The sequence below is a fragment of the Gossypium hirsutum genome, chromosome A08 (genome assembly GCF_007990345.1).
Source record: "Gossypium hirsutum isolate 1008001.06 chromosome A08, Gossypium_hirsutum_v2.1, whole genome shotgun sequence".
In the NCBI taxonomy this organism is placed as follows: Eukaryota; Viridiplantae; Streptophyta; class Magnoliopsida; order Malvales; family Malvaceae; genus Gossypium; species Gossypium hirsutum.
In genome coordinates this window covers 25,556,957-25,629,045 of record NC_053431.1, presented here as the reverse complement: position 1 = coordinate 25,629,045, position 72,089 = coordinate 25,556,957, and the positions used below count along the sequence as shown (strand labels likewise).

Here is a 72,089-nt window from a genome sequence, read left to right as displayed (position 1 = left end):
CAGCTTTTCATCCTCAAACTAACGGTCAGACCGAGATAGTTATACAGATTCTCGAAGACATGTTGAGATGTTATATTTTAGAGTTTGAGGGCAGTTGGGAAAAATACTTATCGTTGCTTGAATTCGCGTATAACAATAGTTTTCAGACGAGTATTAAGATGGCACCGTACGAAGCTTTATATGGTCACAAATTTCGAACTTTGCTATACTAGATTGAACTAAGTGAGAAAAAGATTCACAGGGTTGAATTGATCAGAGAAACTGAAGAAAAAGTGAAAACGATTCACGACAATTTAAAAGTAGCTTCAGATCAACAGAAATCATACGCGGATTTGAAACATAAAGAAATTGAGTTTCAAGTCGAGGACTGAGTGTTTTTAAAGGTGTCACCGTGGAAAAAGGTTCTTCGATTCGACCGTAAAGGAAAGTTGAGTTCGCAATTTATCAGACCTTACGAGATTATAGAAAGAATAAGGCCTGTAGCGTATCGACTAGCTTTACCATCAGAACTTGAAAAGATTCATAATGCTTTTCACATTTCTATGTTATGTCGATACAGATTCGATCTGTCACCTGTGATTTATCCAGTAGATGTTGAGATACACACTGATTTGACGTATAGCGAAAAACTGATTAGAATTTTAGCTCGTGAAATCAAAGAATTGAGAAATAAACACATAGCTCTAGTGAAGGTTCTTTGGCATAAACACGGGATAGAGTAAGCTACGTGGGAACCCGAAGAAGCTATGAGAAAATATTACCCTAACCTATCCACTGGTAAGATTTTCGGGGACGAAAATCCGTAAGGGGGAGAGTTGTAACAGTCCATTTTTAGTCAAATTAGATCAGTGGTTTCGGGACCACAAATCCGAAATCAAAATATTTATTTTATTATTTTATTAAATTTTACAGAATGATAGAATTATTGTGTGAAAGTTTCGTAAGAAATTTTACTGTTTGAATACTTAATTCGATAAAAAAGGACTAAATCGTGTAAAGCGTAAAATTTGAGTTCTAATAGTTAAAAGTATTAAATAACTATGAAATTAAATTGTGGGAGTCCTTTTGTTGAAATTAGACCCTTGTTAAGGTTAGTGAACATTTATGTCCATGGTTTATGTCATATATTAATGTTTTATATTAAGGTTAATAGTGTAATTTAGATATTGAAGTTAATTATGATAAAACAAATACAATTATATGTTATCATCTTTCTTACTAGCCAAAAATTTGAAGAAAGAAAGCCATACTTAGGGCTTAAGAATTCGGTCACTTTTTCCTTGAGCAAGCAAGTCTATTTTTGCTCTTTTTTTTAGTGTTTTTTCTGTTTTTAAGATCGTTGCTTCATATTCTAGCTACCCCGTACCTTAGATTTTGAAACTGTTAAAGATTTAACATATTTTCATTGTTTAATGGTTGAGTAAATTGATATTGATGATAGATTATGAAGGTTTATTGATAGATTTACTAATTTTGTAAAGTGATTTTTGACAAAAATGTCAAAAGGGGGTTAATTTGTGAAAATATAAATTATGTGGGTAAAAGTGTGAGTAAATAAAAGATATCAGCTGCTAAGGACTCCATTAAAATTTAGCTAAGCATGGATTTGTACTAAATTGCATGAATTTGCAATCTATTGTGGTAAGGACTTAATTGTGAAAAATGTGAAAGTTTAGGGGTAGAAGTATAAATGTGCCTTAAAGAGTGTTTTGGACTAAATTGAATGAGTAGATGATTAAATAAGTTAATTTTGAATATATTTAGATCAAGAAAAGTGAAATAGGGACTTGGATCGAGGAAAAGATAAAGTTATTGACTAATCAACTCGATTCGCTGTTTTCACATCCGAGATAAGTTCGTATGTGATAAGCATTGTTATAATTATGCTTTAAATGTTTTGGTTTTGCATAAATTGTGTTTATGAACTTATAGTTATGTTTGACAACAATTCAGATATATATATATAGCAATTAGTATGCGATTCAAGAAAGCTTCAGCTATATATGGCACTTAGTGTGCAATTTGGAATAGCTTCGGCTATATATGGCGCTTAGTGTGCGAGACCAAGATAGCTTCGGCTATGTAAGGCACTTAGTGTGCAAAATTATAATAGCTTCGGCTATGTATTAGCACTTAGTGTGCAAAATATTAAGTATTTGACAGTATTCCGAAAAGGTATGAGTTAGTTACGAAATTGTACAAGTATGTATATGTAAAGTATGAGATTCAAGTAGAAGAAGTTATGAATTTGCATATAAGCATATGATTAAGCATATGGAAGGTTTGTTGTTTTCATGAATTATATGTTATATAGTTCACATTCATAATTTGTGTATTATGATTTGTTGAGTATATTCCATACGAACTTACTAAGCTTTATAGCTTACTTTGTTTATTTTTCTATGTTTTATAGTCTTTCGAAGCTAGCTCAGATTCAGCGATCGTCAAAAACTTCATCACACTATCGAACATCCATTTTGGTACTTTTGAAGTTATGTATATATGGTATATGGCATGTATAGGCTTGAGTCATTTTGAGTATGTTTGATTAACATGTATTTATACGCCATTTGAGTTGGCTTGTGATAATGAATTTGTTAATGTATTAAGTTATGTAAATGGCTTTGTTTTGAGTTAGGTAATGGTCCTATATTGAGTGAATGAAGTTGAATTGATAATGCATGTTGGAATGGTTTAACCATATGAATTATATATGTGAATTATATCTAGTAAAACAAGTTGAGTTGATAGGTCCTTGAATAGGTAAATGACATTGAATAGGGTATTGAAATGGTTGAAATGGATATAGTATGATTGTGTATTGGTTGATTACTTTTGGCTGCATATTTGTGTCTTAAAATGGTACGAATTGGGCTTCTATAGGTATGTACAAAATGGTTGGCAAAATAGCTTGGTAAATGGCCTATTTTTGTCCACACGGACAGAGACACGGGCGCATGTCTCAGCCGTGTGCAATACACGGTCATGTTGCACGGTCGTGCGTCCCCTAGTGTTGAAATTAAAATCAAGTCAGTATACTCTACACGGTCTCACACACGGGCGTGTGACTGGCCGTGTGGTGCAAGTCAGTATACCCCCAATTGGCACATGGCCTAGCACACGAGCGTGTGACTTGGCCATGTTGCATAAGTCAGTATACCCTACAGGTTTTGCATGGCCGGGCACATGGGTGTGTGTGGCCACTTCGAATGGCACACGGGCTGGACACACGAGTGTGTGGTTTTCCGTGTGACCCAAGTCAATATGTACCCCATGTTTTCACACGCCTTCTGACACGGGCGTGTTTAGTGATCGTGTGAGACACACGGCCTGCCCACACGAGCGTGTGTCCCCTGTTTTGAGAAAAAAATGTTAAGTATCAAAAAATTTCCCGATTCCGAATTACTCATAATGCATGTTTAAGGCCACTTAAGCTCATTTAAGGGACGCTATATTGATTGTGATTGAATTGTTTTTTAATTGATAAATTGTATATGAAATGTATGTTTAAGAGTGTTGTAAGTCCGGTAATGCTCTGTAACCCTATTTTGATGGAGAATACGTTTGAGGGGTGTTATAAAATCGCCTATATGTGGCACTTAGTGTGGGATTCAACATAGCTTCTGCTATATATGGCACTTAGTGCGTGATTCAAGATAGCTTTGGCAATGTATGGCACTTAGTGTGTGAGGTTAAAATAGCTTCGGTTATGTTTTGGCACTTAGTGTACGATAATTCTAGTATTCGATAGTTTTCATTTAGATATGAGTTTATTTTTTATTGGTACAGGTATATACGTAATAACATTTGAATATTGAAATTATGGAGTTGATGAATTCTTTGGTAAGTTATGTGAATGATGTATTGATAGCTTTGAGGTTTAATTGAATTGTTGTTCATTGAATTTCAATTATTTGATTGGTAATTCATTGATAAGATTTGGTTATCATTTTTCATATGAAATTGCTAATTTGTATAGCTTACTTTGTGTATTTTTCCATGTTTTACAATGATATCAAAGCTAGCTCGGATTTGTGGATCGTCGAAGATCGCTTCACACTACGACTTATCGCTTTGTACCTTTGAACTTTGGTGTATTAAGTATATGGCATATATAGGTGTTTTGAGTCATTATGATTATGGATTGATAGTGATTTTGGTCAATTATAATGACTTGTAATGACATATGTTTTGGTTTGTAAATATGGTCATGAATGTTAGCTTAATTTGGTAGATTTGGTTATGTGCATATATGTGCATATATGTGGTTGATATTTTAAGTCCATAAATGGATATGTGAATGACTTATAATATGTGGTTTGTGGAATTGATATCATGTTTGTGAATTGGTGCAAAATGATGTATGATAGGTAAAAGTTTAATTAGATGATTTGCATATGTATTTGGTATGTTTTGATTGGATAAAACTTGAGGTATAAGCACATTGGTTGCTAGTATTGGAAATGGTATGAATTAGCTTTGTTTGTGGCTAAATTGGATGTTTATTTATACTGTTGATTGGTGTCATTTTAGTTGTTTAGGTGAGCATAAGTGTGAGTGGCAAATTGGCTTGGTAAATATCATATTTTTGTCCATACAGGTAGAGACACGGGCATGTGTCTCAGTCGTGTGTGATACACGGTTATGATAAATAGCCGTGTGTCTCATGGTGTTTAAATTGAAATGAATTCAGTATGCTCCAGATGGTCTCACACACGGGCGTATAATCATCCGTGTGGTACAAGTCAGTATACCCCCTAATTTGCACATGGCCTAACGCACAGACTTGTGACTTGGCCGTGTTGCACAAGTCAGTATACCCTACAGGTTTGGCACGGCCTAGCACATGGCCTGGCACACTGGTGTGTGTGGGCACTTCGAAGGGGACACAGGCTAGACACACTGGCGTGTGGTTGGCCGTGTAACCAAGTCAGTAACCTCACTTGTTTAAACACGGGGTAGGACACGGGCTGGGACACTATCATGTGTTCCCATTTCGAATGTTCACATGGCCTGTGACATGGGCGTGTCTGATGGCCATGTGAGACACACAGCCTGGCAACACGGGCGTGTGTCCCCTGTTTTGAGAAAAATTTTGCTAAGTGTTGAAAAATTTCTCGAGTATCTGGTTTAGTCCTGAACCCCTCTCAATGCATGTTTAAGGCCCTGTAGACTCATTTAAGGGACACTATGATTGCTTATGATTTTGTTGTATTTGAATTGATAAATTGTATATGAAATGTATGTTTAAAAGTGTTGTAAGTCTGATAACGCTCCGTAACCCTATTTTGGCATTGGATACGGTGATGAGTGTTACATTTATTAGTATCAAAGTTGCGGTTTAGTCGATTCTAGGACTAACGTAGCATGTGTGAGAGTCTAGCTATACATGCCACAGATAAACTGAGATAGTGTGATGACTCCTGACATTTTAAACTCTGTTTTCATATAGTAAATGGATCCCAATTGAGTTATAGTTGATAAGGTTGAGAGTAATTGATGAATCTTCGATAGAAACTAGCGTGGCCCAAAAAGTTCCTAACACCCTTTACAGATGTTAGAGGTGGGAGTTTCTCAATAACATTTACCTTTCCTTTATCAACCTCTATTCCATGTCTTGTTATCCGATGCCCTAGAACAGTACCTTCTCGTACCATGAAATGACACTTTTCCCAGTTCAGTACGAGGTTTGTTTCTTCGCATCGCCTTAATACCTTGGCTAGATTGGCTAGGCAATCATTATATGTATCTCCAAATACTGAAAAATCATCCATAAAGACTTCCAAATATTTCTCAACCATGTCAGTAAAAATAGACATTATACATCTTTGAAATGTAGCAGCTGCATTACATAAACCAAATGGCATATGCCTAAATGCGAATGTACCATACGAGCAGGTGAATGTTGTCTTTTGCTGATCTTCCATTGCTACTGTAATCTGATTATACCCCGAGAATCCATCGAGACAATAGTAATAGTCTCACCCTGCGAGTCTATCTAGCATCTGGTCCAAAAATAGCAAAGGAAAGTGATCTTTCCTAGTCGCCTTGTTCAGCTTCCGGTAATCGATGCAAATTCTCCATCCCATAACCATTCTAGTTGGTATCAACTCATTATTCTCATTTCCAACGACCGTGATACCTCTTTTCTTTGGCATGCACTGGACCGGACTTACCCATGAACTATCTAAGATGGGTTAAATTATACCCGCATCTAACCACTTGATGATTTCTTTCTTGACTACATCCTTCATGATAGGGTTTAGTCTGCGTTGTCCATCAATCGTCCCTTTTTTGCCATCTTCCAAGATAATCTTGTGCATGCATACAGATGGACTAATTCCGCAAATATCGGCTATGGTTCATCCAATAGCCTTCTTGAATTGTTTTAGCACCAGGATGAGTTTCTCTTATTGCTCAGTAGTTAATACTGCTAAACAATCACAGGCAAAGTAGAAAAGTTACCTAAATAAACATATTTCAAATGTGAGGGAAGTAACTTCAATTCTAATTTAGGTAGCTCCTCGATTGACGCTTTTGGTTGGGCATAATCCCTTTTCTCTAATTCCAAAGATTCAAAACGGGATTGCGGATTAAATCCCCTTTGATTAACTTCTAGCAAAGCTAAGTATTCATCCTCTTCTTCATCATTTAGAGGATCTGAAGTCAACATTCATTCCAATGGGTCCTCAAGATAGTTGAGCTCCTTTTCCATGATTAAATCCTCTAAATTAGACACTGCAGAACAATCATCAATTGTGTCAGGAAATCGCATAGACTTAAAAACGTTAAATGTTACCTTATCATCCTAAACACACATAATAAGCTCGCCCTTCTGCACATCAATAAGGGTCTTCTGGTTGCTAAGAATGGTCTTCCTAGGATTATTGGCACCTCTTTGTTTGCTTCAAAGTCTAGAATCACAAAGTCATCAGGAAAGATAAATTTGTCTACATGTACCAATACATTCTCGATTTTTCCTTCTGGGTGTGCTAAAGATCGATCTGCTATTTAAAGTGTAACCATAGTAGGTCTAACTTCACCTATTCCCAACTTCTTAAATATTGACATGGGCATCAAGTTGATACTCGCACCTAAGTCACATAGTGCCTTACCACAATATGTTGCTCCAATGTTGCAAGGTATGGTAAAACATCCAGGATCCTTCAACTTTGAGGGTAATTTGTTTTGAAGATATGTACTACATTCCTTTATCAAGCCTATTGTCTCAAATTCTCCAAGCCTTTCTTTCTTAGACAGGATATCCTTCATGAATTTGACGTAGTTCAGCATTTGTTCAAGTTCTTCAACCAACGGGATGTTGATATGAAGTTGCTTGAGTATGTCTAGGAACTTCTTGAATTGAACTTCCTACTTTTTCTTCTGAATTCTTTGAGGGTTGGGTGGTGGAGGTTTCTTTACTAAAACTGGTTGATTCGTTTTCTCTGGCAATTCTGCATTTAAAAAAGTTGTTAGTTTATTAGAATTAGCTGGTTCTGAGGTTACCTTGTCAGATTTTGCAGACTCTGGTTCTGGTGAAACTGGAATTTCAACACTCGGTTGATCTTCCTCGAGTTTTGAGCATCAGCTGGCTCCTTTTGAACTTCGACGATATTGGGCTCTAATGTCTTTTTACTCCTCACTCTCAATGCTTGACAATGCTCCTTCCCTGGACTCCTCGGATTCTCCGTATCACTAGGTAAAGTACCTTGTGGTCGGTTCTTGAGTTCAGTAGTGTAACAGCCCGATTTTGGGGCTACTCAGAATAGTGGTTTCGGGACCACAAATACAAAGTCAGAGAAATTATTTGATTATTATTTTGGATTCATCTCATGCTTATATTAGTACATGAAAAATTTGGTGAGTTAGTTTTGACGTTTGTATGTCCAATTGCAAAGAAAATGACTAAATCGCATAAAATGCAAAAGTACCATTTTGATAGCTAAATGTGTTATTTTATTAGAGAAGCAAAATTAGGGGATTTTAAAGGGCAATTAGACCCCTAGAAATATAGTGGTCGGCCATAGGAGACATATGTGGTCAAAATTTTCAAAATTTGTTGGGTTAAGTGGCCAATTTTAACTAAAATAGAAATAAAATAAAAGAAGGATGATATCATCCCTTACTCATTGATCGCGTTATTTCGTGATAGGTTTTAAATATTTATAATTAATCGTTCTTGAAGCTAACTATTATCGCAATGTAGGCAAGTGTACCTATCAAACAGTAGTATAGTTTTAACAAGACCGGATTGTCGAACCCAAAGGAACTAAAAGTACTAGTAATGACCGTCTTTTTATTATCTAGCTTAAGAATAAAGAGGTTTTGTTTTAACTAACTAATTATCAAAACTAAGAACTCACAGAAAGTAGAATTGGGGAATTGCTTTTGGGAAAATCGATTGATTGAGACAATACCTAAGGAAAAATCCACCTAGACTTTACTTGTTATTCTGGCTCCGAATCGGACGATTTATTCACTTAACTTGTTCCGTAGAGATCCCTAGGTTATGTTATCATCCCTATTCAAGATGGATAACGTCTAATCCCTAGGTTGAATAATTGAGACCTTTCTCTAATTAACACCCTAGGGTTGCATTAACTCGATCTATGGATCCCCTTATTAGGTTTCACCCTAATCCGGCAAAATCTTGTCACCCTATGTCTAGGTGCGCAAACAACTCCGCTTAATTATGACAAATGTACTCTTAGACAGGGTCTATTCCTCTTCTGAATAAGAGCTTATCTTGAATCGGTATCCTAGGATATCAAAACAATAATTAAGAACACATAATTAAGAACTAGTTAAATATTTATCATACAATTCAGAATACAATAACAAGATTCGTCTTAGGTTTTATTCCCATTAGGTATTTAGGGGTTTTAATTCATAACTAAATAAGAAAACATCTCAGAATAATAAAGAATACAAAACATAAAGAAAACCTAAAACTCTTGAAGGGGAAATTGAGGAGAGATCTTCAGTCTTGATAATGAATCCAGCTTCTGAAATGGATCAATCGCCTTCCTTGGAGTAATTTCTTCCTTCCTCCCTGTGTGTCCCCCTTTTCTTCCTCTTCTAGGGTGTATTTATAGGCTTTGGAATGCGTAAAAGCCTTCAAACTTAGCCTTTTTCGAATTGGAATCAACTTGGGCTCGATAGAGACATGCCCGTGTGACAAGCCCGTGTGCGATTACTTCAGGCCGTGCTCGAGCCTGCCAAATTGACACGGCTATGTGGTCTGCCCGTGTGAGGAGGTCCAAGCCGTGTTGATTTCGTACTTTGGCCCACTTTCTCTGTTTTTGGCCCGTTTCTCGTTCCTTTCGCTCTCATATGCTCTCCTAAGTATAAAATATGAAATTAAAGCATTAAGAGCATCAAATTCACCAATTCTACAGGAAAATCATCCATAAAATGCGTTAAGCATGGGGTAAAAATATGTATAAATTACAGTTTATCAAATACCCCCACACTTAAGCATTTGCTTGTCCTCAAGAAAAATCCTCAACTCATAATCAAAATAAATTCTTCTCAATTTATAATTTCTATTGATAATATCTCAAAATAATCCATAGGTAATCATACATTGAGAATTCAATAAAAGAACATAAAAGTTTCAAACATTCCAAGTTGAGTATTTAATCATGCATACATAGGTGTCTCCCCTCATCTAAGTAATTACCTTTGATTCAGAATATCACAGAGTTTCACATCCTCACTAAAGATTCACTCAAATCACTCGAGGTGTTTAAGGACAATAATTGAAGCACTCAATAGTCAATAATGAAAAATTATTACCATAGGCTTGCATGAAAATCAAATCTCCACCACTATAATTGAGATGATACATCAATCAAAAGGTCTTTAGAGGGTTGTAATGAGGCTTGGTTAGGGGGTGTGGTCACAGGCTAAAAGAAAAATTTAGAATTGAGATTGAATTGAAAAATCACTTAACTAGAAAAAGATTTAATATCACTTGCGTACAACAGAGCTTCTTCTCATAATATGGAATTAAACACATCTCAAAAACAAAAGATTACTACTACTAATATGTATACTTTTTTTTATAAGAACACATAATTACAAAATAGAATAAAACATAGTTAAGCAACTATTTCAATTCAAATCTCGACAAAAATGGGGATCAAATTAATTTAGGGGATTTCAACAATAATAGGTTAAGGGTTAATATTAAGGGTAATACAAGAATTGGTTTGTTAGGCTTAAAGGGGTTTACTAAGGGTTAATCGTGGAGGTAGGCTTTTCATGGCATGAGTGGGTTAATCCTAAGTGCCTTAATCATTTTGACATATCAAATCAAATGGTGTGGTCTTGACATGCATAATCAAGCAAGTTCTAGAATAATAGTTCAATATTGACGCACTCAAAGCAATAATAAAAGTGAGCATGAAAGAATTAATAGATGCTCAAACGGCTCAAAATCTCACAAAAATTATGGCTTTTTGATGTTTAGAACTTGTGAATTCCAACTCAAAGTAATACGTAAACTTTGGGGAAACAACCTAAAATTTTAAATTCTTAAAAATCAACTTATCATGCTCAATTCTCTAATGTCTTAAGGTTTAAACAATCAATGCATAAATTCCTATGTTTTAATTCAAGATATATCAATCAAAATCATAAATCAATTAAAATTTATCCTAAATATGATATGAAAGCTTTTCAAGAGAACAAGGCAGTCATTCAGGGATTTTTCTAATAATGAAATAAATGCCCCCCCACACTTAAGATGTACATTGCCCTCAATGTACAAAGATAGATATTAGAATATAAAAATAAGATAGGGAGAGAAGTGAAACTTCCTGAGTTAAAAATGGATGAAATTCCTGGATTAGCGAGAGCGAGTTGTTGGAAATAAAGCTGGAGGACAAACATGATTCTGAAGAACAAAAGGAGAATTGGGGGAATAATTTGGTAGTAATCATAAGGATAAACAGTGTTTAAAAACAAAATAATCTTCAAAAATTAATGAAAGAAAAATAAAAGAAGATAGATAATCTAATTTTTCAAGTGGCACGGCCAGTTCACACACTCGTGTGGGTTGTGTCCAGCCCATGTTTGCTGTGAAGTGAGATATCATCACACGGCCTTAGGGCACGCCTGTGTGTATAGGCCATATGGCTATATGATCATGTTACACGACCGTGTGTGATGTGATTCGCTTCTCCCACGGTCGTGTCGCTCTGCCCACGTCTGTGTTATTTTGATAGTGTTGTCCACGTGTCATTTGGCAGATTTGAACACGGTCAGGTCGTACGACTGTGGCATTTTATCGTAGCCCGTGTTTGGGAAAATCTTTGCCCTGTTTTCACACTGCCTTAAGCACGCCTGTGTGCTTAGCCACGTCTCTATGGAAAACTTGTATTCTAGAGCTCCGTTAGTAAATTAGGTGTTGAAAACTAAATTTTAAAGAAGTTAATACAATTAGTGCTCGGGTTGCCTCCTGAGAAGTGCTTATTTATAGTCTAAGCTCGACTTACCTCTCTGTTGAATGGTCATGATGGTTTGAAGAGTTTATACTCCTCATTCCGGCTATCAATCTCATCAAAATAAGGTTTTAAACGGGTGTTATTTACCTTAAAAGTGTCGTACTTTCGATGACTCACCTTGACTGTACCGAATGGGAAAATGCTGAGTATCGTAAGAGGGATTTCTTCATTCAGTGTGGTAGTGACAATGTGGGGATCTGCGGCATCTAATAAGACTCTATCTCCAACCTTAAGTTGATTTGGAAAGGTATTGAGCTCGTGCTGGCGTAGTTTTGGTTTATCGTGTGTTCTCGGTTTATGTGTCCGCCATTCATCTAGCTCCTCAATTTGTAACCTTCGATCTTCATGAACAAGTCCTCTACTATTGCTTGAGAATGACTCATGAGCTTCCTTCAGACTCATTTCCTGTAAAGTAGGTTGTACCATATTGTCAGTTTTAGTAGAATTGTAATAGCCCAAAATTGGGTCTAGTTGGAACAGAGGTTTCGGGACCACAAAATCTGAGATAGAAATAATTATTTTATGATTATTTTGAGCTCTATAATATGATTTCATGATTGTGTGAAAATTTCGTGAAGAAATTCTATACATAAAGTGCTCAATTTGAAGTTAGGGACTAAATTGAATAAGTTGCAAAACTTGCATTCTAGAAGTTTCTAGTATGAAATTGCTTTGAAATATTAATTAGGAGGTCTTAAATAGAAATTTGACCAATTTCTAAGTGATGGACAAAAATTGGACATAGATGGAATTTTTGAAAGTTTAGTAAGGAAGGGCATTTTGGTCATTTGGTAATTAAAAGAAATAAAAAGGGAAAATAAAGCAAAAATTGACTCATCTTTTTCATGGAGGCCAAAATTAGCATGGGGGAAGCCATGTCTAGGGTTTTCAAGCTTTCCAAGCTCAATAGTAAGTCCGTTATAACCCCGTTTTTCAAGTTCTTTACGTTTTTGGAATCCCGGTAATTTGATTAAGCTTATTCTAGCAATAATTTAAGCTAGGGTTCATATTTGGAAAAATACCCATATGTGAAATGTGTTTATTTTGCTATTTTATAATAGAATATGAGGTTTTCAATTATGTTAGACAACTTGTGCTACTCGGTTTTGAGTGAAAACGAGTAAAAGGGCTTAATCGGTAAAAATACCTAATAGTCATAAGTATATGTTAGAGTGAGAATTTTATGTTACCATAGAAGGGAAAAGTGATCAGCATGTCATAAAACATAAGAATAAGGGATGAAGTTTAATTCCCGAGCCTAGGGGCAAAAGTGTAAATATGCAAAAGTTTAGGGGCAAAATTATAATTTTTCAAAAGTTTGAGTTAAGGACTGTTTTGAATAGTACATTAATTAAATAAGTAAAATATGATGTTTTAGATCCCGGAAAACGAGATTTGAACCTAGAATGAGAGAAAAATCGAAAATTGGGAAAGTTAGTAAAATGGCCGTTTTAGTATCGAGGTAAGTTCATATGTATAATAAGCATTAATTTATGCATGTTTCAATGTAAAATTGATATATTCATTATGATTTCTAAGGTTTTGAAAGTATGTAAGTTGGTATAATACAGTAATAATATTGTAATTTATATTTGGAAGTTAAACTTAGTGAATTAATTGAATTATATTAAATTAAATGATTATGGTGCCAAGTTTATGCATTGATTTAAAAATATTTCTATGGTACATGAAGTGCATTGAATTATCATACATAAATGTGATTTCTATGATTATGGATATTATGGGAAATTGTAAGTTCATATGATTTTTAATAAGGCAATGTGTAATTTAATGTTATTGCCTTGATATTAAATAAGATGTACGTTTATATGTAAGTAATACATCAATATTACTTGTATTATGATGTTTTATAATAATATTGGAAATATATTTGTGGATAATTACTTGATTGGTGAAATTGTTGGAAAAGAGAGAGAAATCCTGGTTGAACCTTCGGAAAGATTGGATGATACAGATAGTATGTAGCTAGGTCACATGTATGGTGCTGAGTGCACATCATGTGTACAAGAGAGCTACAAGACATTATGATGTAGCTAGGTCACATGGGTGATACTATGTGTACACCATGTAGACAAGAGAGCTACGGGATATATGTAGCTAGGTCGCATGCGTGGTTCCAGGTGAAGGACACCATGTAGACAAGAGAGCTACGAGATAAATTGGCTAGGTCACATGGGTGGTACTGAGTGTTCACCATGTGTACAAGAGAGCCGAACTATATGATGGGTGGAGCTATGTGCTGAAACCACCAAGTATCGAGGATTGATCCAAAGTGTTCAACGGGAGACTCTCTATGTATTGCTTTGTGAGTTTTGTGATGAATAAGTGCAGGAACTTGATTATGTGAATGATGTGTTCATTAAGTGACCAGGATGTGGTGAGGTTATAAACAAGTAAGTTATACATGAGGATGATTTTATGGTGACCTTGTGATCATGGGCCTATACTTGTGATGTATGAAATGTGGTGAAAATGATTTGTGATATGTATGTTAAAATGAGGTTAATACAAAGAAAGCGTGAAAGAGTGAATTAGCAATAAAATTGTTTTGGACATTAGCAGTGACGTGATTTTGAAAAATCATCAAAAATAGTATAAATTGATTCAGAGACTGAATGAGATATAAAATTAAAGCTTAATATGTCTATTTTCATATAAAAGAAACAGAGAAAGAAAATGAGTTCTATATTTTGAGATATTTATGTTTTTGTGAGACTGGTTCAGAATGATTACGTGATCCCCTGTTCTGACTTTGGAAAATCAAAACAATTTGGATAAAAATAATTAGAGAATTAAACTTATATTTTTAAAATCCCTAATGAGTATATTTTCAAGAAAAATCAACAAGAACATTATCCGGGTTCTGTACTGTGAGATAATTAATTTTTAGTGAAGAGAGGTCAGAACTGTTAGAAAGTGAAACAGAGGAAATTTTAATGAATAAACTGTACTAATTGGCTAAACTAAAAATTATGAAAATTTTATGGTGGAAAGATATGTGAGTCTAGTTTCAGGGGAAATTTACGGATCTTAATTTTGAGCTCTATAACTTGAATTATAAATAAGTAAGTGACTATGACTCGTGTGGACAGTTTGATGTGAGCATTTATTAGTAAATTGTGAAATCGTACTTTCAAGAATGCTATATACATTACGGATGTGGAATGGAGAGGAGGAGGAGGAAAATAAATATATGTGGATTACATGAAAACTATGGTATATGAAATATTGATATAATGAAATAAATGATATGTGTTTATAAGAAAACAGAAAGAGAATGATATGTATCATGACATGTATATATATATGACTAGTCTCAATGTAATGCTTTGTTGGGTATGGAGTTGAATTGAAATGTTTCAGGCAAACATGTTATTTTGCGGATCTAAACTGTGGTATTTTATAAAGATATGATCTAGTTTTAAATATGAATGCTTGATGATTAAGCTGAAGATATTTGGTAAGATGATAATCTTGGTATAAATGTATAAGTGGTACTATAATAAACAAGGTAAAATGAGTATGAGAGAAACATGTATGATGACATACAAATGCTATGTTTGTGGTTTAATTGAGAAATCATTAAATGAATACCATTTTATATGCTTTTGATTTTGTATAAGTGTGTAAGAGATTAAGGTTGACCAAAGCTTGGAAAATAGCCTAGGTATATTCCACACAGGCAGAGACACGACCATGTGTCTCAGCCGTGTATGGAACACGACTTTGGGACATGGGCGTGTGGAGCCTTAAAGCATGAAATTTCCAAGATTTTTGTAAGTTCTCGCTTTAGTCTCGAACCCTTTCTAAAGTATGTTTTGGGCTTCGTAGACTCAAATAAGGGACTATGTGTAAGTGAATGAACGTTTTGAAATATGAATGAAATGCTATAGCCCGTATTTTAGTTTAATGTTTGTATGTTTGTCTGGTAATGCCTCATAACTTATCCCGGCCTCGGGTACGGGTAAGGGGTGTTACAAGAATGGGTAAAACGATCACCTGCAATTTCCGTTGTGTTGCCAGAATTGCAAGCTTGAAGAGTGATTATTTCGTCTCCCACACGGAGTGTGAGTTCACCTGTACCAACATCAATAATTGTTTTAGCAGTTACCAAAAAGGGCCTTCCTTGAATTAAAGGAGTGTTGCTATCCTCTTCTATGTCTAGAATAATGAAGTCAACGGGAAATATAAATTTACCGATTTTAACTAGCACATCTTCAATAATACCCTTAGGAAATCTTATAGTTTTGTCTGCTAATTGAATGCTCATCCTAGTCTATTTGGGTTTCCCGAGACCTAATTGTTTGAACATTTTTTATGGAATGACGTTAATACTAGCCTCTAAATCAGCTAATGAATTATTAACATATAAACTACCAATTAAGTAAGGAACTGTAAAAATCCCTAGATCTTTTAGTTTGTTAGGTAGTTTATTTTAGAGAATAGCTGAGCAAACTGCGTTTAGCTCCACATGCGATGCCTCGTCCAACTTCCGCTTATTTACTAAAAGCTCCGTTTAAAATTTCATTGCGTTTGGCATCTGCAATAGGGCTTCAATAAAAGGTAAGTTAATATGTAATTTTTTTAAGAGTTTAAGGAATTTACCAAATTGTTCATCCGAGTGGTCTTTCCTTGTCACGTTGGGGTATGGCACACGAGGCTTATATTCAACATTCACTGATTTGTTTGTATTATGACCTACCTCACCTTGACCTTTGCTTACCACAGTTTCTTGAATTGGTTCTAGCTCAGGCTCAATGAATCTTTGTTCATCTTGAACATTAATCGCGTTGAGTTGTTCCCTTGGGTTGGGTTCAGTATTACTTGGCAAGCTACCTTGTTGTCATTCGGAGATTAGTTTGGAAAGCTGGCCAATCTGAGTTTTGAACCCTTGGATCGACGTTTGTTGATTTTTAAGTGCTGTCTCGATATTCTGGAAATGAGTTTCTGACACCGATATAAACTTTGAGAGCATCTCTTCAAGGTTCGGCTTCTTTTCCTGTTGGTAGGGTGGTTGTTGGTAGCCCAGAGGTGGTTTCTGATTTCCTTGGCTTCCCCATGAGAAATTTGGGTGGTTCCTCCAACCTGCATTGTAAGTGTTACTATATGGATTGTTTTGAGATCGAGAATTATTACCCATGTAATTTAATTGCTCGTTATCTATATTGAGGCCATAAGGTTGGTATTCCGAATGGCTTGTTCCACCTCCACTTGCATCACACTGCATTATTGGGTGAACCTGTGAAGAACTAAGAAAACCATCAATTTTCTTATTCAAGAGTTCTACCTGATTAGAGAGCATGGTGACTGAATCGACGTTATAAACACCAGCTGTTTTCGTTGGTTTTGTCCTCATGACTTGCCACTGATAGTTATTCAATGACATCTCCTCTATAAACTCATAAGCATCTTCAGGTGTTTATTATTGATGGTTCCGCCAGTAGCTGCGCTAACCATTTGTCGAGTCGAAGGATTCAGGCCATTATGGAATGTTTGAACCTGAAGCCAAAGCGATAACCCATGGTGAGGGAACCTTCTCAAAAGGTCCTTGTATCTCTCCTATGCATCGTAGAGTGTTTCTAAATCCATCTGCACAAAAGAAGAGATATCATCACGTAATTTAGCCGTTTTAGCCAGCGGAAAATATTTTAAAAGAAATTTTTCGGTCAATTGTTCCCAAGTAGTGATTGACCCTCGTGGTAACAAGTTCAACCACTGTTTAGCTTTGTTCCTCAATGAAAAGGGAAACAACCGAAGACGTATGGCATCATCAGAAATGCCATTAATTTTAAATGTATCGTGTAGTTCCAGGAAATTTGCCAAGTGGGTGTTTGGATCCTCATCCAGCAAACCATCAAACTAAACAAATTGCTATATCATTTGAATAGTGTTAGGTTTTAGTTCAAAGTTATTCGCAGCAATAGCAGGCCTAACTATACTTGACTCAGTTCCTGTTAAAGTAGGTTTAGCATAATCATACATAGTACGTGGACCAGGATTTTGATTAACCGCAATTGCTGGAGGTAGCTGATTGTCTTGGTTTTCAGCCATCTCTTCGGTTGGGGTTTGAGTATCGTCCTCTTGCTTATTCTCTGTGTATCTTAAGCTTCGCCTAATTGCTCTTTGGTTTCTGCAAACTGTGCGATCGATTTCTTCGTCAAAAAGTAGTGGTCCTGACGGGTTTCTTCTAGTCATAAACTATAAAAACCTGCCAAGAGAAAGAAAAAGCAAATTAATAAATAAAAAATTAAATTAAATTGCAAGAAAGATAAATGGCTAAAGTAATAAAAATTGAGCGTTCTTAATATCTTAGATCCCCGGCAACGGCGCCAAAAACTTGATCGCGTTATTTCGCGATAGGTTTTAAATATTTATAATTAATCATTCTTGAAGCTAACTATTATCGCGATGTAGGCAAGTGTAGCTATCGAACAGTAGTATAGTTTTAACAAGATCAGATTGTCGAACCCAAAGGAACTACAAGTACTAGTAATGACCGTCTTTTTATTATCTAGCCTAAGAATAAAGAGGTTTTGTTTTAACTAACTAATTATCTAAACTCAGAACTCACAAAAAGTAGAATTGGGCAATTTCTTTTGGGAAAATCGATTGATTGAGACAATACCTAAGGAAAAATCCACCTAGACTTTACATGTTATTCTGGCTCCGAATCGGACGATTTATTCACTTAACTTGTTCTGTAAAGATCCCTTAGTTATGTTATTATCCCTATTCAAGACTAATAATGTCTAATCCCTAGGTTGAATAATTGAGACCTTTCTCTAATTAACACCCTAGGGTTGCATTAACTCAATCTATGAATCCCATTATTAGGTTTCACCCTAATCCGGCAAAATCTTGTCACCCTATGTCTAGGCGCGCAAACAACTCTAATTAATTATGACAAATGTACTCTTAGACAGGGTCTATTCCTCATCTGAATAAGAGCTTATCTTGAATCGGTATCCGGGGATATCAAAACAAGAATTAAGAACACATAATTAAGAACTAGTTAAATATTTATCATACAATTTAGAAAATAATAACAAAATTCGTCTTAGGTTTCATTCCCCTTAGGTATTTAAGGGTTTTAGTTCATAACTAAATAAGAAAACATCTCAGAATAATAAAGAATACAAAACATAAAGAAAACTTAAAACTCCTGAAGGGGAAATTGAGGAGAGATATTCAGTCTTGATGATGAATTCGACTTCTGAGATGGATCAATCTGCTTCCCCTTTTTCTTTCTCTTCAAGGGTGTATTTATAGGCTTTGGAATGCGCAAGAGCCCTCAAAATTAGCCTTTTCTGAATTGGACTCAACTTGGGCTCGGTAGAGACACACTCGTGTGACACGCCCGTGTGCGATTACTTCAGGCCGTGCTCGAGCCTGCCAATTTGACACGGCCGTGTGGTCTGCCCGTGTGAGGAGGTCCAGGCTGTGTTGATTTCATACTTTGGCCCATTTTCTCCGTTTTTGACCTGTTTCTCATTCCTTTCACTCTCCTATGCTCTCCTAAGTATAAAATATGAAATTAAAGCATTAGGAGCATCGAATTCACCAATTTTAAGGACAAATCATTCATAAAATGCGTTAAGCATGGGGTAAAAATATGTATAAATTATGGTTTATCACTCATCACTTTTCTCCACTGAAAATTAGCCATGGAAGGGGGTTTGAGAGCTTAAAAATTTTCAGCAACTTGAAGCACTCACAAGTAAGTGATTTCCAGACCCTTTGTTGATGATTTTTGCATTTTTGCGACCCTTGAAGCATTAGCTTTCAAATGAGGGTACTATCTTGCAAAATGGTTGAAGGTCTAGGGTTTTGCCATGAGAGCATTTAGGGTGTTTTCTGAAATTTTATGGAAGACTATGAGTCTTAGTTGTGTAATAGTCAACTTTTGTGAAAGGTGTTACATGAAAACACCTAAAGGGACTATTTTGCACAAGTTGCAAAATAAGTGATAAATGTGTGAAATAGAGAGAATTTGGGGTTGTTATAAGAGTAAAAAGAGTTCAATTAAGCTTAAGATGTGAAGAAATTCGATAAAAATTGATTTTCGAGCATAGGGGTAAAATGGTTATTTTGCCAAAGTTTAAGGGCAAAACGATCATTTTACCGAAGATATGAATTTTTAGTTGCTTAATTTTATTTAGTGATTAAATAAGTGCATTTTTCTATTTTTGATCAGGAATTGCCAAATCCGATCCTAGACCAAGGAAAAGCCAAGCAAATCGACTAAACCAACTAGTCGTGTACATTTTATAATCCAAGGTAAGTTGTATGTAAATTATACAAATACATTGTTATTGTATGTATTGAATTATATTGAGTTAATATATCATGAATTGTTTGGTTGTGAAATTGAGAATGTATAATGATAATTGAGATAGTGGAAATTCTGTTGTAACCTTAGGAAGTAAATCCGATATTCATGCCATGATATTTGGGTCATTTGTTGGTGAGCTAGTGTAAGACATGTCTGGCACATGCATCGGCCTCAAGACGTAAGCTAGTGTAAGACATGTATGGAACATGCACCTGCTACGAGATGATAGCCAGTGTAAGAACGTGTCTGGGACATGGCATCGGCACCTTACCCACGTTTAAGGCTTAATGAATATCTGGTAGTATTCTGAATGGTTCAATGGTGAGAGTTATGTTCTTACGTTAATAAGAAAAGTATAACCGTGTTACGAGTGGTACAGGTACCTAATTGGTACATATGAGATATAAACCATATATATATAACTTGTGATTTGTATGGATGGTAATGAATAAGTTATACTTATGCCTACCTTGGTATTATGAGCATGTTGATCATTGATATATTGTTGTTGTATATTTACTTATATACAACTTACAAAGCTTTTATGCTTACTCCCTTTCCTTTCCATTTCCTTACAGTGCCGCCTATCTAGCTTAAGGATCACCAGAAGTCAAAGATATCGATCACACTATCAACTGAAACATTTGGTATAGTTGGATTTATATTTTGATTATGGCATGTATAGGACTTAGACTTTATTATTTTGTGCCTTTGAGATCTGGCCAAATGTGTTGGCTTGGGTTGGAAGCCTTTCAATTTGTATTATGCCTCGAATGATGGCTAACATTCATTTGGAATTTATAAAAGATGCATTATCGTGGTGGAATGAATGACTATTGCGGCTGATTTGATTTTAGAAATTGTGCTCGTTTTAATATTGGATGGAATTGATATGGGAATAGGCAAGTAAGGGTGGAAATAAGGCTTGGTAAATGGCCTTATATTGTCCACAGGGGTAGACACACGGGCGTGTGTCTAGCCCGTGTATGACACACGGTCTACCCCATAGGGGTGTAGTTCGGCCCTGTGTCCCCTGCACGTAAAAATTTTAAGTCAGTATGCATGGTAATAAACACACGGGCATCTCAGCCGTGTGGAGGCCACGGCCTAGCACACGGGCGTGTGCCTTGGCCGTTGACATCATGAGCATGCTGACGTCAGAAATAGAATGTCCATGTTTTTGCACACGGGCTAGGACAGGGGCGTGTCATAGCCATGTGAGGGACACGGGTCATTAACACGAGTGTTTGTCTGGCCGTGTGAAAACCCCTATAGGTGTGAATTAGAATTAATTCTACACGGGTGTGGGACACAGGCGTGTCCCAGGGTGCTTAGGCCGTGTGAGTCACACGGGCCATTAAGACGACCATGTCGAAATGATCTCACGGGCATGTTAATCTTCCATACGGGCGTGTGCTCTGTTTTAAAGGCAAATTTTTAAGGTTGGTTTAAGGACCCGGAATGGTTTCGAATAGTTTTCGACGATCAATTTGGGGCTCGCAGGCCTATAATAAGAAGTTTATAGTAGAAATTGAAAAAGTTTTTAATTTGCACTGAGTCTCGATGACTTGAGATCAGTTGTATGCATGAGACTAGGTTAGGTAACGCCTAGTACTCCACCCCGACGTGGGTTACGGTTATAGGGTGTTACATTTAGTGGTATCAGAGCTGTGGTTTAGTCGGTTCTAAGACTAACCTAGCGAGAGTACGAGTCTAGCTATACATGCCATAACTGCATATTGATAGTGTGATGATTTCTGACGATTATAAATTATGTTTTTATATAGTAAATGGATCCTGATAGAGCCACGGTGGATGATGTGAAAAGTAAAGCGCTGGCTCACGCTGAAGGGACCGCGCCAGTTAAGAGTGAGCCGTGACTATAGGCCAAGGCAAAGGGGCTAGAGAAGTTTATCTCTGATTGATGGATGCTTGGTACACGGAGTTTGTTCGTGTGAATCCAAGCACTCCACCTCCTCCACCTCCTCCGATTCCTCAATATGCCCTGGTAGCTCTGCAAGGTGCGGACATGTTTGGAAAAGATAAGCCTCCGGTAGACAAGATCCAAAAACAAGGGGCAGAGGAATTCTGGGCAAACCTCGATGACGACTTAAAGAAAGCAGAGTTTTGGTTAGAGAATAACATCAGGGTATTTAACGAATTATCGTGCATGCCTGAGGAGTGAGTGAAATGTACCGTGTCGCTCTTATGAGATTCAGTTTATCAGTGGTGGAACAATTTCGTATCTGTCATACCGAGAGAGAGGATCACGTGGGAATTCTTCCAGGAGGAATTTTGGAAAAACTATATTAGCCAAAGATTCATAGACCAAAAGAGGAAGGAGTTCCTAGAGCTAAAGAGGGTCGAATGTCAGTGATGGACTATGAACGTGAATTTGTGAGGCTTAGCAAGTATACGCGACAGTGAGTATCTACAGAAGCCATCATGTGTAAGAGGTTTGAAGATGGCCTCAATGAAGATATCCAAGTGTTTGTTGGCATTTTAAAGCTACGAGAATTTGTAGCACTTGTTGAAAGAGCTTGTAAGGTCAAAGAGCTGATTAAGGAAAGGAGGAAAGCGACTTTTGAGTCTCGGGATTTAAAGAAAAGATAGATGGGAAAATCACATCAGTCCTCATCTAAAAGTTCGAGAGAGTTGACTACCTGGTCGAATGCTCCGGTGGGGTATTCAAATAGGAACAAGAACTGACAGAACACAACTTCGAAAGCCCAGACCACTTCAGTCGCAAGTGTTAGTAGTACTCGACCAAAAAGGCCAGACTACTCGCAATGTGGAAGGCATCATTTTGGCGAGTGCCGAGGGAATGAAAGGGGTTGTTTCAAGGGCAGATTATTAGAATACTTCATCTGTGATTCTCCTGAGTTGGATGAGAGAGAGAAAACAAGATGTGAAAGCAAGTAGTGCTCCCTTGAGGGGTAGATCACAAAAGAACCCTGGAAGTGGGCCTAGCAGTAGAGGCAGACCAAGAGATGCTACGGTGAGGTCCGAGGGCAAAGCGCCTGCAAGGACTTATGCTATTCGAGCTCGGGAAGAGGTAGAGTCTCCCTACGTGATCACGGGTACCTTTTCTATCCATGAAATATCTGTTGTTGCTTTAATTGACCTGGGATCTACCCACTCTTATATTTGTATAGAATTGATACCTCGTATGGGTAAGCTAGTAGAGTCCACTGAGTTTGTAATAAAAGTGTCCAATCCTTTAGGCAGACATGTACTAGTGGATCAAGTACGTAGAAATTTCCCTTTGACAATTAGAGGTCATTATTTTCCGGCTAACTTGATATTATTGTCATTTAATGAGCTTGATGTAACCCTTTGGATGGATTGGTTGACTGCTCATAGTATTATAGTGGACTGCGGGAAAAAGATAATTGAGTTGAAATGTAAAGACGGGAATGTTCTTCGAGTTGGACCAAATGAGTCAGATAATCTGGCTACAGTAATATCGTCTTTGACTATCGAGAAATATTTGAGGAAAGGATATGAGGCTTATCTAGCTTTTTTGTTGAATACTCAAGTGTCTGAGTTGAAGATTAAATCAGTACCAGTGGTTTGTGAGTTTACAGACGTGCTTCCGGAAGAATTACCCAGATTGCCTCTGGTGAGGGAAGTTGAGTTCGGAATTGAGTTGGTCCCCGGTACGACACCCATTTCGATTGCTCTGTATAGGATGCCTCCAACGGAGTTAAAAGAGTGGAAAGCATTGTTACAAGAGCTAACAGACAAGGGCTTTGCGAGACCAAGCTTTTCCTCGTGGGGTGTTCTGGTACTCTTAGTGAAAAGAAAGATGGGTCGATGAGATTATGTATCGACTATAGACAGCTCAATAAAGTAACAGTGAAGAACAAGTATCCTTTGCCAAGGATCGACGACCTGTTTGATCAGTTAAAGGGAGCCACTTTATTTTCTAAGATTGACCTGAGATTTGGATACTACCAATTAAGAGTGAAAGAGCAATATGTACCGAAGACTGCGTTTCAGACAAGATACTGGCATTATGAGTTCCTCGTCATGCCCTTTGGTTTGACTAATGCCCCAGCGGTGTTTATAGACTTGATGAACCGTATTTTCTGACCATATCTAGATAAGTTTGTTGTCGTCTTTATCAATGACATATTGGTTTATTCGCGTGATGAGAGCGAGCACGCGGAGCATCTGAGAGTTGTGTTGCAAACCTTGAGAAACAAGCAATTATATACCAAGTTCAGTAAGAGTGAATTTTGGCTTAAGGAGGTCGATTCCTAGGACACATTGTGTCGGAAGACGGGACCCGAGTTGACTCAAGTAGGATCTCGGCTATTGTGGAGTGGAAACCGCCAAGGAACGTGACAGAAGTCTGAAGCCTTCTAGGTTTGGCTGGATACTACAGACGGTTTGTAAACGGATTCTCTATGATAGCTACGCCAATGATAAGGCTACTCCACAAGGATGTCAAGTTTGATTGGACAGAAAAGTGTCAACAGAGTTTTGAGAAATTAAAGGCTTTGTTGACCAAAGCCCCAGTGTTAGTGGAACCAGACTCGAGCAAGGAGTTTGTGGTATTTAGCAACGCCTCCTTGAATGGTTTAAGGTGTGTGCTTATGCAAGAAGGTAAGGTCATAGCTTACGCTTCAAGGCAACTGAAGCCACATGAGAAGAATTACCCGACGCATGATTTAGAGTTGGCTGCCATCATATTCGCGTTGAAAATTTGGAAAAACCATCCGTATGTCGAGAAATGTCAGGTATTCACTGACCATAAGAGCTTAAAGTACTTGATGACTCAAAAGGAGTTGAATTTGTGGCAACGCTAGTGGTTAAATCTATTAAAGGATTACGAGTTGATTATCGACTATCATCCGGGGAAGGTAAACGCTGTCGCTGATGCATTGAGTAAAAAATCATTAGTTGCATTGAGAGTAATGAATATCGGTATGGCTTTGTCTAATGATGGTTCAATTCTAGCAGAGTTGGGAGCTAGATCGATGTTTCTTCAAGAGATCTGCGAAGCTCAGAAAAGTGATGAGAAGCTACAAGCCAAGAAAACTCGGTGTGAATCGGGAGTTGAATTAGATTTTCGTATTAGTACTGTTGGATGTATAATGTTCAAAGACAGAGTTTGTGTACCCAAGGAAAATGAGCTTATTCAAAAGATTCTACGAAAAGTGCATAGCGGTTGTTTGTCCGTCCACTCGGGCAGTGTGAAAATGTACAACGACCTTAAGAAAATGTATTAGTGGTCGGGTATGAAAAGAGACATTTTAGAGTTTGTGTCTAAGTGCCTAGTGTGTTAGCAAGTGAAGGCTAAACACCAAGTACCTTTGGGTCTACTTCAACCTATCATATTCCCTGAGTGGAAGTGGGATCGGCTCACTATGAACTTTGTATCAAGTTTACCATTGACCCCGAAGAAAAAGGATGTTGTTTGGGTTATTGTGGATAGGCTAATAAAGTCGGCACACTTCATACCTGTGCGTACCGACTACTCTCTTGAGAGATTAGCCAACTTGTACATTTTTGAGATTGTGAAACTACACAGGGTGCCTGTATTGATTATTTCAGACAGAGATTCAAGATTTACCTCGAGGTTTTGGAAAAAGTTACAACAGGCATTGGGAGCAAAGTTGATGTTTGTACCCTTAATTTGAAGTAGGGTTCATGTTTAAAATTTTACCCATGTGTGACATGTGTGTCTTTTGGTGTTTAATAGAGGAATATGAATGTTTTTTGCGTGTTAAATGACTTTTACTAAGTAGTTTCCGGTGAAAATGCTAAAAAGGACTAATTTGTAAAAGTTATAAAATTTGTCATAAAAGTGTGATTTAGTGGAAATTGTGGGCTTCTATAGCTATGAAAATGATTCAGCTAGGCTTAAAGTTCAAATAAATGGAACACATTTCATTTTACAAGCCTAGGGGTAAAAGTATAAATACGACAAAGTTTAGGGGTAAAAACGTAAATTTTCCATAATGTGATTTTTTGATCACATTGAATAATGTGACTAATAAATATTTAAATGTGATGTTTTAGATCAAATAAAATGAGGTTTGCACCAAGAACGGGGAAAAAACGCACATTTGATGGTTAGATCCTTTCACTATTTTTGGTATTGAGGTAAGTTTGTATGAAAATATGCAACATGTTATTATTATATGTCTAATGTTTAACTATTACATGAAATGTATATGTATATGTATATGTATATGTATTTGTCTTTATGAAATGGATTCACGATGACTCGATGACATTCAACAAAATTTTGAGATAAGGTCCCGTATAAGACCATATCTGGGATATGGCATCGGCATCGAGATGAGGTCCCATATAAGACCATGTTTGGGACATGGCATCGGCACTAATACGAGATCCCATATAAGACCATGTCTAGGACATGGCATTGGCATCGATATATGAGATCCTATGTAAGACCATGTCTGGACATGGCATCAGCGTTGATATGTGAGCCAGTGTAAGACCATGTCTGGGACATGGCATCGGCGTTGATATGTGAGCCAGTGTAAGACCATGTCTGGGACATAGTATCGGCATTGATATGTGTGCTAGTGTAAGACCATGTCTGGGATATGGCATCGGCACTGACATGAGACTTTTTATAAGACCATATCCAGGATATGGCATCAATATGTGGATCAATGTAAGACTATGTCTAGGACATGGCTTTGGCTGTAACAGCCCGATTTAGACCCTAATCAGAATGGTGGTTTCGAGAACACAGATTCGAGTCAAAAAAATATTTTTAAATTATTTTCTGTGTTTATTTTGTGTGAATTTATGTCTACAAAATTTTCGTGATTTAATTTTGTCATTTAGGTGTCCGATTAAATAAAAGAACTTAATCGCGTAAATTGAAAATTTAGTAGTTTAATATATAAAGGGTCGAATTGTTAGTGGCTTTTAAAAATGAAGGATTTAAATGGTAAATAGCCCATTGACATATTGAATGGACGGCAATGGGCATATATTATGTGAATTTGTTATAATTTTAATAAGGTTAATTTAGTAAACTAATAATATAACTTAGTATATTATAAAATATATCATAAAACAAAGTGCTCATACTTTTAATTCATCATTGCCGAAACTTCTTAAAAGAAAAAAAGAAAGAAGACAAGCTAGGGTTCAGCCATAACCAAGCTTGATTCAAGGTTAGTTCTAGCTCAGTTTTTGATAATTTCTACGTTTTTGAGATTGTTGCTTTGAATACTACAAAACCCAAGCTTTAATTTTTGATTTTGATGAATATTTTGAATTGTGCCATTGTTGATAACTTGTGATTTTTGTTGTTTGATGATGAAAAATGGAAGATATGTTTTAGATTAACATGTTTTGTATTGGAATTTTTGATGATTTTGAGTAATTAGGACTTAATTATAAAAATAATAATTTGAGGGACTTAAATGTGAAATAAATTGAATATATGGACTTGTTTGAGATTGGGTAAAATTTGGCCCAACATAAGTATAGGGAAATTTTGTGTATTTTGTGTTTTGTGCAATAGGGACTAAATTGTAAAAATTGTAAATGCCAGGGGTAAAATGGTAATTTGTCCATTTATGTGTTTTTGGACTAAATTGAATGAAAATATATTTGAATGAGCTTAATTTGAATATGTTTAGATCAAGAACCAAAGAAATCAGACTTGGACCGGGGAAAAACAAAAGTTGTCGACTAGCAGCCCCGTCCCGTTTTACGACATCGGAGGTAAGTTTATAAGGAAATAAATGAGTTTAATTATAGTTAAATGTTAGAGATACTTGCTGTTATGAAATGTATGAATTTATGATTATTAAGGCCGAATGTGAAAAGGATTGGTTACCATATTGCCGAATTCGTTTCGACCGAGTTATGACATCCGAAAGCCCCATATGAACCTTAGGAATAGTTAGGATACATATGTCATGACATAGGATTCTGATATATGTGTGTGAGTAAGACCATGGCATCGATATTTGATTTCGATATATGTTTACGAGTAAGACCCTATCTGGGACAATGGCATCGTTATGTGACAACATGTAAGACCACGTCTGGGACATTGGCATTGTACAATTTGTGTGATTGTCCGAGTGTCCTATCCAATTTCGAATGGTTCACCGGACAAAGGTATTATGAGTTCAAATGTGTAAAATGAGCTATATGTTAGGTATGATTTTACTTGTTACCTACTCGAGAAAAAGGTAAGTAAAAACCTTGGCTATTGATTATGAATCTTGTAAAGTGTGAATTTAGAAAATATGTCTATATGATGTGTATATTTGGTTTGTGAATGAGTAGTAAGCATATTATGAACAGTTCTTATGTATATGCGTATAAATGATAAGATATATATTCGGTTATATGTTTAACATATGTATATGAAATTATATTAAGACATATGAGTTTTGTATTTTGTATATGCGAACTAGGTGTATAATGAATATTCAGCTTTGATGGTTAAATGATATTAAGTTAGTTTTGGCTATATATACATTCGGTCAAATGTCAATATAAAAGAAAATAATTATATATGTTTAAAAATACTTCACATGAATGTATTTATAGATGATTGGATTTAGATGTGAAATGATAAAATATTCTGGTTAGTTTAGTTAATTTTGTTAACACCATTGGGTTATTTATTTGCTTATGACTTACTAAGCTTTGATAGCTTACTCTGTGTGCTATGTTTACTCTATTTTATAGATTTTAAAGTCAAGCTACAAGCTCGGGGACTGTTAGCCAAGCTCATTACACTATCTACTGCTTTGGTACTTTTAAGCTAAACTTAAATTATGGCATGTATAGGCTAATTTTGAGGTTAATTATCTTGGAAATGAATGTATATATTAGCCATGCGAAAATAGCTTAACTATCTTGCTTGGGATCGGTTATGTTTGCTTATGGTTTGCATTTATTTAGCTATGGTATTTTATGCTACAATGAGTAAAATTTGTGATATGTGTTTGGTTGTGTATTAAAGTTGGTTAATGACATGGATATGGTATGAACATATTGACCGTAACATGTATACCTAGGTATATTCAAAGGTTTTGAATATGATACTTGTTAAGTGAAAGTATATGACTGTTCAGTTGGTGTGCTTTAATATGGTATAATTAAGTAGTTTCACATTAAAGATTAAATAATCAAATTCGAATGTGAGATAAATATGCTTTGATATGTTATTTCATAGTATGCAAGATTCATATTTTGACCAGGTATAAATGAGATGGTTATAACCAACTTGATATTAGGTATATGTTTATGTATCTATTTACGCATATGATGAATTAACTTATCTATGATACAGTATTTGTCTGTGTTATTATATTAAAGGTAAATAAGGTGGTTTGAAGTATACATGTACGTAATTCTATGAAGCATATATGAATATTATGTTACCAAATTTGTATTTCGGTAAGGGTTAATTGTAACAACCCAATTTTGGGCCTAGTCAGAACAGTGGTTTTGGAACCACTATTCCGAGGCCGGATAAAATTATTTTGATGTTATTTTATGTGTTATAATGTGATTTTATAAGTGCATGTTAATTTTGGTATATTAATTTTAGCGATTTCTAGTCCAATTTCGAAAAAGGACCAAATCGCGTAAAAAGTAAAAGTTTTGTTTTAATGCCTAAAGGTGTTAAATTTCCTTGTATCTTAAATTGAGGGGCTTTTAATGTGAAATTAGGCCATTAAAAGAGTGATGGCCGGCCATGAGACAAGGAATTAAATGGTCAAATATGTTAGGTAAGTGTTGGGTGACTTATTTGACAAATAAGTAATAAAATAAATAAAAGAAAATATCATCTTTTCTTCATCTTCTCTCCACCAATTTTTCTAGCCAAAAAAAGGGTTTAGAAGCTGGAAAATTTTAGCAAAGAAACTCCCATGCTAGTAAGTGATTTTTAATGCCTTTCTTGATAATTTTTACATTTTTACTACAGCATGAGCTTTCAAAAGAGGGGACTATTTTGTAAAATGATTAAGAGTCTAGGGTTTTTCCATTAAAGCATATGTGTTGTTTGCTGAGTTTTTATGGAAGAATATGAGTCTTGGTAGTGTTATAAACAACTTTTATGAAAGAAGTTTGCATGAAAACACCTAAAATGGGGTATTTTGCAAAGTTGTTAAATAAGTGTAAATGTGTGAAATAATTGAATTTGTGAGTTGCTATAGTTATGAAAATGATTTGTCTAGGCTTAATGAGTAAGAAAATGTGATAAAAATCATTTTACGAGCCTAGGGGCAATTTGGTAATTTGGCAAAATATAGGGGAAAAATCAGAAATTTTGCCAAAATGTCTCATTGGACTAATTTGATTAGTATATTGTGTTAATAGGTTAGATGTGATGTTATAGATGATGAAAAATGAGATTTGGGCTTAGAACAGGAAAAAAACGAGAAATTGATGTTTAGGCCTCTTTTACCAATTTGGTGTCGAGGTAAGTTTGTATGACTAAATAAGTATGTTATCCATGTTATTGTTAATATACTTGAATCTATCTTGCTTCGGTTATATTGAATTATATGTTGATGATATTGAGTATAATGAAAGTGATGCCAAAAGTTAATAACATTCACGTGATGGTAGAAGACATTAGAAATTCAATGGAATATGATATCCCATAAATTGATATAGCATAAATTGCTTGATTGTGGAAATAATATAACTACATTAGAAAGTCGTATGTAAATAATATAACTACATCGTTATTACACGTATGTGAATTGATATAGCATAAATTGCTTGATTGTGGAAATGATTATGTATGATGAGAATTGATGTAAAGGAACCTCCCGGTTGAACCTTAGGAATAAACGGATATTCATGCCATGACATTGGGCGATGTGTGTGTGCTAGTGTAAGACATGTCTGGGACATGCATCGGCTACATTATGAGAGCCGGTGTAAGACCATGTCTGAGACATGGCATCGGTATTGAGACGAGAGCTAGTGTAAGAGATGTCTAGGACATGCATCGCCTACGAGATGTGCTAGTGTAAGACATGTCTGGGACATGCATCGGCACATATATGTGAGAGCCAGTGTAAGACCATGTCCCATCAGCATTATACCCTATGTTTAAGGCTCAGTGAATATCCGATAGCTTTCCGAATGGTTCACCGATGAGAGTTATAGTTTAAGCTAAATAAGAAAGGTTATGACCATATTGTGAGTGGTACATGTACTTACATGAAATTAATGAGATGTGAATTCAATTCATGTCATATGATTAGTAAGGAATGAATATGAGCATGTTGAGTAACACAGGTATGTATGCCAAGCTCATGAAAAATTATTTCAGTTTATGATGCACATTTGATGAAGATGTAAATAGGTAATTCATGCCTATGAGAATGATTTTATGATGACTTTGTGATTATAGGTCTATACTTATGAGGTATGAATATGTAGTCTTACCAATGTGGTGGAAATGAATTAATATGGTGTGATAAACTTAGCATCGTTAATTTAAACTAAAATAGTTTTGGACAGCAGCCATAGTCTGACTTTGAAAATACACTAAAAATAGTGGAAAATGAGTTAAAGGTGAATAAAATACGGAATTAAAGATTATTCAGTCTAGTTTCTTATAAAAGAAATCATGTAAGCAAAAGAATTTCCTATAATGAGGTATTTGAAGTTGTGTGAGATAGAGTCAGAATGACTTTGAAATCCCCTGTTCTACTTTGAGAAAATCATTATAAATTGTAAAAAAAATATTTATGAGTTATAATTTATATATTTAGAATCCTTAATGAGTCTATTTTCAATATAAATAGACAAGAACATTATTCAAGTCCTGTGCTATGAGATAATTGAACTTTAGTGCAGAAGGGTCGAAACTGTCAAACAGTGAATCAGGGGTAACTTTGATGAATAAACTGTACTATTTGGCTAAACCAAAAATTTTGGAAATTTTATAGTATAAAGGTACATGAGTTTAGTTTCAAGGAAAATTAACAGAACTTAATTTAGAGTTTCTTAACTCCAGATATAAATATTTTATTGACTATTGTACAAGAAGACAGCTTATCATGACTTGAGAATATGTTGGGAACTTGGATAAAACATGTTAATGAGTTGCTTATTATTTTCATATGAACTCACTAAGCGTAAAGCTTACCCCTTTCCATTCCCATGTTCTCTAGGGTTGCCAGGTTTGCTCGGGTTGGAGTTTGTCAGAGATATTATCACACTGTCAAGCTATCACTATTGGTGTAAGTGATTTCAAGTACTTTGAGTCTATGGCATGTATAGGAGTTTAAATATTCGAGTATGTGATATTATTTTAGCCAAATGTATTGGATTATTTTGATTATGGGGTTGTAAACCCATTTTAAATCTGCATGCATGTGCTATGGACTTACGTGATGAGTTTATAATGATTATGGCATGAATGTGGTAAAGATGTGAGTAAAATCTATGATATCTATTGCATGTGAAATTGCCATGGTCATGACATGTTAGGAATGTTTAAGTGCCTAATTTTTCCATGTTGTATGCTATTGTATAAGTATGTGTGCATGTGTTGTGAGGGGGACAAAATGGCTTGGAAAATAGCCTTCTATTTGTCCACATGGGTATGTGTCTAGGCCGTGTGTGACACACGGTTCGCCCCCATAGGCGTGTTGTCCAGCCGTGTGTCCCTTGCACCTAAGTTTTTCAAGTCAGTATGCATGGTAGTAAGCACACGGGCAAGAGACAAGGCCATGTGTCTCAGCAGTGTGAAGTACACGGCTATAGGACATGGGCGTGTGCCTTGGTCGTGCGGCTTCAATTTTGTTCATAACCAAATTGGCAGAATGTCCAGGTTTTTGGACACGAGTTTGGGACACAGGCGTGTCCCTAGCACACGGGCGTGTACTCTATACCCACATGGGTGTGTGGAGCCTTAAAGCATGAAATTTTTCCAAGTTTTTCTTAAGTTCTCGGTTTAGTCCTGAATCGTCTCTAATGCATGTTTTGGGCCTCGTGAGCCTGTTTAAGGGACAAAATGTATGTGAAATGAAAAGTTTTAAATTGATCAAAATTTTACGGCCCAGTTTTATATAGGTGGTTGAGTTTAAGTCCAGTATCACCTCGAACTTTGTCCCGGCGTGGGATACGGGTGAGGGGTGTTACATTAATTGTGTTAACCGATTTGAGGAAATATGGATATGATTATGTATTGAACTTAAATGGTGAATTTATGAAAAATTTTGGTTGGTTTATTGGAGTAGTATAAATGTTTGAACTGGAGGTTGTATTATAAATATTTATATTCATGATTTGTAAATGTTATAAATTGACGAACAAAAGTTATTATGCAATATTTTATTTTAGGTAATGAAATGATGCGTATTGGTTGCATAGAACATGCGCATGACATTTACATGGTTTTAAAATATATTTTGCATTAGTATTATTTAAAAGTCATAAAAGTTAAGATGTACATATTTAATAAGCATGTAAATCAATATATGTTCTTGGTTAGATATTAATGTTTAATATTCATATGTTCTTGTTAACATTGCTGTATATAAAACCCATGGATTATTTGTAATATTGAATTGTAGTATGATAATTATGTTATACGTATTTATATTGGATATTTAATAATCGAAGTTGATCTGAGTTATATTTTGGTCGGTAATACCTTGTAACCCTATTCTGGCGACAGATGTGGGTTAGGGGTGTTACATTGGCACTCTATATGGTACATGATGATTCCAAACGTCCTTTAGTATTCCAAGTGGTTCAACAGGTAATTCAAAAATTATATCAAAGTTGTGATAAGGAATGATTATGTCATGAAGTAGTATAGGTATTTACGCAAAACTTATGAGGAATGATTCGGTTTAAGATGCACCTTTGGTAAGGACACAAATAAGTAAGTCATGTTTATAAGAATGATTTTGTGATGAGTTTGTGGTTATAGGTCTATGTTCATGAGATATAAATATATGGTAAATTTGATTGATGATCATGTGTGAAGCTTTTAAGCCAAATCGAATTGAGATACTATGTATTTATTCCTTTAATTTTCCAGTTCAATGAATAACGAAAAGAGGAAAGGATTGGTGTAAATGCCTATTAAAAATGGTTATGAATGTATGGATAGATAAGAGTTTTTGGACATTTGAATGATGTTAAGCTATATGCTTGGAAATGTGAATGTACAAAAGTAATGTGTACTAAAACAGTCATGGACAGCAACAACAGTCTGACTTTGAAAATCCACCAAAAATTGTGGAAATCGAATTAGAGGGTAATAAAATATGAAATTAAAGCTTATTGAGTCTAGTTTCACATAGAAGAAATTATGTAAGCAAAAGGAATTCATATTATGAGATAATTGAATTGTTGTGATAAAAGGTCAGAATGATTTTGGGTTCCCCTATTTTGACTTTGGAAAATCATTAAAAATTGTAAAAAAAATAATTATGGGTTATAATTTATATGTTTAAAATCCCTAATGAGTATATTTTCAAAGGAAACAAACAGGAACATCTTCCAAATCCCGTATGAGGAGATAATTAATTTTTAGTGAAGAGGGGTTGGAACTATCAGACAGCGAAACAGGCGTTAATTTGAAGAATAAACTGTACTTATTGGCTAAACCAAAAATTCTAAAAATTTTATGGTAAGAATATATGCGATTCTAGTTTTTGGAAAAATTATCAGATCTTAATTTGGAGTTCCATAGCTCCAGTTATAAATAAATTGGTGACTATGACTCGAGAAAATAGCTTGATATGAACATAAGTAAAAAGTGCAATTATGCTTGTATTACCTTGAGATCATATTGTGAGAATTAGTGGAACCATGTTAATAATTTCCCATTATTTTCATACGGACTTACTAAGCTATGTAACTTACCCCTCTTTTTCCTTTGTCCTATAGGGTCACTAAGCTAGCTCGGGTTGGAGATCACCAAAGATGCTATCACACTATCAAATTATCATCGTGGGGTAAAAGTGAATACAAACCTCTTAAGCTTATGTCATGTATAGGGACTAAGTTACTTTGTTTATATGTTATAATATTTAGCCATATGTATTGGCTTATGATGATTTAATACTCCAATCTGTATATATATAGCCATGAAGGATGATTTATGTTGATTTTATTATTATTCATGTGTATGTCAATGTCTTATAAGGTGATTTATATTTACTTGATGAGTGACGGTTGAATGTGGTCAAGTGGTTATGTTGTTGAATGACTAAGTATGATGTGTGTATATATGTGGGCATAAGAGGGTGGCAAATGGCTTAGAAAATAGCCCTGAAATTTTCCATACGGGTAGACACACAGGCGTGTGTCTAGGCCGTGTGTGATACATGGTTTGCCCCCATGGGCGTGTGATCCAGTCGTGTGTCCCCTGTACCCTAATTTGGTAAAACAAAATGCTCAGTAGTAAACACACGGACAAAGACACGACCATGTGTCTCAGCTATGTGGAAGTCACGGCCTAAGTACACGGGCGTGTGACTTGGCTGTGTGACCTCAACTTAGTTGATGACATCATAAACAAAGAGTTACACGGGCTGAGGACACATGCATGTCCCAAGCCAGACGGGTGTGTGACCCTTTAAAATAGGAAAATTTTCTAAGTATTGTATAAGTTTCGAGAGTTAGTCCCGAACCACACCCAATATATGTTTGGGGCCACGAAGCCCATATAAGGGAAGATATCCATGTGAATGAAAAGTTTTTAATTTAGACGAAAATTCAGGTCTCAATTTTGTATGATTGTGTGAGTTTACGTCTAGTAACACCTTGTACCTTGTTCTAGTGTTGAATACGGGTAAAGGGAGTTACATTCGCGATATTGGACGAGGATTCGACTGAAGTCGAAAGAGAATGACACACTCGGGCATACATCCTTCAAATCATCGAAGGTATCCTAATGACGGACAAGTCACAAAACTAGCCCACTAAGGTGGCTATTGAAACTCATCGATTTTAGAGGATTGGGTGAACTCAATAGGGGGTCCATCATGTTGAAGACATTGTATGTAACGCCCCCACACCCGAAACCGTCACCGGAGTCAAGCTTGAGGTGTTACTAAACTTATCTTACCTTTTAAACAACTCTAAACCACTTATTTTAATTTTCGGAATAAACTATTTTTCTGCATCATGGTTGCTTAAAAATTCATTTCTCAAGTTTCAAAACTCAAAATTAAGATTCGTAAATTTTTCCTGAAACTAGACTCATATATCTATCTACTAATTTTTTTCTAGAATTTTTTACTTAGCCAATTAGTACAGTTTATTAGTTAAAGTTACCCCTGTTTTAGAATTCGACTGCACTGGCCTCTACTTACTACAAACCACTTTTATCTCTGTACAAAAATCATATTACTAAATTGCTTGTTTCTTTTAAAACTAGATTCAATAAGGATTCTAACCATATGAAGTACACCACCTAATTATTTTTTTTAAATTTTATAGTGAATTTCTAAATTTGGAACAGGGGATCTAGAAATCGCTCTGGCCCTATTTCACCAAAACTCAGATATCTTATAAAATAAAAAACCTTTACCTGTTTTGCTTATTCCATATGAAAATAGACACAATGAGCTTTAATTTCATATATTATTCACCATCAACCCATGTCTCTACAATTTCTTGTGATTTTTCAAAATCACGTTATTTCTGATACTTGAATCTGTTTTTAAGTTACTTTCACATTTTTCTTAGTTTTCATGTGATAGTTACTACTTAATCATACATACTATTAAACATGTATATCATCAGCCATTCTATTAGTTAATCACTAGCAAGTATTTACACATCATTCATTGATCATATCATATCAAAAGAAACCAAGTTCCTATACATGCCATACACAAAACGAAACGTCTAACTATACCAATGTGATTTCTTCGATAGTGTGATCGGTTTCCGACGTTTCCTTCGATCCCCGAGTGGCTTGATAAAAACTATAATAAAAAGAAAATAAAGAGAGTAAGCACTAGGTTTAGTAAGCTTACAAGCAAATAAATTACAACATTCAACATAATGAATAAATATACATAATGTCACCTAGCCTCATAAACTTTCTTTACATTCTCATTTTCTACCTTCTTCTTTACTCACTTACCTTCTTTCTTACCTGACCTTTCACTATTCATAAATATAATCTACCTTTCCTTTTTGCTGATAATTCACTGTAATTTAACGTGTACAACAACCCGTTGAACCACTCGGAATACTAAAGATACTAGGGTCGTTCCTGTCTATCAATATCCTGCCAATGCCATGTCTTCGACATGGACTTACATGAATTATTCCTGTCTCCAATGCCATATATATATCTAATATGGGCTTACATGGCTCATTCCTGTCTCCAAAGTCATATATCTGATATGGACTTACATGGCTCATTTCTGTCCTGTCCTGTCCTGTCAACCCCAATACCCTAATATTCCTAAGGTTCAAACGGGGCTTCCTAATACTTTTTCTCTGTCACTTCGCCTTTAATTCGACTTTAAATATTCTCAAAAAAAATAAGTATATAAATGCTGGAAATTGACAATAATAATGTAAAACAAAAGAATATTGCATTTATTTATTGTAAACTTACCTCGATACAAAATGTGACTAAACTTTACAATTTAGTCCTTTACTTTTTCATTTCCCCGATCTACTCCCGAATTTCATTCTTCTTGATCTATAATAGCAAATTTAACTGATTTAATATTCACATTTATCAAAATAGTCCTTTACTCAAAATTTGAAAAAATTACATTTTTGCCCCTAAACTTTTGCATATTTACACTTTTACCCCTAGGCTCGGGAATTAAACTTTATCCCTTACTCTTATGTTTTATGACATGCTGATCATTTTTCCCTTCTATGGCAGTATCAAATTCACACTCTAACATGCACTTATGACTATTAGGTATTTTTACCGATTAAGCCCTTTTACTCATTTTTACCTAAAACCGAGTAGCACAAGTTGTCTAACATAATATAAGACCTCATATTCTATCATAAAACATCAAAATAAACACTTTTCACCTATGGGTATTTTTCCAAATATGAACCCTAACTTAAATTATTGCTAGCATAAGCTTTATCAAACTATCGGGACTCCGAAAACGTAAAGAACATTAAAAACGGGGCTTGGAATCACTTACTATGGAGCTTGAAAATTGAAAAAACCCTAGCTATGGAGAGAGAAAAAATTCGGCAGCAACTAAAGAAGATGATAACAAATTTTTTGTTATTTTTCCCTTTTTAATTCATTTAATATCCAAATGACCAAATTGCCCCTCCTTACTAAACTTTAAAAAATTTCCTTCCATGTCCTAATTTTTGTCCATGAACTTAAAATTTGTCAAATTGTTATTTAAACCCTCCTAATTAACATTCCAAAGCAATTTCATACTAAAAACTTCTAGAATGCAAGTTTTGCAAATTATTCGATTTAGTCCCTAACCTCAACTTAAGCACTTTATGCATAGAATTTCATCTCGAAATTTTCACACAATTATGCAATCATATCATGAGCTTCAAAATAATAATAAAATAAATTTTTCTACCTCAGATTTGTGGTTTCGCAACCACTATTCCGTTTAGGCCCTATTTCAGGATGTTACATTGTACCGGGAGATGTATCGGGTGACGCAACCAGGAAAAATCAAAATTGATGGTTGCATTTTACTATTGCAATCATGGGCGTGGTACCATTTCTATTTTTACATCCTCGAGCAAACTACCCGTACATATTCCCACTCGTAATAAGGTAAAATTTACTAGATATTTAAATAATAAAATTTATTTAGATAAATATTATTATGCTAACAAGTTATTTAAATAGGTGGAACCATGGGCCAAGTCAAGTGGGATTACCTGCTAAGCTTCAAGATATACAACTTTTGTTAGACCAACAATCAGAAACGGAGGTAAATATTTATTTAAAATTGAAACTAAATAATATTAATGTAGTTGATTTCATATTTAGTAGTATATATATAACTAATGTTTTTATCACGTTAATATAGTTTGAATGGATACGATACAAGGAGCCAAAAATTCGAGAAGTCATCCCCGATGAATTCTTTGTGAATTCTAACATATGGCACGTAAAGGTCCCATTGGTAGTGTACACTACCATTGAGATGCACAAGACCGATAGAGTGTTACGACAGTTCAGATTTCAGCAATCAATTCCCGTGGCACCTCAAGACCTTGATGTCTGCATCTTATCGACTTGCAGTGACCAAATGAGAATTAGTTGGTGTTTCACTCCCAACATATCAACATGTCGAATAATCAGTACGATTTCTTACCTACTTGTGAACCTATTACCACTCCAGAGTTAGCATGAGATCTAGAATTTATGTCATGGTTTAAGATCCATGACAAGCCATATTTGTGCGGAGAAGAGGCGAGGCGGCGACATTCCCATAGAGTAGGTCATGACAGCCTCCTTTAAATCCAAGGGCTAGCGATACGAGTACATCATCAGTGCCCACGCAAGAACCAGCACCGACGACCACAAAACCGATGCCTACACCACCCACAGGTCAATATGTACTGTCTTATTCTGTTGCGTATTCTAACCTTATCATCTTTACACAAGCACTATATATTGCACCACATTTTTTGCTTCTAGTCCTATATCAGGTTGGAGTGTAATACATCGAGGAATGTATTACACGCCTATGCCATCAACACCTTCGACAATGATGATGCCAACGACGATATATAGGCCATCTATGTTTCAGGCACCGACGGAGAGTCCACTCTTTATCCCATGAGTGTATGGGACTTAACATAGTTATGCTCATTCGTTGTTCGTAACGACCTCCTAGAACTTTGCTCTACTAAGCTGGGTCATCTTCCTAACCACTTATTCCTAAATCGAATGATGGATGATGGAAACTGAGAATGTAAGGATCACAATCGACTGAAGGCGAAGAAGAGGAGCTACCGAAGTCACAACCCCAACGACCAAAACCCCGCTCAGAGGCTGAACTAAAAAGGAATTCAGCCCGCAGCCGGCAACCAGCCAATGTGGCACAGATTTTGACCGGCATCCGGATTGATTGTATTGATGATTTTTATTCTTATGTTTTTAGAGGAAAATTGTTATCATTTAACAAATTTAAAGTTGATATTTGTTATCATTTCACAAAATTAAAGTTGATATTTGTTAGCATTTCACAAAATAAAGCTAATATTTGTTATCATTTCACAAAATCGCGCGTTTAGGAATTAATATTTGTTTTCTAGTTTGCATCTTCCTTGGTTGGTTTGACCTATCCCAAATATCCGTGTTATTGTGTATTTGAGTCGACATCAGTCGACCTTTTGGTTTGCAACGCAATGACCTATCGAGTAACAACTTAAATGGAGCACTTAATACAGGCGACCACATACGATTGGTGTAAATACGAATATTTTAAATATCGAATTCAATAATTACAATTATTATGTTAAAAGTTTAATCAATTTAAAATTTAAAACCCTAAACCCTAATTTTAAAACCCTAACCCTAAACTTACCACACTAAAAAACCTAAAGCCCTAATATAGCTAGAAGCGTTTTCCCTAAATCGGCCTATTCCCATAAGTATTCCAAAAATCAGCCTATTCCGGTAATTAAAAAAAACAACATTTTTGGGTAATTTAATAGTTTTAAAACAATATTTTATTTTTGAATTTTGAATTTTAAAGAGTTTTATTTTTTCATATTTTTAAAAATACATTTTTAAATTTTTATGATTTTTTGTTTAAAATAAGAAAAAATATTATTTTTTAAAAATTATATATTTTTAAAGGGTGTGGATCAAACTGACAAAAAACTATAAATGTTTAGGGTTAAAAAATTGTTTTACCATTGATATTGTTAACTTTAATGTGCAAATTAAATGAACAAACCAAAATTTTTAAATAAAAAAAATACAAAGACTTAATGTCTCAAAAAAAAGTATAAGGTCTAAATTTTGAAAGAGTACAGTGACATATGATATATTTAAACCAATTCAATATATATATTTTTTTATGTAATGCCTAGAACTACTCATAACTCCTTCTCATTTTTAAATAAGAGGATAAATACATTTCAACATGCTCAAACTCATGTCTTCCTAAATAAATAACAATACTAATATTAATTAGGTTAAAATTCAATCAACAATTTTATATAATTTATATCTATCCAAAAAAGTTTACATGGTCATATAAAATTATATGATTTGTTTTTTAAAAGCAATTATATGATTTGCTATTATATCATAGACATATTATTTTTTTGTCACAATTAAAACGTTACCTCTTTCGTAAATTAATTTAGATACGATGCTACAAATTTTAATTCTAAATTTTTAAGGAAAGACTGTAGAATACATAAAGAATAAGGAAGGGTTAATTTGATGTTTGTGGATTCATATGTGGATTCCATTCCGACCCCATAACTGATTCTCCACTATCTCCTTCTGTCTCTTCTGTTAAAGAGATGAGATGAGTGCACTATATTCCCCCTATACAGAATCAAATCAATTTCACTAGTAGTTTGGCCACAATTCTTTAGACCTTTGATTTCTTAAAAGTATTTTATTAGGTTAAAAGCAATATTTGAGTTTGAATTTCATATTCGATTTTGAGTTTTTTTTTTATTCATTTAAACTTCAATGAAAAAATAAATGAGAAGCTACAAAATTAACTTAAACAAAAAAAAAATTAAAACCTAAATATTAGGATAAGTGCCTAATTCATATATTGGTATAAAAATAATTATCAAATTTAAAAATTAATATGGATAAGTCGATTGAGTCTTAACTCGACTAGTACGTGGATTGTTGTCTTGTTGTCAATGTATGATAACGTGGATTCGAGTGCCTTAAGCATATTATCCTCCTATTTATGAGTTGAGGAAGAGACTATAGATAATTGACGAGAAAAAATAAATATGATTAAAATCTATAATGAAATTATTAAAAAAATTAATATTAAAAAAATAATTCAAACCTCCTCTATGTAAACCATTGCCAAATTCTTATAAAAATGCATTAACCCTGTTTTCTTTTACTTGAATTTTTTTTTTTTACCTCCATAATTGTCACCTCGAAACGTTCCCCTCCCAAGGCTCCCCAACGATCTCTACTTAAACCATCCTACTACCAACCTCTCTTCTTATACCTCTCTCTCCTCTCCTCTCCCCAATCCATTTTTCCTTTACATTTCAAAGGTAATTTTTCTAACTCTAAAAACTCTTCCTTTCAACTACAAATATAAAGAAATGTACGTGTATATATATATTTCATCGTTTCAGTTTGTTCTCTTCCTTCCTTAGTAAGTTTGTGGCCAATTTTGTGGCTTTCATTTCATGAGCTTTCTTTTCTCTTCTCTTCGTATTTCATTGCTCAAAATTTTGCTTCTCCTTTTTGTTTCACATTAAGAAACTTCAATACCCATTTCTAAAAGATCTGCAATTCGAATCATCTTCTTTTTTTTTCAGAATTAAAACAGGTAAAGAAGAGTTTATTATAAAAGAAATGGTTGCAAACAAAAACCTGCAGAAGAGCTACTTCGATGTGTTGGGTCTCTGCTGCTCATCTGAGGTCCCTCTGATAGAAAACATTTTGAAATCTCTTGAAGGTGTGAAAGAAGTGTCTGTGATTGTTCCTACCAGAACTGTCATTGTTCTTCATGACAATCTCCTCCTTTCTCAGCTTCAAATTGGTAATTCCAAACTTAATTCTTCTTCTTTTAATTTATGTTTACATTTTAGCAATTTATTCTTTTCAAACTATAACTAACACATTTGTGTGATATAAAAGTACAATTTGATCTTCTTCTTATTACTATTTTATATGTGATCTTATCAATTCTTAAACGTTTTATTTTTGTTTTTTGTTTTTAAATATGAGGTTAAAATATAATATTTTAATTTTTGTGATGCTTTTGGAAGGGGAGTTAATTTAACTGCCAAATATGAGTGGAATCTTACCTCACCAATGTTGTAACCTGAATTTTTATCTTATTTTTTTATTAGAAGGATGTGATTTCTTTTTATTAGTTTGTCTGCAATGCTATATATTAAACAATTTATTAACAAAACAAAAGTTTTTTTTTTTTTGGAAAAAAAGAGAAAGCAAAAGATAGAGAGAAACCGGACGATGGGCCATGTGATTCACATGACTTGCGGGACTCTACTTGTATAACTGTGTTCCAATATTTCTGCTTATTCTACACTCCCTTTTTATTGATATTATTTATAAAATATTTTATTCATAACAAACTAACTAATCATCGCATAAAAACTAAATAAGCCTATTTATGTCTTTCAAAATCTTTTATACTTGTCTTTTTTAGATGAAATCTATTGTTTCGTAAAAAACGCTGTATACTGTTTGAAAAAAACAAACAAACTATCATTTTTTTAAAAATTTGTATACACTCACTAATTATGAAAATATATACTTTTAAAAAATAATATTTTAAATATTAAATAAAATTCTAATGATAAATCAGTTTAAATATTACATAAAATTTGATTTAGTTGTTTTTTTCCCATGACATCTTACAGAAAAACTGACACTGAATCCTGTTTTCCCGAATAAAAGAAAAAGTAAAAGGTTAAAAAGGCCTCTAAATTTTATTCTAGTCTTATACTTTCTTTACAGCTAGATAAGTATTTTATCATTTGATTTCTACTTAATAAGCCCTTATGTTTTAATGGCAGGTCAAGGTTTATTTAGGTATATATAAATTAAAAGTTAGAGACTTCATTAGGTATAAGTTATTAGAATATAAGTTAAAAACAAATGAAAACCTGATATATAAGAAGTAAGTGAGTTACTTAAATAAAGTGGTAATGTTTAAGCCGAAATTAAAACTAAAATTAAAATAATAGCATCTATAAAATTTTGAAATTGAAGTATAGAATAGGTTAAAATTAAAATTTAATGAAAAGTTCAAAAAGTGATAGTCTTATACTCTTATTGACATTCAGAAATTATCAAATCTTTTTTATAAAAAGTTTTAAATAATAAATAATTTATATAGGGAGTAATGAGAAGTGGAATAATGGTATTTATCAGCGTTGTATAATAATTAAATAATCTCGTCTCAAGTTTAAAATTTTCATGATGAATAATAATTTACTATCTCCCAACAAATTTTCTCTATTAAAAGCCTAAGTAGTTATGGTCGAAGTTGTAATATAACTGAGTTGGAACGGAATAATATTATATGTTTCACTTTCTCAAAAACAACTGCTTTACTTTTTTAAAAAAGAGAAGAAAATTTCTAATCCCATATCAACTTCTTTTAATCAATTATTATATATCATGATTACATAACTCTGAAGAAATTGCTAAAAAAAAAATAGATGAACATTAAATGCCAAAAGCAATATTACTTTTGACAATAATTATGAAAAACTTTTCTTGTTTAACATCATTACGTAATATGTATTACAACTCATAAGGAATTTTCAATTTCACATAAATATGTATATTTTTGTTAATAAAAATATATGATATATGCTAGTAACCTCTTGATGTTGTTGTGTAGCTTCCATATATATACTGTATATGATTTGCTATTTTTTTAATTTACGCTATGTTTAAATTAGGGTAAGAGGAAAGAAAGCAAGGCAAGTTAAGGAAATTGATTTCTTTTTTTATTCTCTTGTTTGAGCAATACATTTTTTATACGAATTTTTTTCTATAAATTTCATTTTTTTCTTTCATTTTCTTTTTATAAATTGACCACTGAATTTTTTTATATCATTTTAAATAAATTGTTTTAAAATTAATTAAAGTAAACAAAAATAATTTAAGTGATCCAAAGCATGAATAAAAAGTATAATATCGTGCATTATTTAACGTTAAAATATTTAAGAATGAATTTTGGGAAATTATTTGATAGTGGAGTTTTTAAAATCTATAAGTAAAGTTAAAGTTGGACAAGTGTTTTATAAAATGTAGTAAATATATATATAAGAGATACATTAGTTGTTTGTGGAATAAAAAACACAATATTAATGTACCAAATATTTACCCTAAAATTTTTTAAATAAAAATATTAAAATTATATCAAATATGTATTCATCGTATCAAAGTCTATCGTATGATACACATGGATTTGTATGGACTGCCACTTTTGTATGATGAAGTAGATTTTCTATAAAAATAGATATAAAATTTGTAGTGAATCTTACTATACGTATCGAATACTATATTATATCAAAACCTATGTAGAGAACCACCATTTATTTTCCCTTTTTTTCTTAGGGTTCTGCCACCAAATAAAAATAATTTAATATATATAAATCTTTTGATTATATAGTGAAGGCTCTAAATCAAGCAAGACTGGAAGCAAATGTTAGAGCACATGGGGAGATAAAGTACCAGAAAAAATGGCCTAGCCCTTTTGCAGTGGTTTGTGGGTTGTTGCTCTTGTTATCATTTTTGAAGTATGTGTACCATCCTTTACAATGGCTTGCTGTGGGAACTGTGGTTATTGGCATCTACCCTGTTCTTTTCAAGGGATTTGCAGCTATTACACATTTCAGGATCGATATCAACATTCTCATCCTAATAGCAGGTAATATTTCATTTATTTTAAACTTAATTTCTCCTCCAATCAACTCTTTAAACAAAATTACAATATTCTTATAGGATTATATGTATATTTATTCTCAACAAAAAGATCCCAAAGATGTGAAACAACTTGATTAAACTTGGAGTAAGGTGATACTTTAGTATCTTTATATGGAATTGAGGTGCTTTCCGAAAAGTTAATAGTACCTTGGATTTTAGAAAATAAATATGTGGGACAATTGCTTTTATAAAGCATATTGATTTCTTGTTAAAATTAGAAATGGTTTTATACAAGTTTAATGGACTATAAACGCAGCAAAATCGTTAACTTTGTGGTTTCTCTTTGCTTTTGTTTCTTTATTGTCGGTTTCTTCAATTTTTACTCTTTTCTTCTTTTTTGTGGATTATCTTTTTTTTTTCTCTTTTTAATACTTTTTGTTTGTGGGTTTACAATACTTTGCATTCCTTTTGAGGTGGAGTCCTACCCTTTAAAATCCAATCCGTCTTTTCAAGTAAAGCTTCTCACGTTTCGTGACAAAATGGTAGAGTCGGAGGAAAAGCCAAATGTTCCTTGTTTTTATACACATGCATACTTACATAACGAGTCTTCTAAATTGTTGTTTGAATAAAGTTGAATAGATTGAAATATTAATTTAGAGAAAAAAATTAATTAATTTACTCATAATTATTTGGAATCAATTTAATAGAATTAAAGAAAAAATAATTTAATCTATTAAAATGATATTCCCTATTTTTAATATATATATTTTTAAATATTTATGAATTTTTAATAATTTACTTAATTAAATAAAAAATTAATGATTTGGCTTGTTCTAAAATCTTTCCATGAAATTTTGTGCTTTGAGTTGATTGATTGTGATCAAAAGATTCTTATGAGAATCTTGGATTTACTATATAACATTTTAAAATTTCAATAATCAGCTTAAATTATTTGCATTTGAGTCATAAGTCTAGAAATTTAAATTGGACTGTTTTCAAAACATCTATTTCTTTGTGGTTTTAGGGTGGAAAATTTTGGGTTTGGTCAATTACATTTTCAGGTTTGATCATACTGCGAAGAATTTTTTAAATTGAAAATAGATTTACGAGATCAACGTTGGTGTATTTTAATATGTCGGACACCCTAATTCCTCTTCCTCACAGTCTCGCTGGGGACTTTGATTTGACAACCAACAATTCCAAAAAGAACAAAAGAAATAAAAATCCATTGCTATGTAGAAAAACAGTTCATATCCACTTGCGTAGGCAAAATAAATAAATAAAACTACTCAAAAGAAGAAACAGACTATTTCTAGAAGCTACCATGGGGGTGCAGTTTTACATTTAATGAACGGTCACTACTTTCCTTTCTTTTATAATTTAAAAAAGATTTGAAGATAAATGAATAATTCCATCTTCAAATGAAATATTGATTGGGTTTGATTTGAAGAAAATTTAAATTCGATTCTTCCCTATTGAATCAATTTTAACAATTTAAATTATTAATTGATTGGAATTTAGTTATAGTAATATTTGACTTAAATGTCTTATGAACTTTTTGAATTTTAAATTTTTAATATATATTTTAGATATTTTTTATTATTAAATTGAATTATTACCTTTTATTATATTATTAATTTTAAGTTTAATTATCGAGCTGGGTCTAAATATGCACAAATTTAATCGAGCTCGAATTCAAGCTTTAGTATTAAAATTAATAAACAAGCTTAATTGACTTCAAGTTCAAGTAGCCCAATCATATCTAAACGTAAAAATAATTGTAGCTTGAATCAAATATAAAACTCTATATTTAAATTCAAACTCAAACTTCACAATATTTAAACCTTGCTTTACTTAGATTACATTCCTGTTCTTATAGGAAAAAAAGGTATTTTGAATATATATATATATATTTTTTTTAATGCTGATGCATCTTTGATTTTGGCTGTTAATGATCTAAGTTAGACTGGGTTGGCTTGACATTGCAATTGGACCTGTTTTAATAGTAAACATCGAATGTGGTCATTAAATTTGTTATCATAAAAAATTTATTAGATTTAGAAGTATCTGTGAGAAAGGAAATATATTTTTGCAATTGCGATTAGAATCCATACATGGTTTTCCATGGAGAACACGAAACCTCAAGAAAACTACAATTTTAGTCCCTTAAGGTTTCCAATTAGAAGTTGATTTTTGAGACCCCAACCAACCATAAGTTTTTGTTCTGCCTTTTCCCTCCTTTGAGCACTGCCACGAAATGAGACGGAAATTTAACCAATTTGGATGCCTTTAATTGAGTGGTGCTACCATACACTTCATAAAATGTTGCTATATCTGTCCGGTCTATTTTATGATTTCTCCCAATCTAACTACTTAAATCATGTTTCCTCATCTCAAATATGTACAGGTTATCATGCACGTTACAAATATTGATTATTAATTATTATTATTAGAAGCTACTATAATGAAATGTATTCGATAAGATATTTGTGTTTTCAGATGTTGAAATCAAAGTTATATAGGTATCACACCTGTTAATTAGATGAGTCAGGTTAGTTTTGTGTTGGGTCAATTTGGATAGAATGAAATTAAATTTTAAAATTTTTGGATTATTTTGGTAGCAAATTAACTAATTCGACTTATAAATCGGTTATCATAAACTATGAGGACCAAGTTATGATAAATTAAAATAAAATGACTAACTTCCTAGTTTCTTTAAAATAGAGGGATGAAATTTATAATTAAACAAAAATTATAATTTTGTTTTTTAAATAAATAAATTTATTTTTGGTTATAGAGTAATAAAAAATGTGTTGAGGAAAATGCTGGGGGTGCATTGAGGTTAGTGTTGATTTGTCTTGAACAATGGCTGCTATTTATTTTACAGTGATAGGGAGCGTTGCAATGAAAGACTACACTGAAGCTGGCACCATAGTCTTCCTCTTCACCACTGCGGAATGGCTTGAGTCAAGAGCAAGCCATAAGGTTAGCTCTAAATTGCCTCTAACGCCACTAAGAATAAATTTAGTAAATAGCAGTAATGTAAAGTTTATATATATATATATATTTTTTTTTGCATGTATGTTTTTTCCTTGGCACTTGTTCGCTCTTCAGTTTTAGAATTGGCTTTGATATGCTGAAAACATTAATAAGTTTAGTTAGAAATAAAATGTTGAAATGTATAAGCATGGTTTCTCGCTCAATTTCAGGCTAGTGCTGTGATGTCATCGTTGATGAGAATAACTCCTCAAAAAGCAGTCATAGCTGAGAATGGAGAAGAAGTGGATGCTGATGAGGTCAAGTTGAACACTCTTCTGGCAGTCAAGGCTGGTGAAGTTATACCAATTGATGGAATTGTTGTAGATGGGAGGTGTGAGGTGGATGAGAAAAGCCTCACCGGTGAATCACTTCCGGTTACCAAAGAAAAGGATTCAACTGTTTGGGCTGGCACCATCAATCTAAATGGTTGCAACTCAGTTTCTTCTTCTTTTCTCTCTAAGCTCATTCAGTTTTGATGCTGACAAGGCTTGTTTCGCTTTTTCTATAGGTTACATCAGTGTTAAAACTACTGCTGTAGCTGAAGACTGTGTAGTGGCTAAAATGGCAAAGCTGGTGGAGGAAGCTCAAAACAGCAAATCTAACACCCAAAGATTTATAGACAAATGTGCTCAGTTCTACACCCCAGGTTGGTTCATTTTCATCTAGATTTACAAGCTGCCTTTGATTGCAATCCAGCCTTTGCTTTCCTACTGCTCATCTTATGGAAACTATTTGCAGTAATTATAGTTGTATCTGCCGCCATTGCTGTGATTCCAGCTGCACTTAGAGTGTAAAACCTTCATCACTGGTTTCACTTAGCATTGGTAGTGTTGGTGAGTGCTTGCCCATGTGCGCTTATCCTTTCTACGCCTGTTGCAAGTTTTTGTGCACTTACAAAGGCAGCAACGTCAGGACTTCTAGTTAAGGGTGGCGACTATCTTGAAACTCTTTCCAAAATTAGGATCACAGCTTTTGACAAAACTGGTACACTTACGAGAGGTGAATTTATCGTCACCGATTTTCAACCTCTTTCTCAAGATATAAGCTTGGACACATTGCTTTACTGGTACGCTCTTCATATTTACCTCTTCACTGGATAGCAGTAGTGAATGTTAAACAGCAACATCAAGGTTTGCATTTCAATGGATACTAATATTAGTTATAATATTTTTAAAAGGGTTTCTAGCATTGAGAGTAAGTCAAGTCATCCAATGGCAGCTGCACTAGTAGATTATGGAAGATCCCATTCAATTGAACCCAACCCTGAAACGGTTGAGGATTATCAAAACTTCCCTGGGGAAGGTATTTATGGGAGAGTTGATGGCAGAGATATTTACATTGGAAGCCTAAAAATTTCAGTGAGAGCCCACGGAACAGGTGAAAACTTTGTAATTAGGTTCATATTTATTTGTTTCTGCATTTCTATCTATTTATTTGTGATATCAATTTCATATTTATTTATGTTATACTTTCATGTCAAGTGTAACATTCTCAATTTTTGACATGCAGTTCCAACTCTAGAAGGGAATATGATGAAAGGGAAGACCATTGGGTTTGTATATTCTGGAGCAACCCCTGCTGGAATCTTCAGTCTTTCAGATGCTTGTCGAACTGGTGTTCTAGAGGCAGTCGAGGAGCTTAAGTCAATGAGGATAAAAGTGGCTATGCTTACAGGAGACAATCAATCTGCAGCCATACATGTACAAGAACAGGTGCACTTCGACTTTTCGCTTTCGTTTATTAGGAAAGGATGGCATGACATTCATAATTCAATAATGACGACTCAAGGAACTAGTTTGAAATCTTGTGAACAAATTTTGTAGACTTCATCTCTTGTCTCCTTGAATTTGATATCCTGTTTTTCTTGGTTGATAAGATAACATGAATTACATATCTTGCAGCTGGGGAACCGTCTAGACGTAGTTCATGCAGAACTTCTCCCTGAAGACAAGGCAAGAATAATCAAAGAATTTAAGAAAGAAGGGGCAACGGCAATGATTGGAGATGGTGTCAATGATGCCCCTGCACTTGCTACAGCCGATATTGGCATCTCTATGGGCATTTCAGGTTCGGCACTTGCCACAGAGACAGGGCATGTGGTTCTCATGTCAAATGATATCAGAAAGATTCCAAAAGCTATCAAACTGGCAAGAAAGGCTCATAGGAAAGTGATTGAGAATGTAATTCTGTCAATCAGTACTAAGACGGCTATTCTTGCTTTGGCCTTTGCTGGTCATCCACTTGTGTGGGCAGCCGTTCTTGCCGATGTTGGAACATGCTTGTTGGTGATCTGTAATAGCATGCTCCTTTTGCGAGGAAAACACAAAGATGGAAGAAAATGTTGCAAATCTTCAGCTGCAGCGCATACAAACAAGCATGGATGCAAAGCCAGTCATTGCGACTCTTCTCATAAGCACCAAGATGCTAGTTTAGACAAAAAGGTCCAAAAGGCATGTGAGCCGCCAACATGTTCTTCTGAGAGATGTGCCTCAAGATGTCATTCTGGCCTTTTTAAAACGGATTCCCCTTCAAATTCACGCGGGAGCGACAAATGTGAAGACTTGGGAAGGACACACGATGGTTCTGTTATCCGTGAAGCAAAGTACTGCGACCAGGGAAGCTGTCACTTGGTCAATCACAAGATTGAGGCCCAAAATTTGCCCAGAAAATGTTGTTCAGGCCGTGGGAGTTTGGACTTGGGTAAAGAAGCCAATGCTCTCCATGGGGCAAAGCAATGCCACCAGGGCCATTTACATCAATATTCATCATCTACTCCGGAAGAAGAACAGCGAGAGACTAAAAATGATCATTGTCATTCTACTCATTGTCGTGAAAACCACGTTGAGATCCATGGTAACAACCTTACAGCTTTTGGAAACTTGGTAGAACATCGTTGTTTGGAGAGTCTAAATCAAAGGGCTCATCTTGATTCACACGAGCCAACTCACACTGCCATAGACATTACAATGAATCCAGACGAGGTGCATGGTTGTGCGAATGTGGAGAAGAGAGAATTGGGTGGTTGTTGCAAAAGCTATATGAAAGAATGTTGTGGTAAGCATAAGCATGGACGATTTAGACCTGGCTTAACAGATATTATCACTGAATAGAAATGTTTTAACTTTGATAACAAAGAAATGGAAATTATGACAGGTACTTAAGAATGTTTCTCGTTTTTTAATTTGTAAAACGTTTCATAGATCATTATGGTATATGCACCCAAGTTCGAGGATATCTAAGATTGCTTCATCTCACTTGTAAACTTGAATTCAAATATTACAACAGAAAGTCATGACTTGGTCTCTCTTCTAGTTTGCTTTATTTTGTATCAAATGATGGTGATTGCCTTATCTGCCTTGCATGCCCTTGCAACAATAAAGAATTGTCAAAAGTGGTTTGGTTAATTCACATGGATAGAAAAGAAGCCTTATAGTTGTATAGGCCCAAATCTGCCCGGACCCGTATGAAAACAAAAACAGAAAATCAAAACCAAAATAATAAATAATTAAATAAACTAAATAATAAAAAGTCCAATTATCAGTCCATTACATATCAGACCCAATAGCCTAGTTACAAGCCCATTTACAAAACAATCTAGCCCAATCAAATAACTCAAAGTTCAAGGCCCAAACGGCCCGAAATATTTTAGGAGCAGAAACCCTAGGGTTTCTTCCCCTTTGCGCCGCCCGAACAGCAGCTTCAGCCTCCTAGCGCCACAGCCACGCCTGTGCTTCCGTACGCCAGCGCACAGTCTCGTACATGCGCCACGCATACCCCGTACCTGCAAGAAGAGACAAACGCACAGCAAAACAAAAAAAAAATATTGTATTTTTTTTATTTATTTCTATCATTTTAATCCCTTCAGCTATAAAGGCAAGGGATTTCATCGTTTGTAAGGTTACACACACTGAGAGAAGCATATTGAAAAGAAAAAAATTTCAAAAACAATTCAAAAGGTGATTTCCGATTCAAATTTCTGAGATTTTTCTTTTTCTTCTTTGCTCAGTTTCTTTCTTTCTGGATTTTCTTTTGTTCTTTCACATTTGAATGTATAAAAGGAAAAGGAAATGAAACCTTTACCTTGTAAATATGCCATGAGATCTCTTCTGCTTCGTTGAAATCGAGGTACGAGGGGAGTTGAAGGCAGAAAGAGAACGACCTTGAGACTCGAACAGGTTGATCACCGTTCATTGCGGCGGATTGACATTGTAGAGGAAAGATTAGGGTTCGGTTGAAGGAAATGAAACGGGGAGGCTAGGGTTTTAGTTCAGCCGAATAGAAGCATTGTTTGGGCATTATAAAAAACCAGAAACGACGCTGTTTTAACCAATTTTGATGGTTTATAAATGACGTCGTATTAACCATACCCGACCTAATCTGGTTATTCGCCCCTGGGATCCGCGTGTTTCTGCGGAGAGGGTTAATTACGCGCGAGGTCCTCCTTTTCTGTACGATTGCTCAATTGTGCCTTATGCATTTTACTTTGTTTTTTTTTAATTTTCCCTGTAATTTGCACATGTTTGCACTTTGGTCCGTGCCTCAGCGTTGCGTTTTAGGGTTTGAATTATTTCCAGATTTGGTCCCTGCGCATTCGCACATGTTGCACGCTGGTCTTTTTTTTATTTTAGCAGTTCATTTCATTTATAATTTGACCCTTCCATTTTAATTCTATTTTAATTGAGTTTCCTTTTTTTATTTATTTATTTTATTGTTCATTATCATTTTTTAAGATACATTCAACATTTTTTAATCCTTGTTTACTCATTTTTTATATTTTAAGTTATTTTAATGATTTTATCTCGTTTTTAAAAATCACTATTGTAATGTTTTTTTTATATACACTATTATACATATATATATACTTTATAATAAAGTTAATTTTATTTCATGCATATTATTAATCGTATATTATTTTATACATATAATTTCTTTTAAATTTATTCTTATATTGTATTACATAATTCTACATAATACATCTTTTAAATTATTATATATGTATATTTATTTATTGATGCCAATGTTTTATCTATATACATCATTAAATCCATGTTATTTTATACATATAGTTTTCTTTGTATATATAAGTATGTTCTTAAAGCTATTATATATATATAATTTATAATAAAATTAATTTAATCTTAGATGCATTATTAAAGTGCGTGTTCTTTTTACAAATAATTATTTTTAAATCTATTTATGCATATGTATGTTTTTGTAAACCTATTGTATATATTTCTTAAGATTATATTTTATTATGTATTTTTGATATCTTTGTATATCCTATACATTATTTAAATTTTCCTTTATATATTTTAATAAATATTTTTCGCCCTTTGTATATTTCTTGATTTTAAAAATTTCCATTCTATAGTACATTTTCTAATGATTGCATGTATATATATTTAGTTTGTTTTTACAAACTGTTTCTAATTTATCGATTCGTCAATGCATATATCATGCTCATCATTATTTTAAATTTGTCTTATACCATAGTCTTTTTTAAATTATTATTTTGTCTTGGATATTTTGTATTGATTGTAATGTATTAGGTTATGTATGTTATTGTGGCATATTGTTTTCGTTCTATTATTATATCAATTATTCTCCATGCATGATTGAAATTGGGTTATATTTTTAGGTTAGTTATATTTAATTATTTATTTTGTTAGTTGATTAAATAAGACACATTATCCTCCTTCATCAAGTATTGTATCTTATGTGTGTACATTATCCCATATCATTGTTTTCCACTTGGTTTACGAAATGTGGTTTTATAAGGTCCAAATCTTTAAGATTAATTTCGTTTTATTTCAAGTCGAATTAATGCGTTTTAAGCTAGTTTTATAATTATTCATTTAAAAATTCTTAAAAATGAAGGCAATGTTCGATGTTTGGCAATTCGAGGAATCGTTGTTCGATGTTTGGCAATTTGGAGAATCGTGCCCTATCGTGCTGGGTTGCAATTTCCCGTTTGTTCAAAACAATCGAATATTCCTTTGGAATTTCACTCATGTCTTTAAAAATTCTTCAAAACGAAGGTAATGTTCGATGTTTGGCAATTCGGGGAATCGTGCTGTTTGGCAATTCGGGGAATCATGCCCTATCGTGCTGGGTTGCAATTTCCCGTTTATTCAAAATAATCGAATATCCCTTTAGAATTTCACTCATGTTCTCTAAATTCTAAAATGAGGCAATGTTCGATGTTTAGAAATTCGAAGAATCGTGCCCTACTGTGCTGGGTTTCGGTTTTTTCGTTGGACTAAATAATTGGGCACCCTTTTGTGATTTTCAACATATAAACTTTTAGAAGTCGAAATTTATCGTGTTTTCGAGGGTGTAAAGGATCGTGTCCTATCGTGTTGGATGTGATGTTGTATTCCTATGAACCAAGAGAATTTTGACGACCAACTTGGGCTATTCAAATGTTTATAAAAGGAACCACATTTCAAAAACTTTTTTAAATCTCAGACATAAGGACAGTATTTAATCGATTTGGTACCAATTTTGGGCGTAGTGAGGGTGCTAATCCTTCCTCATACGTAACCGACTCCCGAACCCGTTTTTTCATATTTACGTAGGCCAAAATTGATTTAAATGGAATGAAATGCTTTATTAGGTGATCCAATCACACCTAAACAAAAAGGATTGGTGGCGACTCCATATTTTGTTTTCAAAAAGTCGGTCTCCATCGTTTTTTTAGTTTTTTTTTTAATTTAAAAATAGTTTCGACAATAGTAATTAATCAAATCATAATAAAGTTTATATTCACATAGAATGCATGTAAAAAAAGAATTAGTTATAATAATAAAAGAATGTGGGATATTGTTTGTATATTTTCAGTATCGATTTACAAAATTAATAATGAAAACATGTTGAAAGACAATCTCGTATTGCAAAAATAGCAGCAGAAAAAGCATTGGCTAAATCTAATTCTTAATTCTGTAGAATTAAGAGTCAACCTAGTTACGTACAACAACTAATACTTAAATACGACATATATCTCATAGCTAATTCGCTTAGTCTTAGTACACAAACCAACACATGACATGCAAGAGTTTAGCCATTAACAAGTAGGGTCTGATTCCAGTTGTTTATGAGTTTTAATAATGTAAGTAATAGCCCCAGAGAGGGGATTCATAGTGGCCCATTTTTGCCCGGACTTACACCAAGACCAAAACAAAACAAAAATAATAAAAATCCAAAATTAAAAGTCCAATGTCTGGTTACGACCAAAAATAAAATAAACCTATTTTCTAACCAAATATCCCAAAACTCTTTAGCCCAATTACATAATGTCTGACCCAAATTCTAAATCTCCAAAATCCAATAAAAATTAGCCTAAATAAGCCCAAAACCCAAGGCCCAATACACCCAAAGTTGTTTCAGCCTTTTGTGAATGCCAGAAGATTCTGGAACAAGCTAGAGAGGCACCAGTAAGTTGGTCTCACACGAGAGACCCTTGCGCCCAGCCTCCACATCATCCGGGGTCTTCTTCTCCGTACGACCAGCTCTGCAAAAGAACACACGAGAAGAAAAATTAACAGAATACAACAGATGACAGCCAGTAAATGTATTTTATTTATTTATTTTCTTTTATTTTCCTTTGTAAAATCCGGCTATAAAAAGCCGAGAAATTGTACCTGCAAATTTACACACACACACACAGAATATACTTTGCAGATACATTATCTGTATACACGCATAGAGAAGAGAGAAAAGCGATTCAAGATCAATAGAGGTGATTTCATTTTTTTGTCCTGCCGATTTGTCGTTTTTTTTTCTTTTCTCTTTATTTTCTTATTTGTTTGCTCATCTTTTATATAACTTAAGGCCAAGGAAAGCTCTACGTCTGCCATGCAAATATAAGAGCAAGAGGTCACATAATAGTGGAACTCAATTCATTTTACAAAGCTGTTTTCATTTTTTTTAAAAGAAGATAACCTGAGATTTGAAAACTTCATTCGAATAAAGAGGAAGGAAGGGAAAATACTCACCAAACTCTTCAATAGGTGGTCGAGTATTTACAGCAGCAGAGTCGGGAATGGTTTCGCACGCTGCTGGACACCAAATCTGATGGTGATTCAGCCGCCTGTGGAAGGAACCTTAGCAAAAAATTGTGTTCTGATTTCAAAAATAAATTAAGGTGTTTTGGTTCTGGAAAGTAAAAGGGTAAATGAAGGCCTAAGGGTACTCTTCAGTGCGGCGCCGTTTCATTGCGCAATGACCCGAGCGTCAACCCGTTTTGGTAGGCCGGGCATGCGCATGGTTGGGGGTAATGGGGAAATTGCGCGACTGATCCCTCTCCTTTGCGCGCGCCCTCAATTTTCGCCTTTGCTCCTGGAATGGCGTATTTGTGCTGCGGGTCCCTCCTCCTTGTACCGCGTTGTAATCTGCTCCCATCTGCGTTTAATCTGTTTTATTTTCTTTTAAATTATCCCTAAAATTTGAAATACCTTTATGTTTTAGTCCATATTTCAACACAATGTTTCAAAATCAGGGATTATTTCAACATTAATCCCTGTGAATTCATGTGTGTTATATATATGTCTCCTTTAATAGTTTTACTTATTTTGTAAATTTTCTTTTTATTTTACTTTGATTTCGATCAAGTATTTTATTAGGTTTATGTTATAAATTTAGGTTTATTCACTCATATATTTTCAGTCTTTTTATTAATGTATGTATATTCATCCTTGTTTTATTTTCACTTTTATTTGTTACTGTTTATATTATTTGTAATGTTAATATTAATAGGTATTATTTGTATTTTTAGTTACTTATTTGCTGTAATTTGGGGTACTTGAATTTCCATATTATTGTATATTATTTTATGTAATGTTTTATGAGTTATTATACATGTATATACTTTATAATAATTGGTTTTATTCCATGAACATTATTAACATTAAATTATTATACATATATTTAACTTTTTTTGGCCCACATGATATATATGTATTTGTTTTCTAAAATGAAATCACATGTTATATACATTAATTAAAATTTAACTATACATATATTGATATACATATAATTTAAATATTTTTTTAAACATTAATATTTTTATACATATAGTTTTTTTAGATTCCTTCACATATCTTTCTTATTCAAAAGGAAAATCTCACATATTTTGTGTTATTCAAATTATTATTAAACATATGTTTTGTACTTATATTTAATTTGCATCTATTATTAAAGCTTTGATATTCTTATACATATAAATTTTAATAAACTTGTAATTAATTGCGTTTTTATTTATTATGTATATAATTTATGATAAAACTAGGTTAATACTATGATTCATATTTTAATTAAATAATATTTTGACATACAATTATTTCTAACATTTCTTCACATGTATATGGTACATATTAAATTATTTTTATTATAGCACATGTTATTATTTTCATATAACTTTATGTAAATATTTTTCTATGTATATATATCCTCATTAAAAATTATTTATGTGTATAATGTTTTTGAGAACTCTTTTAAATCATATAATTTATTGTATTTCATATTATCCTTATGTTTTTTTTCATATACATATTTTGTTACTTATATAAACATTTTTTATACATTATTAATTTTATTTTATTTTTATCAATAATTAGACTCAATGTCTGTTTGTATATAAAAGTTTCATAAACCTACTTTGTATATTATTTTATATCATGCATTGTTATTCCTTCATATTTAATACATTATTTAAATTATCTTGTGAATTATCAATTTTTGAATAAATTTGTGTTTTAAATATTTTATTTGAACTTTGAAATTTATAATAACTATTTCAATAAATGTATCCTAAGTTTTTATGTAAATTTGTCTACTTATATATATATATATATTATATGATCATTAATTCATCATTTTGTTTCATACATAATTTTATGCATCATTGTATTTTGAGTTTTGTTGATTATCGCGTATATTTTTTTATATTAATTATTCATTATCCATGCTTAAAAATTTGTTGGGTAACATTATATTTGGAATAATTGTACATAATTGTTAGATGTATTAAGCAATGTTGAACTTTGTGTATATTATTTCATATTCATTAACCCTTTTTTTTTATATGTGTATACATTTTGTTGCAATGCATTAAATATTTCATTTATTTTAAAACAAATAAACATGTTTTTTTTAGCAAATTTCTAATTTTTTGTTATTCAAAGATTCTAAAATAAGGCAAATATCTAATATTTGGGAATTCAAAAAATCGTGCTCAATCGTACTGGGTATGACTTTTCCGGTGAACCAAATATTTGGATACCCTTTTATAATTTTAATGTATGAATTTTTCAAAAGTCGAAAATCAATCGCATCTTAAAGGTATAAGGGATCGTATCCAATCATACTGGGTATGAAACCGCATATCTTTGAAACGAGAGATTTTTTACCGCTAATTTGAGCTATTTAAACATTAAAAAAAAATCATACTTCAGAAAATCTCTTCTTTTAAAACTTTTGATATAAGGACAGCATCAAATTAATTTGGTACTAATTTTTAGGCGTAATGAGGGTGCTAACCCTTCCTTATGCGTAACCGACTCCCGAACCTATTTTTTTGATTTTTCATGAATAAAGCATTTTAGTAGGTGGTCCAATCACACCTAAATCAAGAGATTGATGGCGACTCCACATTTTTTCAAAAGTCAAACCTCAATGCTTTCAAAATAAAAAAAAGGGTTTCGACACATAGAACTACGTATAAGCTACTAATTGTTTGTTTATCTTAATTAATTAGTAATTTAGCTTATGAGAGAGGCACAATAATTGGAGCAGGTGGAACCCATTGATGAATTGGTAAACAGTCCCATACTCCATCTTTATTGCGAGTCAAAGTGAAATGTTGGGGAACCCAAGTTTCTCCTTTTGACTCTCTTTCCCTCAACAGCTCCCTCTGTTTCTCCTCCACCGCATTCTTTGCTTCATTTGCTTTCTCCCAATCGTGTCTCATTAAGGCCTCGCTTAACTCACTCCATACTGCAGCAGATTCTGTTGACAGTACTCCCTAAATAACCAAAAAGGAAAGATTAAGATCCAACACGTAAACATGATGAAAATCAGGTGCTTTAAATGCATTACAATGGAAAAGCCACAGAAATAAACTGCGAACGGTTCTCAGAAAGGAGATAGATACGAAACACAACCATCAACCTTGTATATATTTCGCCAACAAAAAGAGAACAAGAAATTTGTATATACACGAGAAAATGGGGCTTATATATGTGGGGAGGGGGGGGGAGGGGAGCGTAAAAAATAAAGAAGCTTTCTAGTTTATATTCAATGATTAGTAATTTTATCATATTCATGCGAAAACTATGTATTTCAAACATATGTATAATTTAGAAAATAATATTTAATAAATAATATAACATATAACTTAAAACTAATAATAATAATAATAATAATAATAATAATGTATATGCAAGTATCAAAACAAAAATGTAAAAATATAAAGCGGTAAAGTTAAGGTGCTATAAATACCGGTAGCATGGATTAAAACAGTTTGTGCAATAATATTAAAATGTATAAAAAATCAAAATAAGTCTTTACATTTTAAATTTTAATTTATTTTAAATATGAAGGTTTAATTAGTAGAGATGCTGTACTAAACAATTTACAAGTTCAGGAAAGTAGTAAAAAAAACTAAACAATTACCTGTAAATCATTAACAATAGGCGTTTTCAGGCCTGAATAAACTTCTTCTGCATTGTATATTACTGTCAGCTTTCTACTAGCATTGTCCTTCATTGTAACAGTTCTGCGTGAAAGCATAAACAATTCAAATCACTACAACTACATCAAACAATTTTAACAAGTATATATATATATATTTTGACTTAAGATAGTAATAATAGACCTAACAATTGTTGTGAAGGGAGGAGGAAAATTAGAAGAAGAAAGAGATCTCACATCAGAAATCTGTCTAGAAGGTAAATACCTATCCCAGTTGCCATTGAATTCAAAAAGGGTCCTCTTAGTTGATGTTTCAAGGATTTTTCCTTTGACAGATCTATGACTTCCTCTAAGCCCAAGAAAAGACTTGTGTCCATAGTGTAACTCAGCTTCAAGGCCATTCTCTGGGCACCTGATCCTAACATCTCCATCCCAATCAACACCAGGCGTCGGTAAAATTCTTATTAAGAGGTCTGGAGAGTTCATTTCATATGTTTCTCCTCGACTTAGGAGCTTAAGTTGTCTCTTCCCTCGCACCTCATTTACCACCGCAATACCTAAATATTTTGGTGTTTTATGAGTGTAAGAAAAAGCAATTACATCAAACTATATATGCAATCATTACTCAAATTGAACAAAACATTTTGACATTATTAGGCTGTAATTTTGGCAAATTTGCTTGAAATATTATAAAATTGACAGAACAAGAAAATGAGACAGGAACCATTGAATTTAGGAACACATTGTTGACACCAAATAAGTTGAATTTTTTGTTTCTCATCAGTTGCATGAAGAGCAGAAACTGGCGGGTGGTGAGAAATCTGAAAGAAAGTTGACAGCAATAACTAATTACCATTGTTGTAAAACAATATATTAAAAAAGAAATTTTAAAATTGAAGTTAGTGATTTGAAGCAATAAATAAAAATACCTGCTCAAGTAGGACATTCAGATTTGCCCTTGAGACATGATGAGTCTCGCCAAGGATTGGGTTGTAAGGGGCAAACCCAAATATGGGAGGTCGCAACGTAGAAATGTTCCAAGCCACAACCGATATGAATCTGTCCACAGGGCTATCAGCTTGATTACATCTACTAAGCATGTCGGTGCCCATGCAATAAACTGTTTCCCCATAACACTGAAGATGAGACTTTGGAAGGTTGAATAGTGGTGGCAGCTGTACAAACAATAACACCCACATTGATATACCCATTAGTTTCTGTACCGACTTTCACCAGGAATAATGTCATCAACATTATATTATTATTTTTCACATTCAGGCAACTTAATTTAAGTTTCGTGTTTCTTCTCTTCCAACCTTTCTTATTTCTAATTTTCTCTCTTTATGTGAATTTGTTTAGATTAATATAAAGATTATTTCTATTGCAATTTTTTTTGTAACTTTATAAAGAATTTTAAGTAATTATAGTTTCACTAATATTGGAAATTGCAAATTGAATGTACCTAAAAGGATTCACTTATTGAATGGAAAGTCATACGTATTTTATTTTTCAAAATATCATACATATTTATTAACATTTTCATTTTTCTCTTATATTTTCTAGTATCAAATCCATAATTTAAACAATTTTTTTATGTAATTTCTATTGGTACACATAAACCTCTTAAACCCTTAAATCAGATAATAGAACACATTTAATTATATTCAAATTCACGTTTATTTTATTGTAACAACAATAATGACACTAACTGAGCTAAAGTTCAATTAACAATTTAAATATAATTTTAAAAGTTTTTCTTTATATTTTTTAATTGAATGAAAAGACATCAAAAACTAAAAGAAAATATATTTTTTTCTTTTTCTGACTCTTCGATTGATTTTGTTTAAAGAATAATTTTGTAGGACTAAGGCTTCCTCCACCTCTGTTTTAAGGTATATAGAGATTAATCATTTTGGGATTTGTAATTGCTCATTCCAACAATGTTATCTCCAAAGTTCGAACTCTAGTCTCCCTTAACATTGCAACATCTTACTGTTGTACCCAACACTTGTTGACGATAAAACAAAATTATGATAAAATGAATTTTTTTTTACCATTTTGTAAGTTATAAAAAACCTTTTTTTTTTAATTTTCAACTACCACAAATTACAATCACAATCAATTAATATACAATCATATATAATTGAATAACTAAACTAAACAAATTATCAAATTAATTTATATTGAGATTATTCCAATATAAATATTAAACTAATGTCTACATATAATAAATTTTGCTTTTAGTTTGAGATTTTAAATTTTTTATTTTTATTTCGTAATTAAACCAGAACCACATCAAGAAAAATACTAATGGTTATTATTAATTTTTAACATTACAATTTCATTATCATTGCATGTATATTTCTTAATCAAAATTTTATATCACCAACTTATTCCCATTAATTGTTCTAAGCTTTTCATATAACAATATTTAAGGTAAAATTTATCCCTAAGTCATTTAGATGTTAAGTATTTTCAAGACTTATAAAATACACAAAAACACTTTTTAAATGTGTTTTAACTTGTTCAAAATATTTTTGAGTAAATACCATAGTGTTTCAAAATGTTTAAAATGTTTTCAAGACATTTTATTAACTAAGTATTGATATTAGAAGTCTAGGTTACATTGCAAGTCAGTAGCTATAGAACAATCCAGGAGGGCAAAGTATCGATACTTACAGTGCAAGAACGGATACCTACCTTGCAAATATCAAGACTTACCTAAAAGCATTAAGACCTGCAATTATAATTACTATAAACGACTACTTTTTAGCTAAGGTATTGAAACCCCCTTGGTAAGTATCGATATTTGAGCTACATGGACACCATTTTAGCTCGAAATTGATACTTTTGACTTTAATACCAGTGTAAATTTTATCTCAATTAAAATGAAAATAAGAAATTGCGTTGTTTCATAATGAAATCCATGTTAAACCAATTATTCCTTGAGAATACTTATTGGGAGATGTTGTATGACTTGCAGCAAAAATATCCCAACTTTAATCCTTGTGGAGTAGGATTATCTAGCCCGAGGAATATTGACATAGATCAATCAATAAACAGGTTGTTTGTTTATTTATTTAGTATTTATTATTTTATTGTTGACTTTAGCTGTAATTTTTTTTTTTGAAGTTCAATAGTTATCTAGTAAACATAACTATTTATATACCAATGATATAAGCCACTGTTCAATACTATTTGATAGTTATGGAAAAAATAAAATAATTTCTTGAAATTTTATATCATCTCTCTTGGTTCATATTTTGTAGATTCTTATTCTACCTCATCTCCTCGTGCTCATTTATTATTTAGTTCTTGTTATCTATTTGTACAATCATAGTTAAAAGATATCCACTTTATTTTTTTATGAGTCAATTTAATTCTTATTTAGTTCATGGATCATAATTAATGTAATTGTTTACTCTTAAACTGGAAAATTAAGTCCAATTTAATATCTACATATTATTTTATTTATCTATATTAATAGATATACTTGAAAATCATTAAATACATAACCCCAAAATGTTAACACTATAAAAATTTTAACCCTAAGCCAATCAGCTTATTCGACATCATCCTTTAATTTTTGTTTTGATTGTCATATATTTTTAAAAAAATAGGAGAAAAAGTTAAAATAACTTAAATATCCGATTACCACATTTAGTTTTAGAACAAAGAACCCTTTCAGTTCAATTCTTTAACTATTCAAAAAAGAAATTATTTCAAGGGTAATCAAAGTTTTGGTACTAAATTCAGGGTTTAATTAGAAAAAGAAATCAATTCCTTAACTATTGGAAAAAGAAATAAGTTTAGCTGGTTCGTTGGTTTTTTGGGTTATCATTTTTTTAGATTATTTCAAGGATTTTTGGGTTATTCAAAGATTGCTTTTGGATCCTAAAAGTAGCTCCAAAGAGAGGAGATTTCCTCAAATTGAGATATCATGGAATGAGAAAATAAGAAGCTTTTTTTGAGAAATTTTGAAGGAAAGTTGGAGTTTTGAGACATGAGTATACATTTATGGGTTTTAGACAATGATTTCTTGAGTTTTCAACATCCATCAACAATGTAATTCTTTAAAATAAATGACTCTTGATCCTCTTGGAGTAACTCATACAAATACTTTTAAGCAATCATGGAAGGATCTAATTGAATTTTTCTCTTTCACTTTGATAAAACATCAATTATATATGACAAAAAAAAAAAAAATCTGAGTCATGGGTTTCAACATCATAAAAGAGTTGAAGAAAATTCAACTTTAAGGAAAAAAAAAAGACATCAAAATACTAGTTCTTTAAAGAATAAGAAGAGGATTTAGAAAGAGAGTGAATTGAAAATGAAAGAATGAGGAGAGTTACTGATTTAATCTTGAAGGTTGACAATATCAGGGTGATAAAGAAATTACTATAAAATAATACTGATAAGAAATACAATTTTTTAAGGTAAGAAAATCAATAGAATGAATTGTTAAAGGTACTAAGTCAAAACTAACTCTAGAAGAGAATCTACATATTTACTTAAGTTAGAGACTCCAACTTGGGACTTTATAATTCTTAAAGGCTTTAGCTTTACCATTATGGCAATGGTTGATTAGAGAAAAAAAAACTTTCAAATCAACAATAAAAAAAATCAATTATTGTTTTTCAATTATGTATTTAATATTTTTTAATAGAGGTATCAATGTCGACCAAAAACTACATTAAACTAAAAATAAATGTAAAACATATAAAAGAATATATAAATTATCAAGTCAGGTTAAGTGTGAATGTTAAGGGTATGCTTGATTAGTAGAGAAGTGGTTTGATAGAATAATGGAATGAAAAAGTGAAAAGAAAATAAATCTCGAATATATTGGATATGAAAGAAAGTGGGAGGGAAAAAAAACAAAAAAGATGAATGCATGCTAGTTTAAAATTATATATTTTCCACATGTTTTATTTTCTTTCCTCTACTATTCAACTCTATTAAACACTAAATGAAAAAAAAATATATTTATTTTTTCTTTTAAATATTCCACCCTTCCTACAAAATACACCAATGAAAAGAAAAGAAAAATATAGGTTAAAGTTTTGTTTGGATTTATGTTTTAGGTATAATATTTGAATTCTCTTAAAAATTAAAAACAATCAAACAGAAAAAGAATAACTCAAATCAAGAATAATTTATTAAGTTTTAGAAATTATGAGATCTGGGAATGTGACCTAGGACAAGAGTATATGATTAATAAGTTTTGGATAACTTATCAATCAAGAACTATGGTATGATTTAAAGTTTTGATTTGATAATCCAATATGTATTTTCTACATAACAATAAATGCATTAGCATCACAGGGCATGGGACATTGAAATATCGATTAATTTGGGTTAAAAATAATAATAAATGTTATAAGAAAAAAAAATTAGCTAACTTGCCTTGAAATTGGTGAGATCAAAGCCTGGTTTTATATTCTTGAAAAGACTTGAAATTCTTTGGATTGACTTAGGAGAATCCACCTCTGAGTCACCATTTATTGAGTGTGGCCTTGAAAGAAATATTTTCTTTTCATCTTTAATTATTGTTACCTGTTCATTACATGTTACAATCAACAATAATTAGTAAGGACAATTTTAAATTTTCTTAATTTCTAATTAACTAGAAAAATAAAACTAATTTGTATAAGAGGGAATGTAATTATTATTATTTTAAATTAAATAATTCCCAAGCTTAAAACAAAAAATAACAAAATTTGTGCTTACCGCAAAAACATTTAAGGAAATGAGGGGACACAATTACATACCCATTTCTTACTTCTAATCATCAGGTTACCATTTGATTTAACTTCTAACATTTTGTAACATTGAATAAATTCTTCTAAGATTTAATAAATTATATCATAAATGTACCAATTGTTTGTATGAGAATGCTATAGAGAAATCTCTACATTTATTACCTAGAAATCTTAAGAAAATCATCAAAAATAAAAATAAATTTAATGTCGAATCTATATTTTGTCCTATATTTGGAAAAGTCCAAATATGGAATAACCTAATTAAAGGAATATGTCCAATTTTACTAGCTCTCTCTCTCTCTATATATATTTGAAAAAAAAAACTGAGAGTAAAGTAAATGTAAAGTTGACATATGTCAATATTGGGTTTATAGAATGATCAAACTGCAATGCACGTAGCTGATGGATTCTTATCCTAACAACAAACCATCCATAGGCCAATGCCAACTTTTGAAAAAAACCCAAATCAAATAGCAAACTTAAACATCAAATCAAAAGAAAAAAAATAGACATTTTCCTTCAATTGTAATTTTATTTTGATATCTCTATCTCTGGTTTTTTTTTTCAAACTGAAGAAAAAGAAAGACAAATAATTTTAAAATTTCAAAAATAATATATATTAAAAAAAAGGTTAATCAAGTTGAATATCATCATAAAACAACTTTTCCTATCAAAAACCTGCTTTCTAGCACCAAAAAATAGCTTGGTTAGGAAGTTCTGAGTAGGGACAATGAATCATATATAATCAATAATTAGACAATAAAATAGATTTTTAAAAAAGGAAAACAAAGAATAATTTTTTTCCCTAAAATGATGATGATTTAAGAACATTTGAATTTTACAAATTATTTATATGAATTTATGTTAAGCGTAGAGACATAAAAAAGTAGATGCAAAATGTAATTGTTCATACCATTTGAGGAACCGTGAGAAGAAATCCAAAGAATAGAGACTTGCAATAAGCTGAGCTATGAGATGTTTTTGAAGAAAGATGGAAATGAAGCAAAAGGTTTTGCTTTTGATGGAATTTACAAATTGGACGCTATATAAGACAGAAAATAAAAAGGGTGTGAGAGAGTAAATGACAATAAATTAGGCACTTCTCTAAAAAAAAAAAAGGTAGGATATGTTTTATGAATCGTAAATTAATATATAAAGACCTGTAGCATTACACAAATGGAAATGGGCATCGAGGCAAAAAGCCATACCTATCATTTATGATCCAATATTTATTTCCTTATTTTTCCCATTTGATTCATGTTTTTATATATATTTTTCTTTCACTTGTTTTTACTTTTTAATATTAACATTAGGAAATAAAAGTAAAAGGTAGGCGTGACCTATATAAATTGGTTTAGATTGAGTTTTAATAAAAATGTTTTTACTTATCTCAAGCTTGTTGACCTCGCCCATTTTATTATGTAAAATACACTAAAATATCTTTTTGTTTTATTTTTTAGGTTAAAATATATAGGTGGTCCTTATACTTTAGCAATGTTTGAGATTTAGTCTTTATATTTAAAAAGTTAAAAATTAGAACATCTTAATTTTTATTTTAAAATTATAGTTCAATTGTTTACATTGTTGGAGGTAAAAATGGATCACATAAGATTTAGAAATTTGTGAAAGACAATAATCCTCGAGACAATCTCCTGATAGCATCATACGTAAAATTGATCAAGCGAAGGTTCTGAAGCGATTGGATCAAGCCCTCGTCAAGTCTAGGGCCCCTGTAACGCCCCAAAATTTTAATTTTTCATTTCGTGTATATGTGACACACAAGTGTGTATCTGCTTCAGTGGTTAAGTGTTATAGGTGTGTGTAAACGGTTTTATCTATTGTTAATCGTTCTTGGTTAATCTCTAAAAGGGGGATTCCTTTTTGGTGTTTAGGAGTTAATTAAGGGGCTGGTGGTTTTGAATCGACGCTGTGGTTGTGCGAAGTCGTGGTTACTCAAGCGAGGTAAAAGTTTTGTTAGGTTTTTAGTCAAGTTCCTTCCAAAATTGGTTGATTAAAAATGAATTAAGTGATTAATCTGGAGATATGTTGGTCGATTTTTAGGTTCTGGAGGCTTAGAAGTGCTTACGCATCAGAAACGATACCAGGTGTGTACCCGAAACTCAGAAAACGGGATTCGATGAAAAGCCAAAATTTCTTACTGTCGAGAAATAAGAGAAAAAAGAGAAAATAATGCGAAAAAAATTGTAAAGAAAGGAAATAAGGGTGTTATAAACTTGGAAATCAACATTTTGTGCTAAAATAGTTTTGGACAACAGCAGTAGTCTAACTTTGAAAAATAATCAAAAATAGTGGAAATTGATTTAGAGGTTGAATAAAATATGAAATTAAATTTTATTGAGCCTAGTTTTTCATGGAAGAAACATGTAAGCAATCTAATTGTAAATTATGAGATATAATAAATTTTGTGAGATGAGGTTAGAATGATTTCAGGTTCCCTTGTTCTGACTTTGGAAAATCATCAAAAATTGTAAAAAAAATTAATTAGGGGCTTAAATTTATATGTTTAAATCCTAAATGAGTCTATTTTCAATAAAAATAAACAAAAACATCATCCAAATTCCGTACTAAGAGATAAAAAATTTTTAGTAAGGAAAGGATGAAGCTGTCAAACAATAGCATAGGGATAAATTTGAAGATTTTACTGTACTTATTTGATAAACTATAAATTCTGAAAATTTATGGTAGAAAGGTATTTGAGTCTAGTTTCAAAAACATCAAACGGATCTTAATTTAGAATTCTGTAGCTCAAGATATAAATAATTTAGTGGCAATGACTCAAGTAGACAGCTTTGAATGAACATATAATTAAATAGTGAAAACATATATGAATATTTAGCTACCATGGGTTACATTCAAAATGGATCACACGACCAAGACCAATTTGGGCCGAATGGGCCACACGGGCGTGTAGGCCTACACGGGCAGATCACATGGGCGTCTGAGCCTATTTTTACCGAAATGTTTCTAAGGTTGCATGGGTCGCCCAAGTCGACTGTGAACCTACTGTAAGGTCGTTAAGCGTTACTCAGACCCCTAAATGTGTGAAATTGATTGAATGATATCTGTATTGAGCATGTTAATATCTGAACTGAATATATGTACTGAAATTGCATAATAGCATATCATCCATTGTATGTTGCATTGCATTGGGTTCGGGGTTGTCATTCGGAAGAAGTGTACTAAAAGCCTTTAAGCCTAATTTACTGGTAGCTTAGCTGCAAACTACTGTTTTGTGCCGCATTCGGTACTACTTGGAGTGTAGGGATGGGTGGGTTGATTATATCCCTACATGGAGTGTAGGGTTGGACGGAGATGGTGTGTAGAGGCTGGTTGGGTAGGATTTTGCTACTGCATAACTGTTACTGCTACTGATACTGTTATAGGCTAAGGCCCTACTGCGTTTTTGACACTGTACTGAGATGGGCTAAGGCCCAAACTGTACTGATACTAAAAATGGCTTAGGCCCAAGACTGTTCAACTGTGCACTGTGAATACTGATTGTTTGTTTGTTTCTACGGGATACGTAAACTCTCCCTTTTTGTTTAATGTGCACAGGTAATTCTTAGACTTAGACAGATCGGTGCGACGGAGGACTCAGCAGTGACCATAGTAATTTTTGGACTTCATGGTTTTCAATTTACAATTTATAATTTGAATATTATTGATTATTTGAGTTGTAATTTAAGGACGCTCTGGGACTTTGGTTTTAAATTTGGGTATTTATTTATTTATTTTACTTTATGGACTTAGACTATTTTATTGAACCTTCCGCAATAAGGGATGTTTCAAAACAAATGTTTTAAATGAATAAAGACGACTTCCTAAGTTCTGACAAAGGTTTACTAAAGATAATAACATGAAATGTTTTCATCTTAACAACGAGGTTTCAAAAACACTATCATGTGACATTGCCAAATACGACCACAACGTCTATGCCAGGTTTGGGGTGTTACATTTAGTGGTATCAGAGTCGGGTTGTAAAACTCAGTTGTGGATTATGGGTTTTATTAAAGAATGGGCTTTCGTAAAATTGATTGATTTCTAAATGATTTGAAATGTTTTTACTAAGTAAGTGGTACATCGAGTCTCCGACACGTATCTTGTAAGTATTTTAAACTGTGATTTGTTTTAAACTGAAACTGTTATGGATAGTATATTCTGAAACTACTATAGGTAGTAAACTGTACTGAAAACACTCTAGTTAGTGTATACTGAAAATTGTAGAAAAACTAAAAACTGTAGTGAGACTGCGATTTATGAAAACAAACTCTGAATAACCGATACTATTTTACATAAAATATTTGTTAATAAACACTGGAATTATATCTGATTCATAAAACTGTTAATATAGATAAACGTGATTTGACAATGAGTGCAACGGAGTACTAGAGGTCGAGATAGAGGCCATAGAGGAGCTCGAGCTGAGTCCTCTTCACTGGGTAGCATACCGAATTTGGATACGAGTGAGACGCCAGTGTCGCATTCTACTGAAACTGGGTTTCAAGATCGCATGGCTGGGGATGACGCATTATCTCAAGCTATGCCAAGGATTTTGGAGAGGGTCGCTGGACCCAATACTAGATTTAGAGGCCGAGGGTCGGTTACAAAACGACTCTAATCCAATGGAGCTGAGCTCTTCTGGGGTGTCAATAGAGTTGCCCCTAATATGGCCGATTACTGGACTGAGGCCACGGAGAGGATCATGGATGACTTAGACTGCACCCCAAAGTAGAAATTAAAGGGTGCAGTCTCACTGTTAAGGGATAAGGCTTATCAGTGGTGGCTCACTATTAAGGAGGGCACTCAGCCCAAATGTCTGACCTGAGAGTTCTTTAAGATAGCCTTCTAAGGGAAATATGTGAGGGCAAGCTACGTGGATGCCCATAGGAGGGTTCCTAAATCTGACGCAGGGAGATCCATCAGTGGCTGAGTTCCTACGACTGAGCTGCTATGCGCGAGGTATGGTGGCCTTTGAGTATGAGCGATGTATTCGTTTTGAGGATGGGCTCAAAGATAATTTGAGAGTCCTGATAGCTCCGCAGAGGGAGCGTGATTTTTCTACACTGGTGGAGAAGACGAAGATCGCCGAGAGGTTAAGCGTACTGAGCACCAAAACCGTGACCGCGAGAGGGGTAAAAACAAGAGGGATTCGGAGCCCTCGATTTTTACACCTTAGAAAAATGACAGAGCTGATTGTGGTAGAAAAATCACGCCATGTATTGATTGTGGTAGACGCCATTAGTGCAAGTGTTGGAGAAGGATTGGGGCGTGCTTACAGTGTGGGTCATTGGAGCACCGTATTACGGAGTGTCCGCTGAGGGCCGATCAGATGCAAGCTCCAGATACTGGTGTGGCACAGCCACAGAGGGTAGTGCAACAGCCACCAACAGGCCATGGACAGGCCAGAGTTGGTAATGGTATGGGTTGTGGGCAGAGAGCACCAGACAGAGGTGTTGGACAGGCTGAGGTGAGACAGCTAGCCCTAATTTATGCTGCTCATCACCGAGAGAATGAAGATGCTCCAGACGTCATCACGGGTACATTCTTTGTTCTTGATGTACTATATATTGCCTTGATAAACATAGGGTCTACTCACTCATACATAGCTAGCAACATATTTGGAAACTTGGGGATTTTAGTTGAGAGCACTACGAGTGAGGTTACGGTACTGAGTCCGTTAGGGCAATCTGGTAGAGTTAGAAAATTGTATAGGGACGTTCCTTTAGAGGTACAAGGGACAATCTTCCTGGCTGATTTGATGGAGCTTCCATTTGGGGAGTTCGACCTAATTTTGGGGATGGACTAGTTGGTCAAGCATCGTGTTAGCTTAAACTGTACGACTAAGAGGGTCGTACTAAGGACTGAGGAGGATAAGGAGGTAGTCATGATTGAAGAACACTGGAATTACTTATCTAATGTGATCTCTGCACTAGTGGCAGAGAAGATGGTTTGTAAGGGATGTGAGGCATTCTCGGCCGACGTAAGTGTTTCGGATTCTGGGGATTCTACAGTTAAGGATATCAGAATGGTAAAGGATTTTCAAGACATCTTTTCGGAGGAGCTACCGGGGTTACCTCTGAATCGCGAGTTGGAATTTGGGATTGAACTACTTCTAGGTACAGCTCTGGTGTCCATCACTCCCTATCGAATGGCAT

The 72,089-nt window shown here is 33.4% G+C and overlaps 1 protein-coding gene, 1 non-coding gene and 1 pseudogene across 3 annotated transcripts; 2 read left to right on the top strand and 1 right to left on the bottom strand.

Annotated features, from left to right (window-relative positions):
- The first annotated feature begins 17,046 nt into the window (after positions 1-17,046).
- LOC121205316 (small nucleolar RNA R71) lies at positions 17,047-17,153 on the top strand. The gene has a single exon (XR_005900400.1). It is a non-coding gene; the product is annotated as a small nucleolar RNA R71 (small nucleolar RNA).
- Positions 17,154-41,915: 24,762 nt separating this feature from the next.
- On the top strand, positions 41,916-51,764 carry LOC107908846 (putative inactive cadmium/zinc-transporting ATPase HMA3; annotated as a pseudogene).
- Positions 51,765-55,515: 3,751 nt separating this feature from the next.
- LOC107952628 (oxysterol-binding protein-related protein 4C) lies at positions 55,516-66,971 on the bottom strand. 2 transcript variants are annotated; one of them, XR_005899381.1, is made up of 8 exons: positions 66,827-66,971; positions 65,558-65,707; positions 61,078-61,323; positions 60,873-60,969; positions 60,414-60,705; positions 60,131-60,233; positions 56,455-59,480; positions 55,516-55,970 (listed from the first exon to the last, which is right to left on the bottom strand). XR_005899381.1 is itself a non-coding variant. In XM_041074269.1 (7 exons), the coding sequence occupies exons 1-7, from the start codon at positions 66,827-66,829 to the stop codon at positions 59,223-59,225; spliced, it is 1,149 nt and encodes a 382-aa protein (XP_040930203.1). In that variant the 5' UTR covers positions 66,830-66,971; the 3' UTR covers positions 56,216-59,222. The 2 variants fall into 2 exon arrangements, 1 of the variants encoding a protein (XP_040930203.1); XM_041074269.1 differs by lacking the exon at positions 55,516-55,970 and having other exon boundaries at positions 56,216-59,480.
- Between the last annotated feature and the right edge of the window lie 5,118 nt (positions 66,972-72,089).

What these genes read in the sequence shown, in the direction of transcription:
- LOC107952628 (XM_041074269.1), bottom strand. An exon ending in TGAATGTCCTACTTGAGCAG is followed by an intron (nt 60,970 to 61,077) that starts GTATTTTTATTT and finishes ACTTTCTTTCAG; the next exon opens with ATTTCTCACCACCCGCCAGT. An exon ending in TTCAATGGCAACTGGGATAG is followed by an intron (nt 60,234 to 60,413) that starts GTATTTACCTTC and finishes GCTTTCACGCAG; the next exon opens with AACTGTTACAATGAAGGACA.